The sequence below is a fragment of the Scyliorhinus torazame genome, chromosome 13 (genome assembly GCF_047496885.1).
Source record: "Scyliorhinus torazame isolate Kashiwa2021f chromosome 13, sScyTor2.1, whole genome shotgun sequence".
Lineage (NCBI taxonomy): Eukaryota > Metazoa > Chordata > Chondrichthyes > Carcharhiniformes > Scyliorhinidae > Scyliorhinus > Scyliorhinus torazame.
Genome location: NC_092719.1, coordinates 125,872,386 through 125,944,474, shown reverse-complemented (window position 1 = coordinate 125,944,474; position 72,089 = coordinate 125,872,386). Strand labels below are relative to the sequence as shown.

The 72,089-nt window shown below is 49.2% G+C and overlaps 1 long non-coding RNA gene across 1 annotated transcript; it reads right to left on the bottom strand.

Moving 5' to 3' along the window:
* Positions 1-30,217: 30,217 nt before the first annotated feature.
* LOC140387720 (uncharacterized) lies at positions 30,218-55,094 on the bottom strand. The gene is made up of 2 exons (XR_011933975.1): positions 54,981-55,094; positions 30,218-30,643 (listed from the first exon to the last, which is right to left on the bottom strand). It is a non-coding gene; the product is annotated as an uncharacterized lncRNA (long non-coding RNA).
* Between the last annotated feature and the right edge of the window lie 16,995 nt (positions 55,095-72,089).

The window sequence follows — 72,089 nt, the reverse complement described above, 5'->3', positions numbered from 1 at the left end:
CGGCAGCCAGCCAACCCCGGGGGGCCCAAGTGCTATTTTTGCGGGCAGACAAAGTACCCCCAGCAGCGCTGCCCAGCGCCGCCCAGCGCCGAGTGCAATCTGCAAGACCTGCGGGGAGAAGGAACATTTTGCTGTGGTGTGCCAGGCCCAGTTGATCGCCGCTGTATCCAGGCCCATTGATCCTGCACCCCTACGCGCGACCCATGGGTGCCGCCATTTTAATCCCTGCAGCCCACGTGCGGCCTGTAGGCGCCGCCATCTTCCCCCCTTCAGACCTCGTGCGGCCCGTGGTTGCTGCCATTTTTAACGCCACCCGCCATGTGCGCCCCGTGGGCACTGCCTTCTTCGGCACCATTTTGGACGGCGCCTCAGGACCCTGCTCGTCGAGCACCTCATCTGGCCTCTCATCGCCCGCCACCGCCGCCGACCAGCCCGGGGCCCACCAACACCAGCCGCAGCTCGCCTCCATCACGCTCGACCAGTCCCGGCCGCACAAACTCACAACCGCGACGATGACGGTGAAAGTCGATGGCCACAAGCCACCTTGCCTTCTCGACTCGGGGAGCATGGAGAGCTTTATCCATCCCTCTACGGTAAGGCGCTGCTCCCTCGCGGTACACCCCATTACCCAGAGAATCTCACTGGCCTCCGGATCCCACTCCGTGGAACTCCGGGGGTACTGCATCGCCACCCTCACATCCAGGGCGTAGAGTTCAGCAACTTCCGGCTCCACGTCCTCTCCAACCTCTGCGCTGCCTTGCTACTTGGCCTGGACTTCTAGTGCAACCTCCAAAGTCTAACTCTAAAATTCGGCAGACCCCTGCCACCCCTCACAACCCTTGAGGTCGACCCACGTTCCCTGTTTGCAAACCTCACCCGGGATTGCAAACCCATCGCCACCAGGAGCAGACAGTACAGTGCCCATGACAGGACATTCATCAGGTCGGAGGTCCAGCCTTTACCACTTCCTTAGGGTTCCTTTCGGCGTCACTAATGGGGTCTCGGTCTTCCAACAGGAGATGGACCAAATGGTTGACGAATAAGGACTGTGGGCCACTTTCCCGTACCTAGATAACGTCACCATCTGCGGCCATGACCAGCAGGACCATGACGCTAACCTTTTCAAATTTCTCCACACCGCCAAACTCCTGAACCTCACATATAACAAGGAGAAGTGCGAGTTCAGCACCAACCACTTAGCCATCCTTGGCTATGTTGTGCAAAATGGAGTTCTAGGGACCGACCGCATGCAACCCCTCATGAAACTCCCCCTCCCCCACTGCCCCAAGGCCCTCAAACGATGCCTGGGGTTCTTCTCCTGTTATGCCCAGTGGGTCCCTAACTATGCGGACAAGGCCCACCCACTCATCCACTCCACAGTTTTCCCCCTGATGGCTGAGGCCCACCAGGCCTTCAACCGTATCAAGGCTGACATCAGATCAAGAGCGATGCATCAGACGCCGCTCTGGCTGCCACCCTCAACCAGGCAGGCAGACCCGTGGCATTCTTTTCCTGCACTCTCCATGCCTCCGAAATTCGGCACTCCTCTGTCAAAAAGGGGGCCCAAGCCATCGTAGAAGCTGTGCGGCATTGGAGGCATTACCTGGTCGGCAGGAGATTCACTCTCCTCACTGACCAACGGTCGGTTGCCTTCATGTTCAATAATATACAGCGGGGCAAGATCAAAAATGATAAAATCTTAAGGTGGAGGATCACAGCAACCGGGGATCCTCCTTTATGAGTGATGAGCTGCATCAGTTCCTGCTCAGCAAGGGCATTGCCTCGAGCAGGACGACCAGCTACAACCCCTGGGGAAACGGGCAGGTGGAGAGGGGGAACGGGACGGTCTGGAAGGCCGTCCTGATAGCCCTACGGTCTAAAAACCCCCGGTTTCCCGCTGGCAGGATGTCCTCCCCGACACGCTCCACTCCATCCGATCGCTACTTTGCACTGCGACTAATGAAACAACCCATGAACGCCTCCTTGCCTTCCCTAGGAAGTCCACCTCCGGGATTTCGCTGGCAGCTCCAGGACCCGTCCTCCTCCGCAAGCACGTGCGGCTCACAAGGCGGACCCGTTGGTCGAAAGGGTACAGCTGCTGCATGCGAACCCGCAGTATGCTTACGTGGCGTACACCGACGGCCCGCCAAGACACAGTCTCCCTCAGGGACCTGGCACCAGCTGGTTCCCCAACCCCCCCTCCGATTGCCCCGGCGCCACCCATCCTCCCCCCAGCGCACCTCACTACAGCCCCTGCCCCAGGACGATCCGTCCTCCCATTGGTTCCACCCGGGGATGAAGATGAGGACTACACGCTCCCGGAGTCACAGGCGACCAAGCCGGCGCCTGCATCACCACCGGGACTGCGGCGCTCACAGTGGAGGATCAAGGCACCCGACCGGCTAAATTTGTAAACTTCCATCAAACTGTACACTTGAAAAATTCTCACATACCTGTAAATAGTTCTTCCACCACCCCCGCTGGACTCCTTCTTTTAACAGGGCGTGAATGTGGTAGTCACCACTGTTTGTATAATACGTGTATTAGAGGTAATACGGTAAGGCTCCTGTACCACAGGTACGGGGATAGATCCCTGCCTGCTGGCTCCACCCAGTAGGTGGAGTAAAAATGTGTGTGCTCACCGAGCTGCTGCCATTTCGATAGCAGCTGCAGGAGGCGACACATCTCTGCTTAATAAAGCCTCGATTACTCTCTACTCTTGTCTCGTCGTAATTGATAGTGCATCAAACCCTTAACTTACTGTAGTCATTGTCAACCTTTTAAGATGTTTCCCTGCACTGAAGTCAATGCTAAGCCACACGCATAGAAATGTAGTCCCCGTTCACACAGAACTTTGCTTTAACTCTTCATCCAAACCAGTGCTCAGAATCCAAACAGATTATGTGACCCAATTTCCAGACTTCACCAACATTATACTAACATCAAACCAGAAGTCTCTGGCCTCTGAGTGATAGCGTCCAGAACAAAGACATAGGCCTTTGAGTGATTGGGGAGATCGAGAAAAGGGCATTATTAATCCATTAGGACAGAGGAAGAGTAGGGCCAGTCAAGGACAGTAACGGGAAGTTGTGCTTGGAGTCCGAGGAGATAGGAGAGGTGCTAAATGAATATTTTTCGTCAGTTTTCACACAGGAAAAAGACAATGATGGCGAGGAGAATACTGAGATTCAGGCTACTGGACGAGAAGGGCTTGAGGTTCATAAGGAGGAGGTGTTATCAATTCTGGAAAGTGTGAAAATAGATAAGTCCCCTGGGCCGGATGGGATTTATCCTAGGATTTTCTGGGAAGCTAGGGAGGAAATTGCTGAGCATTTGGCTTTGATCTTTAAGTCATCTTTGTCTACAGGAATAGTGCCAGAAGACTGGAGGATAGCAAATGTTGTCCCCTTGTTCAAGAAGGGGAGTAGAGACAACCCCGGTAACTATAGACCAGTGAGCCTTACTTCTGTTGTGGGCAAAATCTTGGAAAGGTTTATAAGAGATAGGATGTATAATCATCTGGAAAGGAATAATTTGATTAGAGATAGTCAACACGATTTTGTGAAGGGTAGGTCCTGCCTCACAAACCTTATTGAATTCTTTGAGAAGGTGACCAAACAGGTGGATGAGGGTAAAGCAGTTGATGTGGTGTATATGGATTTCAGTAAAGCGTTTGATAAGGTTCCCCACGGTAGGCTACTGCAGAAAATACGGAGGCATGGGATTCAGGGTCATTTAGCAGTCTGGATCAGAAATTGGCTAGCTGGAAGAAGACAAAGGGTGGTGGTTGATGGGAAATGTTCAGACTGGAGTCCAGTTACTAGTGGTGTACCACAAGGATCTGTTTTGGGGCCACTGCTGTTTGTCATTTTTATAAATGACTTGGAGGAGGGCATAGAAGGATGGGTGAGTAAATTTGCAGATGACACTAAAGTCGGTGGAGTTGTGGACAGTGCAGAAAGATGTTACAAGATACAGAGGGACATAGATAAGCTGCAGCGCTGGGCTGAGAGGTGGCAAATGGAGTTTAATGCAGAAAAGTGTGAGGTGATTCATTTTGGAAGGAATAACAGGAAGACTGGGCTAATGGTAAGATTCTTGGCAGTGTGGATGAGCAGAGAGATCTCGGTGTCCATGTACATAGATCCCTGAAAGTTGCCACCCAGGTTGAGAGGGTTGATAAGAAGGCATACGGTGTGTTAGCTTTTATTGGTAGAGGGATTGAGTTTCGGAGCCATGAGGTCATGTTGCAGCTGTACAAAACTCTGGTGCGGCCGCATTTGGAGTATTGCGTGCAATTTTGGTTGCCGCATTATAGGAAGGATGTGGAGGCATTGGAAAGGGTGCAGGGGAGATTTACCAGAATGTTGCCTGGTATGGAGGGAAGATCTTATGAGGAAAGGCTGAGGGACTTGAGGCTGTTTTCGTTAGAGAGAAGAAGGTTAAGAGGTGACTTAATTGAGGCATACAAGATGATCAGAGGATTGGATAGGGTGGACAGTGAGAGCCTTTTTCCTCGGATGATGATGTCTAGCACGAGGGGACATACCTTTAAATTGAGGGGAGATAGATATAAGACAGATGTCAGAGGTAGGTTCTTTACTCAGAGAGTAGTAAGGGCGTGGAATGCCCTGCCTGCAACAGTAGTGGATTCGCCAACACTAAGGGCATTCAAATGGCCATTGGATAGACATATGGACGATAAGGGAATAGTGTAAATGGGCTTTAGAGTGGTTTCACAGGTCGGCGCAACATCGAGGGCCGAAGGGCCTGTACTGCGCTGTAATGTTCTATGTTCTAAGAGTGCCAGCCAAAATGAAAAACTAGTAAAATGTGGGAAATGAAGGGTACCAATATTACCTGACCAAATTGGTCTTGTAATACCTTGTCATGGAACTCAGCATTACTGGTTCCAGTATGACTGGGTGACACGGTGGCACAGTGGTTGGCACTGCTGCCTCATATTGCCAGGCACCTGAGTTCAATTCCGGCCTTGGAGTTTGCACTTTCTCCCCATGCCTGTGTGGGTTTCCTCTGGGTGCTCCAGTTTCCTTCCACAGTCCAAATATGTGCAGGTTAGATGGATTGGCCATGCTAAATTGCCCCTTAGTTTCCAAGGATGTTAGGTGGGGTTACAGGGATAGGACAGTGGAGTGGGCCTGGGTAGGGTGCTCTTTCAGAGCGTTGGTGTAGACTTGATAGGCTGAGCGCTTCCTTCTGCACTGTACAGATTCTATGACTGATTTTTAATGGGATTTGAAAACACAGAACTGTTTTTTAAATCACCCTCAGTGTATTAACTGAACATTCTGGATACTGTGGTAATGCTGGTTTCTATAACATGATTGCTATTGACAGTTTGCAGTCAGTGATGTTCCTAGAATGGCGGTTGTTCTAATGGGTGGTTAGCCCATACGCCATCGGAGGTGCGGTCGGGAGAAATATCGTCGACTTCCAAGGTGAAATTATTGTTGTGCCAGTAAAAAACAACTCTGAAGTAAATACTTGGACACTGTATAGTTTGCAGTGGCGTGTTGGCGAATCATCCATTCAATTGTGACTGCCTTTAGTGCAAGTAAAAGGGTTTAAAATAAAAGCTATTGTACAATTGTGAGTCACATGGGGGCTTACTTCAAACGGAGGATCAAAGTTTTCAGTACACTTACTGTTGTAGTGGGTAGATCAGCGGAGACCACACACAAGGCACTGAAATGGGCTGTGGGAACGCAAACCTATGGGGCTGCTGACTTTGCAACCTACGCCCGTGAATCGATAGCGAGATGCAGAAATGGCTGAGAATTTGTCTGCTTTAAACAGAGAGAATGTAAACAGCAGGGAAGGCATGCTAAAGGCTGAATCGCACAGATCAGGGAGCTGAAATCCAAAAATGACGGGAAGAAAAGGCGCCATGGGCGAGTTTGATGAGGAGGAGGAGACATGGAACTCTTGTGAGGAAAGGCTCCAGTCGTTCCTTAAAGCCAATCAGACGGCAGCAGACCTGCACACTGCAACCTTTCTCAGCTCAGTTGTGAGGAAATCATTCATGTTCCTACAGAATCTAGTGCACGCAGCTAAACCTGGAGACAAGTCAAATGATGAGTTAATGACTGAACAAGAACATTTTTCTCCCCATCCATATTAATAGCTGAAAGATTCCTCTTTCCCCATCATGCACAAGAGGAAGGAGTAAACATTCCACAATTTGTTGTATTACTGTGAAAGCTAGCAAGGTACTGAGAATTTAGCCACACTTTGGATGATACGTTTTGTGACCGATTAGTTTGTGGCCTCAGGAATTAAGCCATCCACGGGAAATTATTGACTGAAGGTGCATTAACCTTAAAATCTGCTATAGAAATCAACACATCTGTGGAACTTGCTGCGATAGAATATTCGTTGATTGGAGCTTGAGCTAAAGTCCATAAGGTGGAGTCTGTGAGAAGCAGATCCATCAAGAACCTACCATGTCATCGTTGCAACCAAGTGGGGCATATGGCTGGAAGCTGTTGTAGAAATTGTGGTAAAGTTCGTCACATTGCCAAGGCATGATGGTAACGCCAACCTTCATCAGCACAAAAGAAGCGTTCTAAATATGTCTAAGTAAAGAATATGAAGATGGTATAAGCATTACAAGGCAAACATTTTCAAGACCTGTAACGCATTTTTCTTCTATCCTTTTTCATGGCATCTGGGTCATCACTTAATACCTATCAATAATTGTCCTTGGGGGGTGGGGGGGGGGGGGAATTAAGAGTCACCTACATTGCTGTGGATCTGGAGTCACTTGTAGACCAGATCAGGTAAAGACTGCAGATTTCCTTCCCTGAAGAACGTTAGTGAGCCAGATGAGTTTTTACGATCATCGACAATGGTCATCATTAGGTTTTTTAGTCAATTCAAATTTCACCATCTGCCATGATGGGATTTGAACATTGGATTGGGATTTTGTTTATTGTCACGTGTACTGAGGTACAGTGAAAAGTATTTTTCTGCGAGCAGCTCAAACAGATCATTAAGTACATGAAAAGAAAAGGAAATAAAAGAAAATACATAATAGGACAACACAAGGTACACAATGTAACAACATAAACACCGGCATCTGGTGAAGCATACAGGGGTGTAGTGTTAATGAGGTCAGTCCATAAGAGGGTCGTTTAGGATGTTAGAAGTTTAGCTGCTGTTGTATAAAGAGTCAACGGTACTGCTCCTTTTACAAACACCTTTATTTCACTTTAACAGACTCTGCACAAAACTCTATCATCACATCACCTGACACAAAGGCCACCTGAAGCCCCTTTACATATCAGTGTCAATTATTAGATACTTAACATAAATGAGACATCTAATTTGAATGTCTCTTAACCCAATACTTAACATAGGAGTCTGGTAACAGCGGGGAAGAAGCTGTTTTTGAGTCTATTCGTGGGTGTTCTCAGACTTTTGTATCTCCTGCCTGATGGAAGAAGTTGGAAGAGTGAGTAAGCCGGGTGGGAGGACTTTGATTATGCTGCCACTTTCCCAGGCAGTGGGAGGTGTAGATGAAGTCAATGGATGGGAGGCAGGTACGTGTGATGGACTGGGCTGTGTTCACGACTCTCTGAAATTTCTTGCGGTCATGGGTTGAGCAGTTCCCATAACAGGCTGTGATGCAACCAAATAGGATGCTTTCTGTGGTGCATCTGTAAAAGTTGGTAAGGGTTAATGTGGACATGCCAAATTTCCATAGTTTCCTGAGGAAGTACAGGAGCTGTTGTGCTTTCTTGGTGGTCGTGTCAACATGGGTGGACCAGGACAGATTTTTGGAGATGTGTACTCCTAGGAATTTGAAACTGCTAACCATCTCCACCTCGGCCCCATTGATGCTGACAATGGTGTGTACATACTTTGCTTCCTGAAGTCAATGACCAGCTCTTTAGTTTTGCTGGCATTGAGGGATAGATTGTTGTCGCTGCACCACTCCACTAGGTTCTCTATCTCCCTCCTGTATTCTGACTTGTCGTTATTTGAGATCTGGCCCACTATGGTCACATCGTCAGCAAACGTGGGGATGGCGTTGGAACCAGAATTTTGCCACTCAGTCGTGTGTGTACAGGGAGTATAGTAGGGGGCTAAGTATGCAGCCTTGCGGGACCGCGGTATTGAGGACTATTGTGGAGGAGGTGTTGTTGTTTATTCTTATTGATTGTGGTCTGTGGGTCAGAAAATCAAGGATCCAGTTGCAGAGTGGGAAGCCAAGTCCTTGGTTTTTGAGCTTTGATATGACCTTGGCTGGGATTATGGTGTTGAAGGCAGAGCTGTAGTCAATAAATAGGAGTCTGATGCAGGAGTCCTCACTGTCAAGATGCTCTAGGGATGAGTGTAGGGCCAGGGAGATTGTGTCTGCTGTGGATTGGTTGCGGCGGTATGCGAATTGTAGTGGATCAAGGCATTCTGGGATTATGGAGGTGATGCGCTTCATGTCCAATCTCTTGAAGCACTTCATTACGACTGAAGTCAAGGCCACCGGACGGTAGTCATTGAGACACGTTGTCTGGTTCTTCTTTGGTACAGGTATGATGGTGGTCTTCTTGAAGCAGGTGGGGATCTCGGAGCCGAGTAGGGACAGGTTCAAGATGTCCGCGACCTCATCTGCTAGCTGGTCCGTGCAGGCTCTGAGTGCACGACCAGGGACCCCATCCAGACCCGTCTCCTTCCGTGGGTTCACTTTCAGCAAGACCGATCTGGCTTTGGAAGCTGTGATGATGGGTATGGGAGTGTTATGGGCTGCTGGGGCACTCGACTGGGTATCCAGAGCATTCCTCTGGGCCTCTGGATTACTTTTCCCACTATGCCACTGCCACCACTTTAGGAAGTCCGATGCCTATTGATTTTCTATTCTTGCTTTCCCACTGTGTGCATTAGAACAAATTGCATACTTAAAATAATCTAAGTAACTCAGACATCCAAAGGGGCTTGACAACCAATGAGGTATCTTTGAAGTGTAGTCACTGTTGCGATATCGATAAATACAGCAGCGAATTTGCACACAGCAAGGCCCCACAAACACTGATCAAATAAATGACCAGATAGTCATGTTGGTTGCAGGATATCTATCTTGGCTACGTCTCTGGGAGACCCTGTCTGTTTTTGAATTTGTGCCAATTTACGTCCATCTGAGAGGAAAGTTGAGGCCTCAATGTAACATCATATCGGAAAAAGAGAGCAGCACAGTCTCAGGACTACACTCATACCAGGCTCAGTCCTGTGCTCCAAGTGGAATTTGAACCTGTTGCTTCCTGAGATAGAGTTGTGGATGCTACCACTGAGCCATGGTTGTCACATGAGGAAAATCACAGAGTACATTCATTTTCTTTGAAGTGTCTTAAACACCCTGAGGAGGAGGCAGCAAGGTGGCGCAGTGATTAGCACTGCTGCCTCACGGCACCGAGGTCCCAGGTTTGATTCTAGCTCTGGGTCACTGTCTGTGTGGAGTTTGCACTTTCTCCCATTGTCTGTGTCGCCCCCATAACCCAAAGATGTGCAGGCTAGGTGGATTGGCCACACTAAATTGCCCCTTAATTGGAAAAAATTAATTGGATACGCTAAATAAAAACTTAAATCAACCTGAGGTTGCGAAAAGTAATCCTTAAATGTAAGTCTAGATTGAGGTATTGTGCCAATTCCGTAATTCCCACAATGTCTCAGAGTCCCTTGCTGTTCCAAGCAACACAAATCAATCTGCATACCTTAGTGATTAAAATGGATATTAAAGACTGTACCAAAACATGAGGTAGAATAGAGTCAGGTTCTCCATGTGTCCTGGCATGTAGTACATGTTCCACTACATTTCCAGTTAAATAGGAGGCTTCAGCTCCTGAAGGCATTTTCCTCTTTGCTGCAATGATATTTGCTTCGATGTACTTGGCTATTTAGACGCCCACAACTTTGGAAAATGGCCAATGAACTGATGCCTGAGTCTGTCAATGATAATTTCCCCCTCTCTCTGGAGCCTGGTTTGCCTTCAGTTTAAACCTGAAGAATTACTCATTCCAAGCAATTCCATTGTCGGTGAAGGCATCAATATCATGGGCCAGAACTCTCCGGTCATTGCGATTCAACTTTCCTGCTGGCAGTGCACCCCTGCCAGCAGATTTCACGGTGGAGTGAGGTGGTTACAATGGGAAATTTCATTGACAATCGGCGGGAAGATAGAATCCCGCTGCCAGTGAACAACACACAGCCGAGAAAGACACGGTTGATGGACCAGAGAAACCCACCAATGGTTTGTTGCAGCGTTCATGGAAACTATAACTACAGATCTGTGCTGTGGGAAAAGAGGGAAAGACTATCAAGAAACTCCCCAATGATCTGGAGTTGTGTGGTGCGCAATGTATTTAATGGAAAGTTGCATCATAATGTAACTCGCAGAGCATTCTTCACCCAAAGGGATAGGGTTGTTCATGGCAGCAGTGCCCAATTTAACAGGACTCAGTAGTTGTTAACCTTAGGGATCACTTCGAACATTTAATGCAGTAAAGTCAATAAGATTTATAGTTAAACCTTCGTCTTAATATTCAGGGGCAATTGTAACCTGACCTATTCTTCTGATTATACAATCCATCCAATTTTATTCTCTGTTGAAGTCGACGCAGTCTAATATGGGTGAAAACTAGTGCATTTCTCCAGATCCCAGGGATTTGCCCAGCTGGTCGATATTGGTGTTTATTTGTTCATCTTACTGATTTGATGGAATTTACCTCAAAGTGTCGACTATGTTTCCCATTCAGTACCCCGCACACTATATATAACGTAGAACTATATGATGGTTGGAGCACAAAAGGAGGCCTTTGGGCCTGTCGAGCACATACCAGCTCATGTAAGAATACTCCAGATCGTTTCACTTTAATGTGCAGATTCCTGAGTTACCCGAGACATGGGATCAATCTCCTTCGCCTCAGAGACCTGGGGCGACCGCCGTTCAGCAGTGATTTCCACACTTGGGCACCAGATGGAATGGCCCTCGTGGGGGTCTCCCAGGGGATCGGAGGTCCCCAGGTGCATTCCGTTTGGGCAGGATGGTACCCTGGCACTGCTGGTGCCCCAGACACCCTGGCAGTACCATCTGGATGCCAGTCTGGCACTGCCAGGGTGCCAGATGGTACTGCCAGATTTCAGTGGCACTGCCAGGGTGCCAGGTTGGCACTGCCAATGTGCTAAGCTGGCATTATTTTAGGTGCTGAGGGTGCCCTGTGCTGGTGTTGGGGGAGTGCAGGGGAAGCTGGGTACTCTCCCATGGTGTGTTGGGGTTTAGGTGGGGTCGGGGGTTGGATCAGGAGCCTTGGAGATCAGACACCATTTTAAAATGGCATCGCAATCTCTTGCAATACTGAGGAGTTAGGGCAAGCGGAGCGCCTTGATTTAGAAAACGGGGCTATGTGCGGCCTAGGACGCACGTTGTGGTGTTTTATGGTCATGTGTTTCTCGGCACTGCGAGCTCCGGGAAACACGCGGCTAAACACACTCGCTCTGGGACGTTGTTCCCATTTCATTGAGTTGGGTCCAACATTTCAGACTGAGATGATTAAATTCTAATATTCTTAATGTTAGGTTCAAACTTATTGACGGTTAGGACCTATTAATAAGAAGCAAAAGTAAACAAGGAAGTTGGGGCTGATTTATTTTTTAAATTTAGAATACCCAATTCATTTTTCCAATTAAGGGGCTATTTAGCACGGCCAATTCACCGAACCTGCACACCTTTTTGGGTTGTGAGGGCGAAACCCACGCCGACACGGGGAGAATGTGCAAACTCCGCATGGACAGGTGACCCAGAGCCGGGATCGAACCTGGGACCTCGGTGCCGTGAGGCAGCAGGGCTAACCCACTGCGCCACCGTGCTGCCCTAGGGGCTGATTTTAAGCCCAGAAATGGAGTCAGCAAAATGTTAAATTTTACAAGAAATCTGCCTCCAACCTTTCTTTCTTCAAGTTTAAGGATTTAGGATTGGGGAAGTCAGTCAATCTAATCCCATGAAGAGATTCGGCAATTAAAATATTTTATGAGTTTAGTAGCCTCAACTATGCAGGTTTAGGTCCAGCTATCCAAGATTCCCCGATCTCAGGAAACTCAACAGAATCAAAGGAGAATAGGTGAGCTTTGGGGACAACCAAAGTACCTTTATAACACTGCTTGTGGCCAAGGAGGTGCAGGTGTATTTTTCTCCAGCAGGACCCTCTGGTTCTCATGCTTACCTTCCCTTGGATTGTGCTCTCCTGTGTCATCATTATCCCACCCCAGTCCACTAATATGGATCCAATCGCAAAGCAGTTACAGGCTCCCTACCTGTGACTGCGGGCTAATCCTTGCCTGGCTGGGAATCAAGTGTGTCAGTCAGGCAGACAGGGATCTTGTCAAAGTAAAAAAAAAATCAATGAAACTTCCATAGCATGTAGAGAAATCCTTCTGAAACTCTACCCCCGCACCCCCCCCCAACTCACCTGCCCAACTACACCGCCAAATCAACTGACCTCTGTCAAAATTGGGACCATAATTTTACTGCATCAAACAGCTTTGACTTGTTTGCCTCAGAATGGTAAGAGAAATAGCTGTTTGTATAACCCTATCCAACAATTAACAAGGCTGCCATTTGGTAATGTCTGCAAATATGATTGATGATAATGAGTTAGCAAACACCTGGACCTTGATAAAGAATTATTTTAATTTAATGACAGGCTAATGATAGGAACGAAGGTTTAAGAAAATTATGTAAACGTGCCGGTAAGTGTGTGTCGAGACCTGAAGATGTAACTGGGAGCTCATTTCAAAAGTTCAGATTAGATGGCAAATCAGAAATGAATTTCAATTATGGGTAGATGTTTTGTTTTAAAGAACATGGTACGCAGCATTTAAAATCTCTTTAGGTTATTGGAGTATGAACTATACAGCCCTGTTGCCAGCAGTTTAGATCCTCGAGGCACAATTCAACATAGAACATCATGATATTCTTCAATCGATCTGTCTTTTAATCCGGACAGACTCCCTGTCCACTGAATATTTTAGCCAAGTGTACCACAGAATTGCTGTCAAATCGAGTGACAATTTGGGTGAGTTTCAAGGATATGGTTAGGTTGGATTCTAATGTTTAATGAAGGACTGAGATCTTATTTTAAGCAACCATAATGCCAATCAAATCCATTTAGTCAAATTAAGGCCACTTCACATTTCTGTTCATCTTTGTTTAACCGTGAATTTTCCACATTTTTTTGTGTTGACGCTGGGACTGAATCGGGAGTGTTGCCCAGTCCCGACAGCAGTGCCGGAGCCATTCAGGACATGCAAATGGGCCAACATTTTCCCCATGGAAAAATAGTGCAATTCCAACTGACGCCGGAGTCGGATTCGCTGGGGTCGGGATTGGCACTGGAAAACTTGACAAACTGGAGCTGCATATAAGCACCCCACTCCCCACACACTCTTTTTACAGTCAAGAAGATGGCACCCTGAAGAGCAGCAGCATGTTTCACGGATGCAGAGCTCAAGACATGGCTGGATGCCATGCAGGAGAGGCAGGATGCTCTGTTCTCCAGGATGGGAAGAAGGCCACCAGCCGCCAATGCCAACTAGGCCTGGGCAGAGGCAGCACAGGCGGTGAGCACCATGGGCCCCACCATGAGGACCAGCCAGCAATGCCGCAAGAAGCTTCATGACCTCAGGGTGGCCCGGGTGAGTCAACACATATGTGCCCCTGTCATTCCCCCCCACAAAGGAATCACCCCCCTCCAAACTCCATGCGGCCCCCACCAGGCAAACAGTTAGAGACTGCTGCGTGAGGATGGGCAACGCCACGGGCCAACCAAGGTGTGTCACCATCCTTTGCCCCCTGCCTCACACCCTCACCCCTCCGGGAGGCTGATCGAACCCCAGTCGCCAGCAGCACCCTTGCTCCCCATCCTGCACTACACACCAATACCTACACTGCTCACCATGGCTGGGTGCCCTGCACACACAGGCCACCAACTGCGGACCCCTCCATGCAGCCCACATCCGAGTGCTTCACACTGTGCATTATCTGTCCCCTGAAGAGAAGACAACCCATAACCGCTGGGAGTGGGAAAGGATGGGAGGGGGCCCACTGGATCTGTGACCTCTGTCCTGCTCCATCCAGTGGGATCTACTGTGGGTATCCTACATGGGTGGGTTGTGTGATGCCCCACCAGCAGGGTGGCACCGGGTGGTGGTGTGGTGTGGGGGGGGTCACCATGTGCCACCGGCCGCCTCCATGCTTGGTGGCATGCATGCGGGCAGGGCCCAGGAATGCAGCTGGGTGAGGGTGGGTGGGCACCTGTTGGTACCATAGCTGTAGTGTGCTGTGGATCCTGTGTGCAGCACAAATGTTGTGACATCCTTACCGGGATCAGGATAGCTGGGAGCAGGGGTGCAGTAGACAGGCAGGGCTTGGCGACAGCCGGTGGTCCTGAGGAGTGGGCTGGTTGATTGTGTCGCTGAGAGGGGCAGTGTGCCTAGGAGAGGTCAAAGAGCATGCATCCGCTGTCCAGGGTGGGCGCTACTGTTCCCCTGCTTCCCCTGCAGTGGCACTGCGCTTCTGGTGAGTGAACCGAGGAATGCCGGCCCCTGTTGCTGGGTCAGCTGGTGTCTGAGGGTTCCCGCGGGTGGCCTGGGGGGGGCATCCATATGACCGGTGGCGCTCTTCACATTTACAGGACATGGTTGGCAGTCAGCGGAATGGGCAGTCAGATGGATGCCCTGCAGCCTCCGGCAATGATGGTCTGTGCCTGGCTACCCCGATCCCAGGGGACACCCCCAACCCATGGCCCATGTCCGGGTGGATCCCTGCTACCCCCCCCTGCCCTGGCGGATGCCCCGTCGAGCCAGCGGCATAACTGTCAGCCCACTATTGCACGTTTGGAGACTCTTCTTAACTCCTCTCTCTCCCTCAGCAGCCACAGCGCCCGGTCCCCATTTTAAAATACCAAAAATAATCCGCGCTGGTGTCACTTCCGCCTTTGCGGTGCCGGAGCATCGCGGAGGCTCAGGGAAACCCGGTAATGATATGCTAATGCGTGCAAAAGCCGGTTTTGCATGCTGATGCCACCAGCGGGGCACCGGAGCATGCCAGTCGGTGCCAACTTCGATTTTATGCACACGCCCAAGTCTCTGCTCGATTGTGATTCGCGATTCCGGTGTCGCTATGTAGAGAACCCAGCCTCTCATCAGGAATTCCCTCAAGGGTTGGCTCAATCATCTGCCATAATTTTAATCGAAACCCCATTTTTCCATCCGCCCAGTGTTCCTGTTGATCAAATCGGAAGAATCACTGATGAGATTCCAGGCAGAATTACTGGACTTTTGAATTTGAAAAGGAGCTCCAAAGATCTGCTGGTTGTGGCATTGACACTCCGTGGGTGAGGGGCTTGATGTATGGGCTTGTCCATTATTTGATGACTTCTGTGACAGACTGGCACAGCTGAAAGTGTTTAAAAATCCTTTCTACCATCAATGCGAAGAGTGCCCTGCCAGAGATTCAGGTCAAACATATTGAGCTCCAAAGCAATGATGAATCAGGAGCAAGTTTAATGCAGTGGGTGTGTTGCCAGCCTTTTAACATCTGTCAGAAGAGTTTGGGGGGTTGGCACTGCCATGTCCAATAGAAATTTCCATCATTTGGCAGTATGTATGTGTGAACAAACAATTCCACAAATAGACTTGCAGAACTCCCACTGCTGAAGCAAGCCCAGATCTTGAGTCTGAAACAATATCATGCTTGTTCAATAAATAACGTGAAGCCAGTACATAAATATCAAGTGTCTGGATATATTGTTCTGTAAACGTGTAAACGTTGCCTCAAGAAAAGATGGCAATTGTGTTGGGCATGGCATTTAATCATGGAATGGGAGCTTGTGTCTTCGCCCATGGTAGGTTTGGCGGCAAGGACATTTAACCAGATGGGGACCCTGACAACTCTCCACCTCCACCCTGATTTAGTCTGTGACGCAAGGCCCACGTGTGGCTTTCCTGCCGTGATGCCGAATGCGATGCTTCATTGGGCAATTAATGTCCCGCTGATTCTGATATGAACCCAATGGCGAGTGATGGGCTCGCCATGTGTGGAACACAATGGCTCCCGGGGGATCTCACATTGCCTAATTGAGGGACCTGGCATTGGCATTGGCGGGGTGGGGGGTGGGGGGGGGGTTGCCCACTGATTATTACCACCCCAACTCTTGCAGTGCCCTACCTTGTGGTTCCCACTCCGCAAACCTCCTCCGTCGTCAATTCCTTGGATGTTATTAGCTTTTTCAATTGCCATGCCAGAAAAGAAAATGAGCAGCGATCATCCAGAAAATTCTTAAATTACACAGGGTCTTGGTTGTAACTTCTGTTTATATTTTTTGTAACTGGTTTCCCAGTGATAGACGCCGAACGTTTTGCTCCTTCCTGGTTGAAGATAAAAGAGGGTGTATCAAATTAGAAAGTGGACAAAGTGTCATGTTCTTGTGCTGGCCGGAAGGAATGATGCACAATAGAACATCTAGTTCATGATTAATTAAAGTATTTTATAATAAAGCAAATGCATAGTAAAGATAACTATAAGAAACTATTAGTACTGATAAATTATCCTAGAGCTACTGCAAGTATGACTATTCACCAACATGACTAACTCCCAACTCCTCAAGGTACAGAGTCACGTGGTAGATTTACACTGCCACCTGCTGGTCGGAGGTCGTATACATCATTATATACATGGTTGCTTTTGCATATCATCACAGAAAGATTCTTAAACAAAAGGGAGGCAGCAAACAAACAGTGATACTGCATAACTCTACAAAGATGCATGTTGTCCTTCTGACTAGGTTTGCAATTTCCATTGAATATCACGAGCTATCGATACCGTGAAACCTTCCAACCCCACCCAAGGATAGGAAGGAAATTAGGCAATTTGGAACACGTTTATTATTATCAACCACACACATCAATGTTGGTAATAATTATTTTATCAGCACGGAAGAGGTTTCCCAGCAGTAGCCGGGAATGTTCCTCGAGACTTCAGTATCAGGGCATGTGTGCTGTAACATCAGGGAAATAGTGCAATGGGTTCCAGTTGGGAAAAGACCATGAAAAAGGTTCCTGCTGGATTAATTTGTGAATAGTGGCCTCGGAGTCATTTCATAATTAAATTGAAAATGACAACATCTAGTGCCTCTCTGCAGCACGGTAGCACGGTGGTTAGCACTGTCGCTTCACAGCATCAAGGTCCCAGGTTTGATTTCCGGCTTGGGTCACTGTCAGTGCGGAGTCTGCACGTTCTCCCCATGTCTGCATGGACTTCCTCCAGGTGTTCCGGTTTCCTCCCACAAGTCCCGAAAGTCGTGCTGTTAGACAATTTGGACATTCTGAATTCTCCCTCCGTGTACCCGAACAGGCGCCGGAATGTGGCGACTAGGGGCTTTTCACGGTAACTTCATTGCAGTGTTATCGTAAGTCGACCTGTGGCAATAAAGATTATTATAGTTGAAATTATTTTGATTCAGGAAGGAAAGATGGTCACATGATTGGGCAACAATATTTTCAAATGCCCGAAAAGACATATAGTTGCTCTCCACATGGGAATGTGAAACGTGGATGCAATTCTAAACGAAGAATTCAATTCCAGATCTTTTGAATTGAGGCCTAGAAATGGAACGTATCAAATCACATCTGAATTCTCCTATTACTATGCAATTTCTAATCAAGTGGCATCCTTCCATCTGCGAGAGATGATGGGAGTTAATCAAGCAGTAAATGTCTTAGTTATGTTGTTCATAATGCACTGGAATGGGTGCTCAAATCTACCACCAGATTTCACTCAGAGAAAGCTCCTTTAAAAACCGAATTAATTTTACCTAAACTGTAAAGATCCGCAAACTGACTGTTTATTTGCAGTTGATAAAAGTAATATTCCAGACATAACGGCAGCAATAAAATTGTTATGTTTTGTACCAAGATTTTTCTGAATTGTTTCAGGAATTCTGCTCTGCTAAGGACACTTCATAGACAAGGGCTGCGGTCTACTGGCCGGGTTGATCACAGGCACAAATCCTGTAATGCCCACTAATTCTCACGAGCAGCCAAAAAACGCTCATTTTGAGATTATCCCTACCAACCGCCCCCCCCCCCCCTCACTTCACCACCCCCCCACCTCCACCCCCCACCCCCCACAGGTGCTGTAATCAGTTTCATGCGTGAACCTGATTTCCATGCATTTTAATACTTTAACATACACTTCCCGGTCTTGATGTCGTAATGTCCGCCTGTGCCTGCAGTGATGTGGTGGGGTTGGGGGGAACCCAGATCCTTGCCCTGTGGATGGGTGGGTCCCCCAATGCTTATGGGGGGCTCCTCCATGTCCGTGGGGAGATGGGGGAACACTGGGTGGGATTCTCTGACCCCGGCGCAGTCGGCGCTGGTCAGGGCCGCGCGCGATGGGCCGAGTGGCCGCCAAGATAGGCTGAGTCCCGCCGGCGCCATTCACATATGATCCTACCCGGTGGGACCTTGACATTCATCCTGCGGGGGGTGGCCTGTTGGGCGGAGGGAGGGTCCGACCCCGGAGGTGACCTCCACCGTGGCCTGGCCAGCGATCGGAGCCTAGCGATCGGCAGGCCGGATGCTCCTGGTGGGGGCCTATTTTTCTCCGCGGCGAGCCCCTGAGGCTCTATGCCATGTTGCATTGGGGCCGGCGCAGAGAAGGCAACCAGCGCGCATGTATGAGTTTAGCACCAGTCGTAACACGCATTCGCGAATTCACGCCGGCCGCAACGCGCATGCGCAGACCCACAGCGCCCGTTTGATGAGAGTATCGACAGCTGGTGCCATGCTGGGCCCCTGTAGGGCGCAAATCACTGATCCTGGGGGTCTGTTGACGCCGTCATAAAACTCAATGGTGTTTACGACAGCGTCAACACTTAGCCTCAGCATCAGAGAATCCCGCCCATTATTTTTAAAGCTGATCAGGTGCCCTTTAAGGATGACACCCTTATCTCTGTGGAGCCGGTTTTGCCGGCTCTATCACGTCCTGCTCCACCTGAATGATAGCGCAAACCACTGAGTGCCCGAGATTCTGGACCGAAAACTCGGCTGGGAAGAGATCCAGGCTGGTTTTCAGTCTGAACCCGACACTCTGCGGCTTTTGGGAAAATTCCACCCAAGGTGTTGATGTGAATCTACATTCAAGCTGAGGTCAACCAGAAAGAAAAGCCTGCTGAAGTGTTCATGATTTGGGCAAAATACAATTGCCCAAACCTTAAAATACTCAAGAAATAAAACAATTTTGCAGTTCAGTCAACTGAGAAACAAATAATACTACAATTTCAGAATGAGCATCTTCTACTGTGCCCTTTAATTGTGTTGTGGAATGAGAGAAAAGTACTTTGCTTGCTGATGATCAATGAGCTCAGTATGGGTTCATGCAAGAGTGAAGATGAATGACGCAACATCATGTGGTCTAGACTATTGTTGGGGGGAGAAATGCTGTGATCTTGCAAATGTAAGAGACAGTGATTAATATTCAGTACCTGAATAAACAGTTACTATGCTTTCCAAAACTAATGCACAAGTGATCTTCTTCATTGACCATAAGACCATAAGAAATAGGAAGAGGAATAGGGCATTCAGCCCATCGATCTTGCTCTGCTATTTAATAAGACAATGGCTGATCTCACACTCACTAAGTCCACTTTTCTGCCTTGTCTCTGTAACCCTTAATTCCCCTAATGATTAAAAACTCATCGATCTCAGCCGTGAAAATATTCAAGAATCTAGTCGCCACAGCTTCCTGGGGTAAAGAATTTCAAAGATTCACTGCTCTTTGAGAGAAGAAATTCTTCCTCAAATCCATCTTAAATGAACGCCCCCTTATTCTGCGACTCTGCCCTCTGGTCCTACACTCGCCCATGAGTGAAAAGACATCCTCCCAACATTTACCCTGTCTAAACCTGAAAAATATATGTTTCAATCATATCACCTCTCGCTCTTCTGAACTCCAAAGCATACAGTCCCAACCTTTTTAACCTCTCCTTGGCCAGGATTGTCCGTTTTGGAGACTGTGTTATGCATGACAAGGAATACCAGGAATTTCCGAGAGAATTCAAAGAGAGTTAAGTGCTGTCATTTTCTAGCTCAGTACTTCAAAATTACTCACGCATGGAAAGGGGGGGGGGGGGTGATTAGAATGCACTTAACTGTCTTTGATGTGGTTGACGTTTGCAAATATTGTGGATACAGCACTTAGAGTTACTCATCCATGAAGGAAGATGAATGAAGCAAGACTGGCACCTGTGTTTGTGGAATCTGTCAATCACAGCTCACCAAGTGAAAAGAATGAATGGCTTTCAGCTGAAGGTTCGAAGTGGTTTAAACACAGGTCACTGCTTTTCTCTTTCCAGGAATGGATATGTGGTGCGTCCTCTATCTAAGTGAACAGGTGTATGCCCAGGTGAGTGTTGCAACAGTAATTTCTTGTTGGGATTGCTCTCTAGCTTCCAGAAAAGGGTCTCCTTTCTGGGGTGGGGGATCTGTGGAGGATTCCTTATGTTAGGGGGGTCTCTGGAGGGTCCCTTTAGTTAGGGGCTGTCTGGAGGGGTCCCTTTAGTTAGGGGGTCTTGGGGGGAGGTCACCATATTCAGGGGATTTCTAAGTGGGTCCTTCTATTTAAAGGGTCTCTGAGGGACCCTTTCCAGGGTGTCTCCATGGTGGGTTTCCCTTTCTAGGAGATCTCAGTGGGGGTCTCCCTATCTAGGGCTCTCTGGGTGCCTGGGGGGGTCTGATAGGGGAGGGGTGGGCAGATCACCCATTGTGGGGTGGACTTTGGGGGCAACTCACTTAAGGGGTTATCCCCGTGGCCCACGGTGAGGTAATTAACATCAGGGCCATGCTGGGAAATACCAGTAGTGTTCTGCATCCATGTGGTATCCAGTCTAGAGGACCGGAGAATCGTGAGGGCCTGGAGATTCTGGTGCCTGGCCTGCTAAGTAATTGAGAATGGGTCATTAGGACCCATTTGCATCCATTAGCATCCTCCCGCTGGCGAGCAGGTGTGAACCCCAATCCCACCGCCAATGGGGGGCCGGAGCACAGCGGTCAGTGCCGCACTTGTCGCGAACCTCAATTTTGTCCAGATGCCTGATTCTCTTCCCGATCGTGATCTGCGTTGCCAGCATCGTGGGGCGGAGAATCCAGCCCCTCATATGGCAGTCCTTTCATAGCGAGGATCATCCCACTAAACCTTCTCTGTACTGTCTCCTGTGATAATATATCTTTCCTTAAATCAGGTGACCAAAACTGTACACAGTATTCTAAATGTGGTCTCAGTAGCACCTTGTACAGTTTCAGCAACATGCCTTTACTTTTACGCTCCAGCCCCCTTGAAAATAAATCCAGCATTCAATTTGCCTTTCCCACCTGTCTGCTAGCTTTCTACGTTTTATGAACAAACGCCTCAAAGTACCTTTGTGCTACAGCTTTCTGCAGTCTCTCTCCATTTAAATAATAATCCACCTTCTCACATTCTCCTACACTGAATTCCACTTGGCAATTTTCTGCCCATTCACTTCACCTGTCAATCTCTCTCTGTAAAATATTTATATTCTCCTTACAACTTGTATTCCCTCCCACCTTTGAATACTCTGCAAATTTGGCCACAGTACACTCTGTTCCTTCCTCCAAATCATGAATATATATTGTGAAGAGCTGCGGTTCCAACGCTGATCCCTGCGGCACTCCACTGGTTACTGCCCTCCAACCTGAGAAAGACTCCCTTATCACTACTTGCTGTTTCCTGTTAGTTAGCCAATCCACTATCCATGCCAGAATATTACCTCCAACACCATCTTGCATCGTTGTATTTTTTGTGGCAGCTCATATATCCAAATATATAACATCGACTGGTTCTCCTCTATCTGCTCTGGCTGATACCTCCTCAAAGAACTCTAGTAAATTTGTCAGGCATGATTTCCCTTTCATGAAACCATGCTGACTCTGCACAGATTATGGACGAAATACTCACCCACACTGAAGAAAGGGCAATTAAGCTCACAGGGCAATTAAGCTCACAGGAGTGCACGTCACTGACACCGAGGTTGTCCTGTGCCAGAAAAGTGAGGATCCACTGTATCTTCATCCAGATGACCTGCCATAAGCAAATTGTTAACTGACCAGATGCTACTTCCCATTAAATGAAACCTTGTCCTGCAGGATCATCATCCGATGAGGCAGGGCCATCCAGAAGCAGAGCTCCCCCACCGCAAATCTCGACAGCACCTCGGAGGAGATTTCCAAGAGGTGTCACACTTTTCACCCAGACCATCCACCATCACAGAGACATACACCTCGATGGACGATCTTAGCAGACATCTGGGTCACTACCTAGTGAGCACCACAGTGCTTCTGATGCACATCAGACAGAGCCATGAACATCCCTGCGGTCGGGCAGCCAGAGAACTGCTGGATCCCAGGTCCCAGCTGTGCCCCAGCCAGATGCCATGCTGGAAGGGTTCCTCCCTCAGCTGCGAAAGATGTGAAGGCAAAGTCAGGAACACGAGGATAGGTTGTCAGTGACATTCCTGCAACTGAAGGCCAATTGGAGGAGTCCCGAAGCCTTCAGGCACAAGAGATGTTGCTGGCATTGTATGGTACCCAGGCCAACATTGCAAGAGAGGCATCCGCAATGGGAAGCCTGGGACAGGATGTCCGGGCGATGAATGGCAGAGTCCAAGGCATGACTCAGTCTCGGAAGACTATGGCTGAGGGCCTCAATAGCATGGCCCAGACTCAGAAGTCCATTGCTAAAGGGTTTCAGGGCATGGCTCAGGTACAGAGGTCCATTGCTGAGGGATTCAACAGCATGGTGCAAACAATGGTGAGCTTCTAGGACTGGAAGTGCCAGGTGACGTTGAGAGTACCATGGAGTAGCCAAGGGGCCGATTAGCACCCCGACGGAGGACAGAGCTCTGCAGCCTATGCCAGAGCCTTCCATCAAGGATCTCTGTCAGTTTCCAGCCCTACTGAATCCCCCCTTCCTGATACCGGCACATCTCAGGGGCAGTGGGAAAAATAGGGTGCTGCGGCTAAACCATTGACACCCAAAAGTCGTCCGGGTCCCTCCGGGTCTAGGCCCTGCAGAGGACACCAGCCAAGGGCATCTCTGGCCACAGGGAGCAGAAGTCAGAAGATCACCTCCACATCTGAGGTGCATCCTGGAGATACATCTAGATGTAACAGTGGACCATGGGAAATTGAGAAGCAGGTGAAGTTAGCCACCGTTAGTAAGGCCGTTGATAAAGTTGCATTGTCACAAATCACTGTATTGAATATTATTGCACCCAAAGCCATAATGAGTCGGTTTTAGACCCATCTCCCACAGGGATGTTTCATCTCCCTATCTAAACTGAGAAATTGCAGGCTCTCCAAGCAATCTCAACAGTTAGACCCCCATAAGACCCTTATGACAGACACCCAGTGAAGGCTGCCTCATCACTGAGTGAACCCTTAATCTTGTCCCATTTCCCCCCTTGGGACAAAGGAATGTAGCCTTCACCCTCACTCAGATATGATGTTGGGAGTTAGTGTGCAGTCAGCAGACAAACAAGCGTTAAACATAAACTGAACCTGAGGGGCATCACAGCTTCACTCACAACAAGTAGTCATCACCCGCATGTCTTGACTAGCAACTCAATCAAACAGTCAACACATGTCCTTCACCCTGGTGATATGTCGATGAGACCTTCGGAAGGGGTTGAAGGTTTGGGGGGTTGGGGAGAAGGTTTAGGGGTGGAAAGGATTTGGGAGAGGTGGGGGTTGAAGGTTTTCAGAGGGGGTGGGTGTTGTGGAGCTGCCAGACAACAAGCTTCCTATTGCATGAGGCAGTGAGGGCATCGCTGGTCCTCCTGGCTTGGCACACGCTGGCCGCTGCCTCTCCTTCTTCCTTAGGGTCATCTTCAGACTCTTCCTATACTCACTCCTGCTTCTCTTCCTCATCAGAGGTGCAGCAAGGTCTTTCTCCAGATGTTGCCCCGCTGCTGCCCCAGATGTGGAGGGCACAAGGACGACACTGTGAGACTCATTGTAATGGGACTCCACCTCGGCCTAGGGCCTCTGCACTGGTGTCAACAGTCATGACTTGAATGGGTGGCCCTTGTTTGCCACGAACCATGCTGGCAACTGCATGGGCCTCGAAGACCCTGTGAATCCGAGAATGCCCCAGTACAAATCTGTTACGCATGTTCTCAGGGAAATTTGCATGCGCATGATGTCCATCCAGTGGTCACAGACTCGTTGGACATTCAGGAAGCGGAACCCCTTATGATTGATGAAGGGCACTCCCTGATGCCATGGTACTCTCAAGGACACATGTGTCCCATCAATGGTCCCCTGGACCTGTGCCATTCCGGTGATGGTGGCAAATCCTGCAGTCCGAGCATCTTGGTGGGCCCTCCTCGATGTCAAACTGGATGAAGTCAGAGACTTGGACATACAGAGCATCCGTGACCTCTCGGATGTACCTTTGGGTTGACGATTGAGAGATCCCGCAGAAATTGTTGGATGAGCCCTTGAATGAGTCTCTGGTGAAAAGGTTCAGGGCTGCCATGAGTTTCACAGCAACAGGGAGCAGGTGCCCTTCTCCTCCAAGTGGTGCCAAATCTGTAAGGACATGGTAGAAGTGCCGCATTGTCTCCTTGTTCAGCTGAGGTCTTCGGCATCACATGGTGTCCAACAGCTCCAGGAGCGACGTGTGGGTCATGTAAATGGAGGACTCCTCATCTGACATCTTCCACCACCCTCCCCTCCATACTGATTGCAGGCCGGGTCTTGAACCTAACCAGCGGCCTCCTGTTCCCCTGGTGCAGGCTCCTCCCTGATGTGTTGGGTAGGCTGGGTCGATGTGGACTGCACTTGATGCAGTGCAGCGAGAGTCAGACCTCCAACACTTGATAAGATGCAACACAATTTTATTTAACACCTAAACTATTATACATGTTCAACTGTGGGTTGACACTATGCTGACTTGACTGGAGACCTGATACTAGCCTAACCAGGCTTACTAGCTACCACATGGTGTTTGCACTGGCCAGCTCACTAACTCTGACTGTCTCAGATGCTGGGTCCCAAGAGAGCGGGAAAACTAGTGCCCTCTGGCTTTATAGTGGTCATGTCCTGTCTGGTGATTGGTTGCTCTGTTCTGTGTGCTTACTGGTCATCCTGTGTGTCAATCACTGCCTGTCTGCACTCCATTGTATACATAGATGTTTATTATGACATCTCCCCCCCCCATTTTTTTTTTGTTCTGTATTGTGTGTGTTGAGAAAAAAAATATTTAGGTGCATGTGCGTGTGGATGTGTATATGTGCGTGACTATATACCGAATGTGCTAAAATTACCTGATGTACACAGGAAGGTGTCGCTAGTGCAAATATAAGGCAGATGAAACGGTAACAACGATATTTACAGAGGTCAAAACGATAATGTAACACAGTTGTGCAAAGGTTCAGTCTGTAAGTTTAGTCTCTGCGGCGGGCGGCGAATTCTGGTTGACCGCCTCAAGGATGGATTAGGGGCCGCCTGCACTTGGATAGGCGGGACCGCTGCCAATGTGGTTGTCGCAGAGGTTGGCAGGCTTGCTGGTAGATCGGTGGCCTCGTGGTAGGGCACGTCCGGAGGAAGCATTGTGTGAGGTGGGACATCATGGTTAGGTGGTGGGCGTGGAACTCTGCGCAGCACCCGTCTGTCGTGTCGTAGGAAGGAGCCAGCCATGCGGACGAGGAACGATCTCGGAGCCACTTGCTTGACCACAACAGCTGTGGCGGACCAGCCGCCGTCAGGCAACTGCACACGAACACGATCAGTTGGGGCCAGCTCGGGGAGATCCGTGGCATGAGCGTCGTATGCTGATTTCTGTTGGGCCCGAGACTGCTGCATCTTTTGTTTGACCGTGATGTGGTCAAGGTCTGGAACATGGATCGCTGGAACCGTAGTTCGCAGAGTGCGATTCATGAGCATCTGTGCGGGAGACAACCCAGTGGACAGCGGGGATGCTCTGTATGCTAGCAGCGCCAGGTTGATGTTGGAGCCTGAGCCTGCAGCCTTGCATAGTAATCTCTTGATGATATGGACCCTTTTGCCGGCCTTCCCGCTTGACTGCGGGTAGTGGGGGCTGGAGGTTACGTGACGCAAGTTGTATAGGCGGGCAAAATCAGACCATTCCTGGCTGTAAAAACAGGGATCGTTGTCACTCATCACCATGAGCGATATCCCATGCCTGGCAAACGTTTCTTTGCATGCTTTAATCACCGCCTTTGACGTGAGGTCGGACAGTTTCATCACTTCAGGATAATTGGAGAAGTAGTTGATCAGGAGGACATAGTCACGCCCCTTGGCATGGAAAAGGTCGACACCAACTTTGGACCATGGGGAGGTCATGATCTCATGTTGCTGCAGAGTTTCTTTGGGTTGAGCTGGCTGAAATTTCTAACATGTGGGGCAGTTGAGGACTACGTTGGCAACGTCCTGGCTGATGCCCGGCCAATAGACTGCCTCTCGAGCTCTGCACGACATTTCTCGACCCCCAGATGACCCTCATGGTGTTGGCCGAGCACCATAGCTCGCATGCTCTGCGGAATCACAATCCTATCGAGCTTCATGAGGATGCCGTCCACCACCGTCAGGTCGTCCTGGAAGTTGTGAAACTGGGGACACTGTCACTTCTGCCAGCCGTTTGTGAGGTGCTGCATCACATGCTGTAGCAGAGGATCCTTGGCCGTTTCCTCACGAATTTGGATGACCCTCTCATCAGTGGCCGGAAGGTTGGAGGCACACAATTGCACCTGCTCATCGATTTGGCAGACAAAGTCAGTTTGTTCACACGGTGTGGTGAGAGACCTGGAAAGGGCATCTGCAACAATGAGTTATTTGCCTGGCGTGCAGACAAGTTCAAAGTCATAACGGCGTAGCTTGAGAAGGATTTGTTGTAACCGAGGCGTCATGTCATAGAATTTACAGTGCAGAAGGAGGCCATTCAACCCATCGAGTCTGCACCGGCTCTTGGAAAGAGCACCCTACCCAAGGTCAACACCTCCACCCTATCCCTATAACCCAGTAACCCCATCCAACACTAAGGGCAATTTTGGACACTATGGGCAATTTATCATGGCCAATCCACCTAACCTGCACATCTTTGGACTGTGGGAGGAAACCGGAGCACCCGGAGGAAACCCACGCACACATGGGGAGGATGTGCAGACTCCGCACAGACAGTGACCCAAGCCGGAATCGAACCTGGGACCCTGGAGCTGTGAAGCAATTGTGCTATCCACAATGCTACCGTGCTGCCCTGTCATTCAAATCCTTCAGGATTATGTGGACTAGTGGCCTATGGTCCGTCTCAACCGTGAATTTTGAGAGGCCATACACATAGTCGTGAAATTTGTTGATTCCCATTAGGAGGCCCAGGCATTCTTTCTCGATCTGAGCGTACCATTGTTCAGTGGGTGTCATGGCTCTGGAGGCATATGCAACTGGGGCCCATGAGGAGCACCGCCCCAATACCGTCCTGGCTCGCGTCAGTGGATATTTTGGTCTGTTTGGTAGGGTCAAAGAACGCCAGAACCGGGGCTGTGGTGAGTTTTGCCCTCAGCTCACGCCATTCGTTCCCATGAGCGGGCAGCCACTGGAATTCCGTCGACTTTTTGACGAGATGGCGGAGTGCTGTGGTGTGTGCCGCCATGTTGGGAATGAACTTCCCGAGGAAGTTGACCATCCCTAGAAAGCGGAGGACCGCCTTCTTGTCCTCTGGGGTCTTCATGGCATTGATCGCCGAGACCTTGTCAGCATCTGGCCGCACGCCTTGCTGCGAGATGTGGTCACCAAGGAATTTGATTTCTGATTGACCGAACAAGCACTTGGCTCTGTTGAATCGGAGGCCATGCTCATGGATTCTGTGGAATACCTGCTTGAGGCGATCGATGTGCTCGAGGTGTTGTGGACCAGAATATGACATCGTCAACATACACGGGCACCCCCTCGATACCCTCCATCATCTGTTCCATGATGCGGTGAAACACCTCTGAGGCATCCGGTTGTAGCAGTAGCGACCGAACGGGGTATTGAATGTGCACAGCTTGCGACTGGATGCATCCAGCTGTATTTGCCAGAACCCCTTGGAGGCGTCCAGCTTCGTAAAGAGTTTGGCATGAGCCATCTCGCTGGTCAACTCCTCTCGTTTTGGTATCGGGCAATGTTCCCTCATGATGTTGCGGTTTAAATCCTTGGGGTGACTTATTGGGATGCAGATTCGAAGCTCCCCTGACGGCTTCTTGACGCAGACCATGGAGCTGACCCAGTCCGTGGGTTCTGTGACCTTTGATATAATGCCCTGGTCCTGGAGGTCCTGTAACTGCTGCTTGAGGCGGTCCTTGAGGGGTGCCGGCACACAACATCGTGCGTGGATCACAGGGGTGGCGTTTGGTTTGAGCAGGATTTTGTATCGGTATGGGAGTGTGCCCATTCCATCGAACACGCTGTGGTACTGCGTGATGATGTCATCAATTTCAGCCTGGAAGTTCTCATCAGGTGAGGCCGTCGCCTGTGCGGATGGCATGGTGTGGACTCGCTGAACCAAGTTCAGGAGTTTGCAGGCCCGAGCACCGAGCAGGGATGCTCTGTCAGGACCCACGATCTCAAATCGCAGTGTCGCTTTAAATGACTTATTGGAAACTCCGAGTTGGCATGAGCCACTGGCAGCTATGGCATTGCCATTGTAGTCAAGGAGCTGGCAGGCCGGTAGAAGAATGCTTGGTCTGACGCGGATAGTGTCGAGATCGGATTTGGAGATGAGGTTCGCCGATGTGCCGGTATCCAGTTTGAACCGGATGCGAGCCTTGTTGACTGTGAGGACAGCACACCACTCATCGTCGGGATCCACGCTGAGGATCGGGAGGTGCTTCGCTGTCTTGGAGAAAGGCATCGCAAGGTTAGTAATGATGCCCACCCGGTATGGAGATTTGAGGCACGCAGCATCAGGATCTGTTGGGCTGTCGGGGTCGGAGTCTGACATTGCCTGCTGTATTGAACGGACGCTTCTGTGCCACGGCCGAGATCGCTGGATGCTGGGCAGTGGAGCAGATCTGCAAAGGGCTGCGCAGTAGCCAAGCTTGCCACACTGTAGACACCGTCGTGATTTTGCCGGACATTGCCACTTTAAATGGGCGTGGCCACAATTCGGACATGTCATGATGCCAACGTCAGTGCGTTCCGTGCGCCATTGCGCATGCGCAGTGTGGTCGAATGACGTACGCACCAGCGCAGTCTTTCTCGCCGTCCCCTCGATCGTGGCGCACATGCGCAGGGGCCCGGGAAAAGCGCACGGAATGGCCACTCTCGTCAATACTTAGGCCCTGCATTTGTGCGATGGCCTGCACCCGTTCCACCTCGTGGGAGGTTAGCTTTGCTGTTTCTGCCACCCTGATGTGGGAGTACCGATTGTTAGCATGTTCGTGGAGAACGCACGTTTCGATAGCGATGGTGAGGGTGAGCTGCTTGTCTTTCAGGAGCTGCTGGCTAAGGGAATTGGAGTGGACCCCGAACACGATCTGATCCCGGATCATGGAATCAGTGGTCGAGTCATAGTTACATGACTGCGCGAGGATGCGGAGATGGGTCAGAAAGGATTGAAAAGTTTCATCCTTACCCTGAAGCCTCTGCTGGAAAACGTACCATTGCTCTCATTCACCTCAATGTCGCAGTGGCTGTCGAACTTCAGTAGGACTGTTTTAAATTTTGTCTTGTCTTCGCCTTCAGCGAATGTAAGGGAGTTGTAGATGTGGATGGCGTGGTCCCCGGCTGTGGAGAGGAATAGTGCGATCTTCCTGGCGTCCGATGCGGCCTCGAGGTCGGTGGCTTCTAGATAGAGTTGGAACTTTTGTTTGAAGATCTTCCAATTTGCACCGAGGTTGCAGGCGATGCGGAGCTGCGGAGGAGGGCGGACGTTTTCCAAGTCACCGGATGGCTGTTTGCTGGTCAACGCTGATTCACTCAAGGTAGGTCCATCTGTTTGCTGGTCAACGCTGATTCACTCAAGGTAGGTCCGTCAATTTTCAGCATCACTCACTGGTACCATGATGTGTTGGGTAGGCTGGGTCAATGTGGACTGCACTTGATGCAGTGAAGCGAGGGACAGACCTCCAACACTTGATAAGATGCAACACGATTTTATTTAACATCTAAACTATTATACATGCTCAACTGTGGGTTGACACTGTGCTGACTTGACTGGAGATCTGATACTAGCCTAACCAGACTTACTAGCATGGTGTCTGCACTGACCAGCTCACTAACTCTGACTGTCTCAGAGGCTGGGTCCCGAGAGAGTGAGAAAACTAGTGCCCTCTGGCTTTATAGTGGTTGTGTTCTGTCTGGTGATTGGCTGCTCTGTTCTGTGTGCTTACTGGTCATCCTGTGTGTCAATCACTGCCTGTCTGCACTCCATTGTATACGTAGATGTATATTATGACACTCCCTGGGTTCGGCTTCTCAGAATCACGTTGTCTGTTTGCCTCCAGTGCTGTAATTAGAATTATCGGCAGCTTGCTGTTGCTCCATACCAGGACAAATCGATAAACTGGGAGGAATGAGAGAAAGAGAGAGATATTCAGTTAGCGACCCATCCTGCCACCCTCAATCCCTCCCAACACCCTTGTCCTTGTCCTCCTGTTCTGTGAAGCTGACTATACTACACCATCTCCGGTGGCCAGCACTACCTCTATTCTCTGCTATCCATCACATTTCATCACTTGACCGCCCATGGTCATTGCCTTCGTCCCATCAGAGTCGCCTATGTGCTCACATCCAGTTGTTCCCTCCCTTAATATCAGCAACAGTGGGGGTCATCATTTGTTGGGGCAAATGAGTGCCCATGTTAACCTCGAGGGCTGTTGGATCCTCCAGGACATTTGGTTTCTCGCAGTTGCGAGTCTCCACATGATCCCTCATAATGCCCTGCACTCAATCTTCATCCTGTGCTGGCTCAAGACATACACTGGAGGCTTCCAGCAGTTAACAAAGGATTTTTTGATGAAAGACAAAGGCAGTTCAGTGATAGAAACAACATTATACAACTCTTTACGCTTTGGCTCCCTGGTTCACATTGCCCACTGCTTCCAGAGCCCTGCTCAAACTCCCGATTGGCCACACGCTCCTGGGCAATTGGCCCAATGCTGGTCACATGGGCCCTGGAGCCCACCCCCCTTAAAGGGGCCGCACTACCACACATCCCTTTGCAAAGGTTTTAACCTCTTGCTTTAACTGTGCTGACTGTTGGCTTCAGGGTCAAATTATGATGGTCAGTTAGTTGGATAAACCAGACTCAGGAATGTTAGAGGGCACAACTACTCTCTGAGGCAGGGAAAGACAACACTAATAGGTGCAGATCATAGTCAAGCTTAGTTGTCCCATTTTATAATTACTGTCATACCTTAACACTTATCACTCCTGGGCAGCCACTACAGTATCTCTGAGTGATTGTGCTGCGGTGCTCCCCCCCCCCCCACAATCCCAACCGCCCAGCCTGATCATCACAGTCCTGTCTTCTCTCTCAGGGTCACATCGAGCCAGCCCCTTAGGTTGGTGATCTTCAGCCTCATCACTTCCTTCCCCCACTTCATGGGCCCCATGATTCAATTAAATGAACCATGAAAGCAGGTTATGTAGCTGCTGAGATTCAGTGGTCAATAACAATGTGGGGGGTCATCTCACATGTACACACATGCACCAACGCAAACATGCAACCTATCACACTCACACAGGTTTCCTCATGAACATGTATGTGCATGTACACATGCAAAACACTAGTTATTATTTTTAAGTAAATATATAAGTACAAGTTGCTAATTCAATTATTTAAGTGATTTTTCATATAATATTTCTAACCCGGGAGTCCAACATTCGCTTTTATTCAAATTTTTCTTTTCTCCCATATTAATGGGAAGTGGGGCTTTCAAGGTTATAATATACATGGCTATGGTTTCATCAGCAGTCACAGGAAGGCAGTAAACAATACAGCACATCTGCACCCATTGCTCTTAGATACTGTTTAAAAAACTACCAATCAGAAATTAGACAAATTAGTTCACTGCAATCATCATTCCCTCGAGTTTCCTTTGTGGGACTGTTTGATCTTTGCAAAAACCAATAACGTTTTGTTTTTTTACTGGAAATCTGAAAACACAAGCATTTGCTAAAATAATGAACTCTAAAGGTTCACTGTTGAAAACAAAATCAATTTAATGCATAAAAGTCAAGTAACACGCACACGATTAACTACAATTTATCATAAATATTCAACTACATTAAAAAAGTATAATGAACATGGTTACTTATACTCTAAACCTAACTTCCTGACTCAAATTTCCTTCTACATCCATTTCATTTACATCCTCCAAATAAATTCAAGTCAGCTACCATAAAAAGGAAAATTAACCAGTGCATCTGAGCACTGTTTGAAAGATTCTTATAGGAGCTAAATTTTGTGGGCCATCTGCTTACTTCTGATAGGTTGCCCCGTCAGATGTTCTCCAGCTGACTTCCAGTTCAAAACAGGCATAGCTAATGTCTTAAGCATAGCCATCCAGGGGTAGAATTCCCCTGGTTCTAATATTCTTTACATCTGGGGCGGATTTCTCCATTTCTGAGACTCTGGGCGTTAATCTTCGGCCGCGTTGGGCTCTCGCTTGAGTGCAACACAGCCGGTAAATGCCGAGAAAGCCATCCAGTGAGCCTCCAGGTGGGCTCTGTTTTTCCCGAGATTGTCTAGAGACTTGCGAGTTGTCGGTGTTGGAACTCCGCCCCGAATAGGCGTGACTGAATGACGCACATGGACGTAGGTCGTAAACCTACCTGCGCGGGATCCACCGGCCTCCCTCGATTCCCCGGCCTCCAGAGGGAGGCTGCAGCTGGGTTCCGATCAGTGCTTGTCCACACAAACGTGGACCAAGACGGCACCTGACGTGCCACCCAAGCCACTGGGATCCCAGGGTGGTCAGGGTAAGTGCAGAGTGACTCCCTGGCCCTTTTTCTGGACCGTGGGAACCTTGACACTGCCCAGCTGGCACCTTGGCACTGCCACCCTGGCACTGCCAAGGTGCCTGGATGGCACTGCCAAGCCGGCAGGAGCACTGCCTGGGTGCCAAGGTGGCAGTGGAACGGTGTCCGGGTGCCAAGATGTTATTGCCAAGTGTCAGGGGGCGAGGGTGGGTCATGCCCATAAAATGAGAGTGGAGGGGGGTTTTGAAGGGTGGAGGAGTGCAGGGCTGATAGGTGCCTCCGGGATGTTGGGTGGGTGATGGGTGGGGGTCCTGGAAAGGAGGAGCTGCTCTAAGGGAGTGTGAGGGCACTGATGAGGGGTGACCCCCAGGGATCCCATAGTGGAGTGTCCTCACTTGAGGGGTGTGGAGTAGTGTCCATGTATATGGGGGGTAACATTGCCCATGGGTGAAGTATGTGGAGGACCCACAAGCTTACTTAGAGATCGGGGCACTCTTTCAAAATGGTGGCCCAATCTCTGAGTTCAGCTCCCCAGTGCCCCCAAAAAATCCTAAGGCTGCGATTCTCCAGGAAAATTTCCAAGTGCTCTAGCGAGCGGGAATTGCTTCGCATTTCCCAGAGGCCGACCCAGCTATGCCGGGAACACTATTCAATGTTAATTGGTCCACTTAACGGGGCCTCACATGCTTCCCGCCCGAATGCCGACTTGCCAGCTGATTCACCGGGACCGCACTCGCCAGCCCCCCCCCCCCCCCCCGCTAACGACATCGAGCAGCACTTAAGCTGCCCCTGCTCCGCCAACTCCAGCCAGCTCACAATAATGGCGGCGAGGAGACCGGCCCCAAGATTTGGGATGCCGACCTGAAGAGACTCCTGGACGCGGTGGAGGCCAGGAGGGATGTCCTGTACCCCGCGGGTCCGGGAGAGTGAGCCATAAGACAGCCAGTGCTTCCTGGGGTGAGATGGTGGCAGCAGTCAGCTCTGGCAGTGTGACCAGGAGGACTGGCCTCCAGTGTCGGTCGGAGAAGGTCAACAACCTACACCAGGCAGCCCGAGTAAGTAGACACCAATGTCCCGCCCCCTAACCCCCCAAGGGAGTACCCTCCCAGGTGACTCCCAAACCTCCCCTCCATCCCCCTCCTCCTTCAGCACTCCTTCCACCCACCCATGCCAACCTCCACCCCAACCCCCCCTTCACACCACACCCTCCTACAACTGTGAACCACGCGTGTGGCTAACAATGCCCTCTCTGTGTCCTTCCAGTATAAGCTCTCCCATAATCGGCGGGAGAGGGCCCAGACTGGCGGTGGGGTGCGGGACTTGAAAATCCTCACCTCCTTCGAGGAGCATTCCCTGGAGGTGACTGGGGTGGCCGAGGACAGGGAGGTCACCAACGGGGAGGCTGGCGGATGCTGCAGAAGTGAGGAACCACTGGGATCCACCCGGGGGACCTGGCAACATGAGCAGTGATTGCCTTACTGCCTGATCCATCCCTCCCACTGACCACATGTCCATTTTCTCGCAGGTCCAGCAGCCGTTGGTGCCGGCCGCTCCCAGGCAGCCCCCTTTCCTGACTCTGGGGAGAGCATCTCTGAGGACAGCTCCGAGGATGCAACTGTTAGTCCCGGCACAGCTGTCATCTCCACCCTCCATCAATGCAGATACACACAACTCAGTGGGAAATGTTATTGGTCAGGCTTTGGGGGCACAATCTGGTGAGCACCACACCGCTGATGATGCACATCTCGTGGAGGCAGGAACCCCCAGGTGAGACAGCAGTTGGAGATCTGCTGGATCCCTGGACCCAGCTGGGTCCAAGCCTGATGCTGAGCCTCTGGAACAGAGTTACCTGGGGCTGATGGGGACGATAGGGCCCAACCTGAATGTTCAGAGAGAGATGTCAGCATCACTCCAGCAGATCCATAGCGATTGGAGAAGTCCCAGAGGCTACGGGTGCAGGAGGTGGTGCTGGCAATGAATGGCACCGAGTCCAACACTGCTAAGGTGGTGAACGCAATGGAGAGCCTGGTGTACTACGTCGGCACCATGAGTGAAGTCGATGACGGCCATGGCTAAGGGTCCCGGCAGAATGTCTGCCTCATTGGGGGATGTCAGCCAATACCAGGCCGACCTTGATAGGGTTCTGTGGGACGTGTCCCACTCTCAGATGGAAATGGCCGAGGCACTGCAGAGCTTGTCCCAGTCACTGAGGAGCATCTCTGAGGGCATCACCATCATGGTGCAGACCATGCGGACCCGTCAGGACTAGCAGAGCCAGATCATTCAGGGGCAGCCGGGACATGAACCAGCTGCCCCACTGTCCCAAGGTGAACCCCAGGCCCTATGAGCACGAACCGGGAGGAGGGGATGCTGGGTGGCCTCTGATGAATTCACATCTCGCAACCAGCACACAGGACAGGGAGGCATGGCTGTGCATGTGCTGCCGACAAGTTAGTGGGGGCCCTCCGGCCGCAGAGCCTCCAGAGGACACCTGTCAGGTGCATCGAGGACCATGGGATGAGGTAAGCAGCTGGCTGTCTCCACCTCAGATCTGCAGACTGGAGAACACCTAGGCATAGTGGTAGATCTAGGAGGGCCATGCACGTTGAGGATTACTGAGTGCACCGGGGTAGAGGGAGGGGGTGGGGGGTAGGTAGGGGATGTAGAAGGGGTGTGATTGGGGACTCGGGGGATTGGGGGGGAGGCACTATCGAGAATGGGGTATTGTATAGCACATTAAACAACTTTTTGCACAACAATTATGATGCCTCTGTCACTTTCTTCCCCAATGCGGGTTGACCTCTGGACTCTTTGTTCATCTCTCCAGGCTACCCCTCCACGTGGCACCCAGCCTCCGGCCGTGGAAATGTCCCCGGAGTCGTGTCCCATCCCCTGGGTCCTGACGGAGTCCCTGTTCGTGCACTCAGATCCTGCACGGACCAACTGACGGGCGTGTTCACGGACATCTTCAACCTCTCCCTACTCCGTTCCAAGGTTCCCAAGAAGTCCACCAAGTGCCAAGGAAGAACCAGGCAACATGCCTCAATGACTACCGTCCAGTGGCCTTGACATTTATCATTTTGACATGCTTCGAGAGGTTGGCCATGAGACACATCAACTCCATACTCTCAGAATGCCTTGACCCACTGCAATTCGCAGACCCCTGCAACCGATCCACAGCTGACACTATCTCCCTGGCCCTACACTCATCCCTGGAGCATCTCGATAACAAGGACTCCATACGTCAGACTCCTATTCATTGACGGCAGCTACTCCTTCAACACCATAATCCCAGCCAAGCTCATATCAAAACTCCAAAATCTAGGACTTGGCTCCTACCTCTACAACTGGATCCTCAGACCACAATCTCAGACTCCCTGACCCACAGACCACAATCAGTAAGGATAAAGAATGACACCTCCTCCGCAAGGCTGCGTACTTAGCCCCCTACTACACTCCCTATACACACATGACTGTGTGGCAAACTTTGGCTCCAACTCCATCAACAAGTTTGCTGATGATGCGACTGTAGTGGGTCGGATCTCAAACAATGATGAGTCAGAGTACAGGAGGGAGATAGAGAACCTAGTGGCGTGGTGTAACAACAACAATCTCTCCCTCAACATCAGAAAAACTAAGGAGCTGGTCATTGACTTCAGGAAGTAAAGTATCGTCCACACCCCTACATCAATGGTGCCGAGGTGGAGATTGTTGACAGCTTCAAATTCCTAGGTGTGCACATCACCAACAAACTGTCATGGTCTACCCAAGGTGACGCTAAGACCAAGAAAGCACAACAGCGCCTATACATCCTCAGGAAACTAAGGAAATTTGGCATGTCGACTTTGGCTCTTACCAATTTTTTCAGATGCACAACAGAAAGCATCCTATCTGGCTATCGCAGCCTGGTATGGCAACTGCTCAGCCCAAGACCGTAAGAAACTACGAAGAGTCGTGAACACAGCCCAGTCCATCACGCAAACCTGTCTCTCATCCATTGACTCCATCTACACCTCCCACTGCCTTGGGAAAGTGAGCAGCATAATCAAAGTCCCCTCCCACCCGGTTTATTCTGTCTTCCAACCTCTTCCATTGGGCAGGGGATACACAAGTCTGAGAACACACACTAACAGATTCAAAAACAGCTTCTTCCCCGCTGTTACCAGACTCCTGAATGGACTGAACGGATCTCTCCATGCATCTTCTCTACTGGATAGTACTACACTCTGTATACTTCGCCCGATGTCTGTGTCTATTTATTTACATTGTGTATTTATGCACGTCCTAAGATTTTCATGTATAGACTTCTATCTGGACTGTACGCAGAACAATACTTTTCACTGTACCTCGGTACACGTGACAATAAAGCCAAATCCCAATGTCCCATTCTTACCACCAGCCATTGGTGTGTTTGGAAGGATTTTCAGGTTGGCACTGAACCTGTTTGACTGCGTTATGAACCCACCTTCCTTGGTCATCACGTCTTGGGGGGACTCGAACCCAGAGCTTCTAGTTCACAGGCAGGGACGCTACCTAGTGTGTCACAGGACTTTCTAAAATGTATTACACCCATAATCTACAACTTGCATTTATATAGTGCCTTTAATGTGGTAAATTGCCTCAATTTGCTTCACAAGAGTGTCCACAAACATGAAAATAGGTACCAAGAAGGTGATGTTAGGTCAGGTTGCCAAAGGTTTTGTTAAAGAAATAGGTTTTGGGAAGTGTCAAAGACCTCTGATCAACAGCTGCAGCAATGCACATGTGATGTTACAGCTCCAAATGTCCATCCAGCATTTGATTATCAAAGTGAAATAAACTGTATATGCTGCGTTTCCAAATAATAATAGTCAGAATTGTCAATGGTGCCCATGAATTGCATGCTGACTTCTAGTACTCAACTGTTTCTTTGAAGATCTGAGTCACCAACTTCCTGCCTGCAGTAGAGAATGATTTAAAAAGAGCTTTCTGACTGTAATTGGAGTGTTTGACGCACAGGTTTGTACATGCGTTGTATATCTTAACATCCAGACAATAGAGACAGTGAACCAACAGAGTGCAAAGCCTTGAAAGTGAATAAATAATTAGTCATAATGTTTCTGCATTGCTTGTAGAGCTGCCCATTCCGTCAGATCATTAAGTCTTGTTAATTGTGCTCTCTGGACACATCAATTGCAATAGTAACTTTGCTGTCAGGCACTACCACGGTGCCATGTCATGGAATCTCCTCAAAGCTCTCCATATCTTTTTGCAGGGCCGCCCTTGAAAACTATCTTTTTGACCATGCTTTAGATCCCCCCAGCACCTCCACCCCCCTCACAAGGGTATATTTTATTGGATCCCCAGCATTGCATTTAGACTAACTTCCCCCTGTACAATGCGCTGGACTGGGAACTATCCGATAAAGCAAATTAAATCATTAGCTTGTGACGTTTCTGCCAGTTTTACCTTCATAACTCTGAATGAAAAGGAAAAAACACGCGTCTAACTATTGGGAATGACCAAGCCCTGCACGGAACCCCCCCCACCACCACCGCATTGCTGCAACCCCCCTCCACCAGGGGACCCCTCCTACCATGCCTCCCCAGAGGACACAACACCTCCCCCACCCAACCAGCTGGTCATTGCCACTCCGAGGAAGTCATAGGCATTTATTTTTGGCTCTGTGCCTATTCTGATTCTGACTAGCCTTGTGGACATTTTACTCTGTGAAAGATGCTATACAAATGCAAATTGTTGTTGTTTTGCAGCTGCCATTTATATTTCATCGAGATTGATAATGATTCTTCAGAGAGCACAGAATTCACATCGCCGATTCGGCTGCAACATGTTTGGTTGCATTCTGAATCTTCATGCAGATTTAATAATTTTCATTGTCACAAGTAAGCTTATATTAATACTGTAATGAAGTTACTGTAAAATGCTCCTAGTTGCCACATTCTGGAGCCTGTTCGGGTACAGAGAGGGAGAATTCAGAATGTTCAAATTATCTAAAAGCACGTCTTTCGGGACTTGTGTGAGGAAACCAGAGCACCTGGAGGAAACCCACGCAGACACAGGGATAACGTGCAGACTCCATACAGACAGTGACCTAAGCCTGGAATCGAACCTGGGACCGTGGGGCTGTGAAGCAACTGTGCTAGCCACTATGCTACTGTGCCGCCTTACCTTCACTGCCAAAGCAAGATCATTCTGGTTAGCTGAGCTGCAGGTGTTGATGGTCTGAACCAAGCAAAACGACCTAACCCCTCACTTGGAAAGCACAGCAAGTCTCGTGAAAACAAAATGTATTGTTTTGTGTTGAAACTGTACAGCTGGTCCATGCTTCACTCCTGACAGTTATCGTTGGCAATTCTGAGCTGCAATGATTGGAAATAAAGCTTTCCTATAAGCCAGGGCATTGATGGCAAAACTAGAGGCCAACTGATGACTGTGGACAGTAAAATAGCAGAGTGGATCGATCACCAATTATAGAAGCTGCCTGATTTTCATTTTGCACTGATTGAGTGTTTAACATTGTTACAAGTGTCAATGCTCAGACTTTTGTTGCTCAATGCTGTTGCAATACTCAGTTTATGCCACGAGGGGTGATAGAGTCTGCAAATTTTACTGATGCACACTCTGCAATAAAAGATAGAAAAATGAACTCACAGCCTTTACCTAAAAGAATCAATGGGACGCTCAAATTAAAAACGGAGATCCAAATGCAGATTTTACCCTGAACCCCATAAAAATTTTATTGTAAACTTTAATGGTTCTCCCCCCACCCCGCCTCCTCCTTGTTCTAAAAGGAGAGAGGGAGGCTGTTAGATAATAGTTTGTAGCTTAGAAACAGCAGAGCCTCAGCAGTGTGCATCATCTTGACCAGTATGTCGTGTTGGGTGCTCTGCTACACAGACGAACCAACATGGTTGCGGATGGTACAACTCAGTTTTATTACTAACAGTATTTACAGTGGTAAACTGGTTACTGTGGTTCGTTCATTACCCTTGAATCTGTGGACCTATCCCTAACACTATCTTGGAGTGGCACTCAGCACATGGTGGATGTTTGAGTGGCTTGCTGTGAGCTCTGTGCCCTGAGCTGTCTCCTGCTGGAATGAGCGGGAAGTGTTGTGTTCCCCGTTTTATAGTGTGTATGCTCTTGCCTGTGATTGGCTGTGGTGTGTTCCCCGTTTTATAGTGTGTATGCTCTTGCCTGTGATTGGCTGTGGTGTTGTGTGTATTGATTGGTCCGTTGATCTGTCCATCAGTATGTATGCATGTATGTTTGCACCATGATGTTTACCTGAATATCATGACACAGTAAAGATGGCAGGATCTCTGAGAAAGCTTGCAATGTGTGCGTTATGCAAGATGTGGGAGATTTTGGATCCTCAATGTGGCATTATAGGAAATGTAAATACGACAAAGGGTTAATGTAATGATGTAGATAACTACTAGATGGAACTAGTTACAGAAGTATATAAAGCAGTGACTCACAGATCTCTGGAGATTGCTGAAGAGAGCAGTGATAGAGAGTGCAGTACATTATTAGATAGAGAGCTGTGATTAGTGTAGTTGAGTATAGATTATAGATTAGCTTATTGTTTACTTTAGGAGTAAGTGGCCAAACTTAATTTAAATAGTGTAAACAAATGCTAGCTTTGTTTATGAACTTAGCTTTTGTGGTCTTTGTGAACACCACAACATTCATCCTGAGAACAAGAATCACAAAGAACACCATACTCAAGACAGCCAGGACAGATATATCTGCAAGAAGTGCCAGGGCGCAGCAGTCCTCGAACATTGTGGCTTATTTGGAGCAGTGACTCGCTTAACTGCGCACCATACAAGAGGGAGAGAGGTTTCTGGAACAATCGTAGCAGAGGGTGATCTCTCCATATTATGATAGGCAGGTAAGAGTATAGGGATAGCAGGAGAGTGAGTGAACATTTATCAAAAGGAAAAGAGATGGCAGGTCTAGGAAACCAAGGACTCCTTGGAGTTGTCTAACAGGTATGAAACTTTCGATGCCCATGATGTGAGCAACACGACTGAGTCAGGGGTAGATGACTCGAGGGAAAACCATAGTACCCTAGTGCCCGAGGCTACTCTGAGAAAAGAGAGGGTGGCTGGTAGGCAGATTAGAAGAGGTGGTAGTAGTGGGTGACTCAATAGATTGAGGGATAGACTGTCTAGTTTGCAGCCGAGATTGTGAGTCCCATATGGTCTGTTGCCTTCTGGGTGCAAGGGTCCGGGACATAATGGATCACCTGGGAAAACCTCTGGAAAGGGAGGGTGAAGAACTAGAGGTTGTGGTTGATGTGGAAACCAACAACACAGGGAGGACAACTTGGAGATCTTGCCTCCAGTTTCAGGAGTTAGGGAGTAGGTTGAAACACAGAATCTCCAGGGTAATAATCTCTGAAATACTACCTGTGCCACGAGCTTCACCATTTAGGTAAAGGCAGATCAAGGAGGTAAATGTGTGGCTTGAGGGATGGTGTACAAGGGAGGGGTTTAGATTTCTGGGACATTGGGATCACTTTTGGGAAAGAGAACAGCTGTTCAGAAGAGATGACCTTCTAATATCCTGGCTGAGATGGTAAATAGTGGGTGTAGTTTTAAACTTGTAAGGCAGGGGGATGGGTTGACAAATGGGCATGGTTTTAGAAGTACCAATGAGGGTAAAAGAGAGAAGATGGGGAAAAAGGGAAAAGGAAGTGGGGGAAGGTTTGAATGTTGACAATGAACAAAGAAACGGTCACCTCCCAAAGGGCAAAAAGAGATAAAGGCTGGGTTAAATGGTATGTATGTAAATGCATGGAGTATAGTGAACAAAATTGGGAACTGGAAATAGAAATTGCTCTGGGGCATATGACATAGTAGCATTGACAGAAACGTGGTTCAAGCTAGAACAGGACTGGATACTTAGCATCCCGGGTTATAAGGTTTTTAATAGAAACAGGATGGGTAAAAGGGAGGAGTTGTAATCTTGGTCAAAGATAGTATCATCGCCCTTGAATGAGATGCAGTTCCTGAATTAGAATCTGTGGTTGGAGGTGAGAAACAGGAAGCGAGCAGTTACCTTCTTGGGTATTTATTATAGGCCTCCAAAGAGTGGGGAGGAAGTAGAAGAGAGCATTTGTAGGTAGATGGAAATCTGCAGAATAAGTAGGGTTGGGATAGTTGGGGATTTCAATTACCCTAAGGTAGACTGGGAAATGGGCAGAGTGTGGGGCATGGAGGGAAAGAAATTCAGGAGATTTTTTTGGAACAGTACATTCCAGTTCTACCAGGGAGTAAGCTGTGCTGGATCTGATCCTAAGAAATGAAACAGGTCTGGTGGAGAACAACAGAGTGGGGGAGCAGTTGGGAAATAGCAATCATAATATAATAAAGTTCAATATTAAGTTGGAAAAGGATAAAAAATTAGTCATGCATTAAGATTCCAGACTGGAAAAGGAATAACTTTAGGGGTCCAAAAGTTGAACTGGAGCAGGTTGATTGGAAACGCATTTTGGTGGATAAAACAGTGGATGGAAAATGGGAGACTTTCAAAGGAGAGATGAACAGGGTGCAAGCTAGGTACATGCCCATGAGAAATAAAGATGGGGTATCCAAAGTTGGAGAACCCTGGATGACTGAGGTATTGATGAGAAAATAAGGAAGAAAAAAGAGGCATATGATATGTGCTGGAATAATAACAGCAATAGAAATCAAGAAGAGTACCCCAAATGCAAAGAGGGGCGAAGGCTGGAATAAGGAAGACTAAGAGGAAGCATGAGGAAAGGATTGCAGGTTGTGCTAAAACAAATAGTAAAGTGTTATTCAAACATATTAATAGCAAAAGATTAGTGAAGGATAGATAGGAGCCCATAAGGGACAAGCAGGATAAGCTGTTCACTAAAGCAGAGGGTATGGCAGAGACACTAAATGAGTACCTTGCTTCTGTCTTTACCAAAATAGAAGATGGTGACAATGGCCCAGTTGAAAATGTGGGTGTTGAGCAACTGGGCAGTATAGTGATGGATAAAGAAGAATTGCAAAAAAGGCTGACAGCACTTCATGTAGAGAAGACACCAGGCCCGAATGGGATGCATCCTAGATTGCTGAGAGTTAAGGGAGTTAATTGAGGAGCCATTGACAGAAATTTCCCAGGTCTCTTTGAACACAGGATTAGTCCCAGGGCACTGGAAAATTGCAAATATGACGCCGTTGTTTAAGAAAGGGGCAAAGGATAACGCAGTGGGAAAACTGGTGTGGGATAAGATATGTACACTTAGAGAAAAATAAGTTAATGTTAGACAGTCAGGATGGCATTGTCAAGGGCAGGTAGTGTCTGACAAATTTAATTGAGTTTTTTGACAAGGTGATACAGGCAGTAGATGAGGGTAGTTTTGTGGATGTTGTATATTTGGACTTTCAGAAGGCATTTGATACAGTGCCACTTAGAATCATAGAATCACTACAGTGTGGAAGGAGGCCATTCAGCCCATTGAGTCTGCACCGACCCTCCAAAAGAGCTCCCTACCTGGCCACGCCTCTATAACCGGCACAAGCGGTTGGGTGGCACGGTAGCACAGTGGTTATCACTGTTGCTTCACAGCGCCAGGGTCCCAGGTTCGATTCCCGGCTTGGGTCACATTCTGTGCGGAGTCTGCACATTTCCTCCCTCAAGTCCTGAAAGATGTATTTTGTAGGTGGATTGCACATTCTGAATTCTCCCTCTGTGTACCCGAACAAGCGCCGGAGTGTGGCAACTAGGGCTACGGAGATAGGGCTGGGGAATGGGACTAGCTCAGTAGCTCTTTTGTGAGCTGGTACAGCCATGATGGGCCAAATGACATCCTTCTGTGGTGTAAAATTCTGTGATTCCTATTTCCAGTTTCCATTTGCAATCACATTCAGTGTTATGATATGTGGCAAATCTCCCCTTAATACATTTCAATTGCCAGATAGCACATTGAATTCCATTTGGAGAGTAACACTGTTGCATTGATATTGTTTCATTAAAATAAAATGCTGTGCTAAAATCCTGCAATCCTAAAAAAACAGATTTTGTTCAATTAATTACTTGTTCATTTTCTGTGAATTTACCTAAAATGATTGCATGTCATTTGTAAAACAATTACAAATTGTGTTTATATAGCACTTCTACAATAGAAAAATGCCCCATGCCAGGTTAAGTTATGAATAAGCCTGAACTTTCACAGCTAACCTTGCTGTGCCCCATAATGCTGAATATGTTATCAGACCCACTCGTCTGCAGAACTTAAATAAGTTACTTTCTTCATCCTCCAATTCTGATGTAGTGGTCACATGGGGCGTTTTGATATGACTTTCTTGTTGCTGACTCACTGAGAATTAAATTTGTTAGCTCTCAAAAATGGCAACAGAGTTCAATTGATTTGTGTCCATTCAATGTTACCAAGGCAGCACACCAACTTCGTCAACTGCATGTAGCCGGCACTCCCCGTAATGTTCACATGTCAGCAGCGGGCCTAATATCATGATTGCTGAGCAGTGCTGAAAGCGAGCCTGCACTAGTTGAAGTTAGACTGCCTCTCTTAAAAGGTAGATGCGTTGTGGTTGGAATAGGTCAATGGCGGGAAACTGAGACTAACGAGTGGGCCGCATGAGTGGCCCTCCTTCATCTCAGTGGGCCACAAGATTGAAATCAGACTTGGTGACTAACCATGACTCCATGAACTTGGGTAGGATGCTTTTTCCAAGAGCCGGTGCAGACATGTTGGGCCGAATGGCCTCCTTCTGCACTGTAAATTCTATGAGATTAAATGTATTTAATACATGCCAAGTATTTCACAATGAGTTACAGAAAATGCTTAATCATTTACATATTAATAGAGCTCACATCAAGTTCAAATCATAAAAACAAAAGAAACATTTACACTTTGGATGCACGGCTCTCACAGTTAATGTTGTGAGTAACCAGCATGCACCCCACTTCACTTGACCTTGTTTTATGTGCACATCGCTTCAGTCATAACAGTCGGAAAAAAAATAATGTGGATGGAATTCGGCGGAACGTGATAAATCCGCATGTGGGCAACGGTCAACAAAATGTCTTGTGGGGCAGCACAGTGGCACAGTGGTTAGCACTGCGGTCTCACGGTGCCAAAGTCCCAGGTTCGATTCTGGCTCTGGGTCACTGTCCATGTGGAGTTTGCACATTCTCCCCGTGTTTGCGTGGCTTTCGCCCCCACAACAAAGATGTGCAAGGTAGGTGGATTGAACATGCTAAAATTGCCCCTTAATTGGAAAAAATAAATAATTGGATGCGCTAAAAAAAAATTATTTTTAAAATCTCTCATGGGCTGCACTCATAACCCACATGTGGACCCTGGCTGCAGGTTACCCACCACTGGAATAGATGTTTGGAAATATTCGACAAGTACATTCGATCTGAGAAAGAGTGACGAATGGCTGAAATGTAAAAAGGGAATGCACAGAGGTTTGTGGAAGCTGCACTGGAGGTCTTGGTCAAAGAAACAGTAAGACGCAGATAAGTCCCATACCTGTCCTCAGTGGGAGTAGGTGGGAGGTGGGGCAGGAGGCCTTCAAGCCACAATACTCAAAATGTTATGGCAGAAATAGCTGATAGTTATTTCCAAGGACATGAATGCAGTGCAGGAAAAAGCTTAATGATCTTACATAAGTGATCAAGGTCAACCTATGAATCTTCAAATGCCACATCTGGCCAACTGCAAAACTAGCCTCCTCCATTGAACAATTTCTTTTTTTTGTAAATTTAGAGTACTCAATTCATTTTTTTTTTCAATTAAGGGGCAATTTAGCGAGTCCAATCCACCTAGCCTGCACATCTTTGCGAAACCCATGCAAACACAGGGAGAATGTGCAAACTCCACACGGATAGTGACCCAGAGCCGGGATTGAACCTGGGACCTCGGCGCCGTGAGGCATCAGGGCTAACCCCTGCCTCACCGTGCTGCCCAAAATGTAGACTCCATTGAACAATTAACGATACTCACACCACTCACCAACTACAAATTTTTATCAATCAGAAATCATACCGAACATTCATATACTTCACTTCACCCTCACACACTGAGCACTGCTGAAAGTCTCTTATCCTTTATAATTTTGCAAAATCCACCAGCTATTCAGCCTTGATTGCCACATCGCCCCAACATATTGTATGATACTCACGGACACACTTGACTCTTTTAGTGGAAAATGTTGCCTGAGGCAGCAAAGGCAAACTGGCAGGAAACCTGCATGCTTGCATGTTCTAATCTCTATGAGGGAGAAGGTGGTGTAGAGAATGGAAAGTGCCATTGTGGAGGCTGTGATCACTGGCAGAACTGAATCCTTTGCAGGTGACCATATCCTCCTACCCTTGTGGATAGAAAGCATCTCTCGTCCTCTGCACCTTCTTGACCGAGGCCTCCTTCATCGGAAGGTCTAACAGCCAATGATCTTCCACGTTGTGCTATTTTCCTAACTTTCCAAGGGCAGAATCAGCTTCACAGCATTTCCAGCCACAATGTATCCCTTTTAGAAGGTGCCGGATCACTTTAACTGGTGCTAGCTTTTCACAACTATTCCACATCACGGGTTTAGCGCTGGCTGTACACTAGTAACACGAATACAGAGGATATACAGCACAGAAACAGACCAATCGACTCAAGAAGTCCAGGCTACTGTTTATGCTGCACTCAATTCTCCTTCCATTTTTTCATCTAAATCTATCATCCTAACTACACTTTTCCTTCTTCATCATATGCTTATCTATTTTCCCTTTAAATGCATCCATATCATTCAACCACTCTCTGCACGAGCAAGTGTCACATTCTCATCACTCTGAATTTCCAATTGGACTTCTCGGTGACTATCTTCTATTGACGGCCTCCAGATAAGCTCTTCCCTATGAAAGGAAACATTCCATCTGCATCCGCTCCATCAAAACCTTTCATAATTTTAAAGATATCTATCAGACCAACCCATCAGCCTTTGTTTTTAATATATAAAAAGAAGAGAAGACTGGCTTGACTACCATTTCCTGATACGTTGTAGCCACCTAAATTGGCCAACTCCCGATTTAAAATGGCGAACGGCAAAGGCTGATGGGAAAGTCAGCCAACACAGACAGAAACCAGCAGGTGCAGGTTTGGTGTGTACTTAACTCTGCAAAAGGCCAGACAACATCGATACCAGCAACCATCAGCATAACAATGTAGCAGCCATCTACATACTGATGAGCAATCCCCGGGAACAATAAGTAACATTTGGGACACACAAAGCAAAGCCAGACTCCCTGGCGCCAGCAGGAGCCAACACAAAGGAGATGAACGAACACCTCAAGACCGCCCATCGATCAGGGATGTCAGAGTGTGGGTGGAGCTGAGCTCTACTTCTGCTTATTAGTTTGTTCCCCCCCCCCACCTCGCCGCCCCGCACCCCCCCGCGCGTGCCGCCGCCCCCCCCCCCCACAAGACCTCCTAAATAGGGAGACACACCAAGGGACCCCATAAATAGGGAGTTACCCCCACCCCCAGGATTCCCTAAATAGGGAGAGTCATCCCAAGGACCTCTAAATAGCGAGCCTCCCCCACCCGAGACCACCTAAATAGGGAGATGTCCCAAGGGCCTCCTCAATAAGGAGATCTTCCCAGAGACCCCTTAAATAAAGGGCCTCCGTACAGAGGTACACCGCTAGAGACCTCCTAATTAGAATCATAGAATTTACAGTGCAGATGAAGGCCATTCGGCCCATCGAGTCTGAACCGGCTCTTGGAAAGAGCACCCTACCCAAGGTCAACACCTCCACCCGATCCCCATAACCCAGTAACCCCACCCAACACTAAGGGCAATTTTGGACACTAAGGGCAATTTATCATGGCCAATCCGCCTAACCTGCACATCTTTGGACTGTGGGAGGAAACCGGCGCACCCGGAGGAAACCCACGCACATGCTGGGAGAACGTGCAGACTCAGCACAGGCAGTGACTTGAGCCAAAAATCGAACCTGGGACCCTGGAGCTGTGAAGCAATTGTGCTAACCACTATGCAATTGTGCTGTCCCTAACTCTAGGGATCTCCCCACAACCCCCAGAAAAGAGCGCCTGTCTGGAAGCTAGAGAGCAGTCCAGACAAGGGCAGTGAAAAAAAAATCACTGTTGTAACACTCACCTGAGCATACACCTACTGGCTCAAACAGAGGAAGCACCACCAAGGAGAGTTAAGTGCTATCAATTTCCAGCTCAGCACTTCAAAATCACTTAAGCCTGAAGGGGGAGATTGGAATGCACTTAACGCTCTTTGGTGTGGACAATGTTTGTAAACTTTGTGGTTACAGCACTTAGAGGTACTCATCCATGAAGGAAGATCAATGAAGCAAGGCCGACACCTGTGTTTGTGCAAGATGTCAATCATAGCTCACTAAGCTACAGGATCTGAGGGATTTAAACACAGATCAATGCTTTTCTCTTTCCAGGAATGGGCATGTGTTGCTTCCACTGTCTGAGCCAGCAGGTTTATGCTCAGGTGAGTGTCACAAGAGTGATTTTTTTTCACTGCCCCTATCTGGACTGCTCACTAGCTTCCAGACAGGGATCTCCTCTGCGGGGTCGGGGGCAGGGGGGGGGGGGTTACTTTATTTAGAGGGTCTCTGGGGTGAGTCATTTTAGTTAGGGGCTCTCTGTTGTGTCCCTTTATTTTGGGGGCCTCTGTGGGTCCCTTTAATTAGTTGGACTCTAGGGGGTCTCTTTAGTTAAGTGGTCCTGAGGGGTCTCTCTATTTAGAGTGTCTTGGGGTGGACATTGGTTTGGGTCTGGTCGGGGAGTGGTGGCAAATGGTGCATTGTGGGGGGGGGCGGGGGAGAGAAAGAGTGTAGGCCTCGGCTAGACTTTGGGGGCAACTCCCTTAAGGGGTTACCCTCTCAACCCACCGTGAAGTCCACCACGTCAGGTACACATTTGGTAATACTTGTTGTGAATCCCATTCACATGACTCCCAGCACAGAGGACCGGAGAATCATGGGGGCCCGCTAGGTGGATGCAAATGGGCATGAAATGAAAATCGCTTGTCACAAGTAGGCTTCAAATGAAGTTACCGTGAAAAGCCCCTCGTCGCCACATTCCGGCACCTGTTCGGGGAGGCTGGTACGAGAATTGAACCATGCTGCTTGTCTGCCTTGGTCTGCTTTTAAAAGCCAGCTCTTTAGCCCTGTGCTAAACCCGCCCCTGGCATGAGGACCCATTTGCATCCATTAGCATCCTCCCGCTGATGCGTGGGTGCCAACCCTGATCCACTCACCAGCGGGGACCAATAACAATTGGTTCAGCGCCTGGTGCGAACCTCGATTTCGATAGGCCGCATGATGCTCCATCCAATCACGATTCTGGCATCACGGGGCGGAGAATCCAGGCCAGTAACTGGACGAATAATCCAGAGGCCTGCAGGCTAGTGATCGGAGGACACTAGTTCAAATCCCACTATGGCAACTGGCTCAATTAAAATTCAATTCATAAATCTGAAATTGGAAGTTTATCTCAGTAAAAGTGACCACAAAATTGTCAATTGTTGTAAAAGCTCACCTGGTTCACTATTGTCCTAGAACGACGGAAATCTGCCATCCTTATTCGGCCTGGCGTACTTGTGACTCCAGATCCACAACAATGTGGCTGACTCTTAACTCCCCTCGGAAATGACCTGGCAAGCCAGTTCAAGAGCAATTAAGAATGGGCAGTATTTGTTGGCATTGCCAATGACACCCATGAAAGTATATAGAAAAAAAGTCCATCATCAAGCTTACCCATTACAATGTGAGGAATTTAAGTATAGAAGAAGGAAACTCACATTCATTGCATCACTGGGCTTGACAAGTGAACCTACCCAAATGTGGCCAGTAGGATTCAACCGATAGAATGGTTGATGGAAAGCACTCAGGGGAAACAGATACAACAACTTCCACCCAAATGTCCTTGTTTGTATAAAAGGTGCTGTTTTGTAGAAAAGGTGCTGGCAAAGACATTGATGAAATCCACCCCAAGATGTCGCTGCAGTTTCTAGAGGTATGTATTGATGTGTTGGGTGTTCTGGATCACAAACAGGTCACCAACACTGGAAGTGGTGCAACTCTATTTTATTATAAGGTTAACTATATTAACATACTTGAACTGTGGGTAAATGCAATACCAGGTTTAACCGTTGACCCTTGCCTAGTCCTAACCATGTGATGCACTCAGCACATGGTGAATGTCTGTGTTGCAGGCTGTGAGCTCTGTGCTCCGAGCTGGCTGCTACTAGAATGAGCGGGAACTCTCCTGTCCCCTGTCTTTATAGTGCGTGTGCTCTCACTGGTGATTGGTCCCACTGCATGTCGGTCCCACTGCATGTCTATCAGTGTGTGTGTGTGTGTGTGTGTGTGTCTGCACCATGATATGCTGGTGTATATTATGACATCCCCCTTTTATATAAAGAATATGTGCCTGCGTGACATTAAATATTGTGTAGTGACTGTACGTGACTATGTTTGTGCGTGTTTTTACATGACTATGTACATGAGGCTAATCTATTTACACGGGAAGGTGCCTGGTGCTGAGAAATAGGGTGTCACACCAACAACGAAATGAACATATACAAACTACTGGAACGATGAAACAGGATAACAGAACAGATCAAAGAGTCCAACATTGTAAAACTCATAAGTCAAGTCTCTGAGGTGGGTGACGAATTCTGGTTGACCGTCTCAAGGGTGGGTCAGGAGCCACCGGCTGAGGAACGGGCTGGGCCACGGCAGAGTGAGGATGCAGCAGAGTATTCGGAATCTCCACATAGTCCAGGTTGGGGACAACAGGAGGGCGTGGCACCGGTGGAGGATCACGTAGCGAGCGTGGAACGAGACGAAGGGCACGCCGATTGCGGCGGCGAATGGAACCATCTGGCAGACGAACCAGGAACGAGCCGGGAGACACCTGCCGAAGAACCACAGCAGTTGCAGACCAGCCACCCTCCGGAAGATAGATGCGGACGTTGTCATCCGGCACCAGAGCAGGGAGATCAGCCGCCCGAGCGTCCTGCGCCGCCTTGTGTTGTGCACGAGACTGTTGCATTCGCTGAAGGACCGGAACGTGGTAGAAGTCTGGAACGTGAATGGACGGCACCGTGGTCCTGAGGGTGCGACCCATGAGCAGCTGGGCAGGCGACAGGCCCATGGAGAGTGGGGCCGAACGATAGGCCAGCAAGGCGAGGCAGAAGTCGGATCCTGCATCGGCAGCCTTGCAGAGGAGCCGTTTGACGATGTGGACGCCCTTTTCCGCTTTGCCATTGGATTGGGGGTGCAGGGGACTGGATGTCACATGCACAAAGTTGTACCTGCTGGCAAAGTTGGACCATTCCTGGCTCTCTAAGCAGGGGCTATTGTTCGCCATCACAGTGAGTGGGATGCCGTGACGAGCAAAGGTCTCCTTGCAGGCACGGATGACCGCCGATGATGTGATGTCGTGCAGGCGTACGACCTCCGGGTAGTTCGAAAAATAGTCTACAATCAGAACATGCGCTCACGCCGAGCGCATGGAACAGGTCAACGCCTACCTTAAACCAAGGGGACGTGACCAACTCATGGGGCTGTAGGGTCTCACTTGGTTGGGCCGGCTGTAACCGCTGACAGGTGGGGCAGTTGAGCACTGTGTTGGCGGTGTCCTCATTGATGCCGGGCCAGTACACAGCCTCTCGGGCCCTCCGTCGGCACTTCTCCACGGCAAGATGGCCCTCGTGTAGCTGTTCCAAAACGAGCTGCCGCATGCTGTGCGTGATCATGATGCGGTCCAGCTTCAGGAGGGCACCATCGACTACTGCCAGATCATCTGATAGTGTAGAACTGCGGGCATTGGCCCTTGAGCCACCCGTCCATCATGTGGCGCATGACACTGTAGTAGGGGGTCAGCCGCAGTCTCGCGGCGAATGTGGATAAGGCGTTCATCTGTGGCCGGCAGATTGGAGGCCGTGAAGGCCACATGGGCGTCAACCTGGCAGATGAACCCCTCTGGGTCACAGGGGGTGTTGACTGCCCTGGACAAAGCGTCGGATATGATCAGGTCCTTGCCCGGGGTGTATAGGAGCTGGAAATCGTACCGCCGGAGTTTAACGGGGACCCATGATGAGGCCTCATCGCGTTGCAGGAGCACCGCCCCAATGCCGGCTTGGCTGGCATCCGTTGAAATTTGTGTTTCCTTTGTGGGGTCAAAAAATGCCAATACCGGGGCCGTGGTAAGCTTGGTCTTAAGCTCCTCCCATTCGCGCTAGTGGGCGGGAAGCCATTGGAAGTCTGTCGTCTTCCTGACCAGGTTCCGGAGAGCTGTGGTATGGGAGGCGAGGTTGGGGGATGAACGTCCCCAGGAAGTTGACCATGCCCAAAAATCGGAGGACCGCCTTCTTATCCGCTGGCTTCTGCATGGCTGTTGCTCCCTGAAGTCCACATCCTGGAAGGCAGACGTGTCCTCTGGAGAGAGAGTGTACTCGCTGAACGAGATTTAGGAGTTTGCACGCCTGGCACAGTCCTTCGAGGAGCCCACGATCTCGAAGGGAAGGATGGCTTTTTGCAAGTTGTGCGTCGCTTCGAGTTGGCATGAACCAGTAGCAGGAATGACGTTGCCATTGTAGTCCACTAGTTCGCAGGTCGACGGAAGAATGTTTGGTTTAACCCCAAGGGTCGGAAAGGCTGACCACGCGAGGAGATTAGCGGAAGCACCAGTGTCCAGGCGGAATCGTATCTGGGATCGGTTGACCTTCAGGGTGGTACACCACTCGTTGTCTGGATCAATGCTGTGCACCGACAGTGGCTGGTGGTTTTGATTCTGTTATAACAGCGACTGGAAAAGGCTCCCTCGGGTCCTCAGTGTCATTGGTCTGCGGGAAGTGGAATCGGACTCGGTTTGGGGGTAGGTAACTGCTTGTTGCAGGGTTCTTCGGAGGTTTATTTCATTTCCTGGTTCAATTTGAGGCATTGTGCTGTCATTCCAGGTGAAGGAAGGTTGTTTTACAGCTTTAAAAGATCTTTTCTTTGATTTGGGATGTTTCCCCTTTAAATGGGCGTGGTCCAGGGCCTCGGACGTCATGACGCACGTGACGTAGCAGGCGTTTGCACATGCGCAGATCGTGATTCCTTTACTGATGGCCGTTTGTGATTGCACATGCACGGCGTCGCGCAACTGCAGTTCCTTTACAAAGATGGCCGCCAGCCACAATTGTTCTGTGCTCCGGGATTACGGCCTCAAGGTGAGTACTGGTGCTTCTCTTACCTTTCCTTGCTGGTTGGAGTGTGTTTTCCTCAGTATTTGCAGAATTTGTCCAGGACTGCCTGGAAGTCGCTCCTGTTTTGCCCCTTGGAGAACTTGAATTTTTAAAAGATTTCTTCTGTTCTGGCACTGGCGATGGTGAGGAGAAGCTCTGTTTTTTCAGGATCGGCCAGGTCTTCTAGTTCGGCTGCCAGCAGGAAGATTTCAAACTTTTGCTGGAATGCCCACCAGTTTTCGCGGATAGCGCCGTGGCACTGGAGCTGCTGCAGAACCCGGATCTTGAACATCTTGCCTGGGTATCGTTGCTGGTTGTCACTGTACGCCGAGGTGTCGGCGATGCGGAGCGGCGGCAGCGGGTTGATGTTCTCCATACTTCAGGATGCCGGAATGCTGATTAGTTGCAGGTGGGTCTCAGAAGTGCTAGTGTGCAACCAATCCTGGTATCATGATGTGTTGGGTGTTCTGGATCACAAACAGGTCACCAACACTGGAAGTGGTGCAACTCTATTTTATTATAAGGTTAACTATATTAACATACTTGAACTGTGGGTAAATGCAATACCAGCTTTAAAACTGTTGACCCTTGCCTAGTCCTAACCAGGTGATGCACTCAGCACATGGTGAATGTCTGTGTTGCAGGCGGTGAGCTGTGTGCTCCGAGCTGGCTGATACTAGAAAGAGCGGGAACTCTCCCGTCCCCTGTCTTTATAGTGAGTGTGCTCTCGCTGGTGATTGGTTCCACTGCATGTCCATCAGTGTGTGTGTGTCTGCACCATGATATACTGGTGTATATTATGACATGTGACACATTTGGATGGTTGGGGGGCATTTGCCTCCGGATGTAGCAGAAAAAATACAATAAAGCTGGAATAGAATAGAATCAGGAGATTTTGATGCACTGAAATATGATCCATAAATCTCCATCCATCTTCGACAGGAGAAAAATTATTGGCCTCTATTTTTGGAAATTAATACTTTGCAAATCTACCTAATGAAATTTTCTTCGTTCGACTCTGGTCAGATCCATTTCCTACCGATATCAAAAATGATGAGTGGAGGTCTGATCTCAACGTTAAAGCATAAAGGTATGTTCAGCAGTAGGGCGTTAATGTATCCATGCATTTGCAAACTGGCACTTTGCAAACCTGATGGAAGCAGCTTTCATTTAGTTTTGCCCTGCATGACGCCTATTCCAGAATCAATTACATTTCCGCAAATGTAGCTCTTGCACAAGAAGTATTAGACGCTAATTATCATTGCTACCATAGCTCATACTGCCCCTATGGGGTTTCTATTCCTCCAATTTATGCAGAAGGAAAATATTAAAGTCTTTGAGATTTAGCATACCCATAGCACAAACCAGAAGATTTGGAAATCATTTCTACATCGAGCCTTTTGATTGTTTTGTTTTTTTCCCCCAAAATCACCTTGCTCTTAATTTTCCTGTTTTATTCTTGGAGTTTTGAACGCTGTAAATTAATACTGAGCAACGAGAAAAATAATGAAAAATGGAACACGGTAAGCGAGAAAGAAAGGCAAATAGCTTGCATAGCTCAAGCATATATTAACATCTCATGTATTTAATTCCGATAAAATACAAAATATTGCACTTAATTCCATGATTCTATGATTCAGGTAGGGAAATTTTGCTCACCGGGAGTATGATTTGATGGTGACACCAGAACATTGTAGTCCTGATGCCCCGTCTGTAACACCCTTCCTGTTCAGCTCCCACCTCGGAGGGTAGGTTCACAGTACTAATACTGCAGAATCCATCCTTGCCTCCACAATCCAGAAATAGTTGGGTCCGAAAAAAATAATCCTTGTCCTTAGAAATAAAGGCATAGAGTATTAAAGTAAAGAGGTTATGTTAAACCTGTGGCAGCCTCTGAACATTTTCTCAGGTCATCTGGCCTGACTGCAGTCGCACCACCCACAGTGATAACCCTATCCTTGCAGGCCCTTCCTCCTGAGGTGGCCAGGCCCAGCCGGGAACTTTCCCAACTCCCGCAACCATCTCCAATCCATTTGAGAGGGAAAGTTATTTTTATTTGGCCAATCATAATGAATATGAACAGAAATAGTTCCTGGAATACCATAGGAAGACTGAATATTTCCCTTGTCCTTTATATTTTCTAAACCAGAGGAAGCAAAAGAAAAGGGAGTCATTTCAGGCTAAGTCACATCAAGGCTAGGACATACAGAATGCTCCTTCTGTGCAATGTACAAAGGAGCTTCTAATGTCCAGGGCGATCATGTGCGCAGGAAGTATCGACATTTGCAGCCATTCAAAATCTACATTTCGGAGTGGGAGCTGCATCTGGCATCACTGTGGTGCATCTGCAAGGATGAGATCTTTGTGGATAGCATGGGCCGTGAGGTAGTCACACCACTGTTAAAGCGTGTGCAGGAATAAAGGGAATGGGTGACGCCAGACAGAGCAAAAGCACGAGTAGCGCAGGAGTTACCTGGGTCCATCTTCCTAGCAGATCCTCCATTTTGGGGACTATTGGTGCAGGTGGTTTCTCAGGGAATACAGCAAGCCCGTGACACCACAAGTGGCTCAGATGCATACGGATGGCCGAAAGAAGAATGGGAGATCAATAGTGACAGGTGATTCTTTCTTAAGGGAACAGATAGATGTTTTTGCGGCCGCAAACGTGATACCAGGATGATATGTTGCCTTCCTGGTGCCAGGGCGAGGATATCACTCAGCAACCGTAGAACATTCTGAAAGGGAAGGGCGAACAGCCTGAGGACATGGTCCACATTGATACCAGTGACCGGTAAAAAAAAGGGATAAGGTCCTGAACGCAGAATTGAAGGAACGAGGAAATAAATGAAATAACAGGATCACAAAGGTGGTAATCTGGTGATACTCCCAGTGTCATGTGTTAGCAAGAACAGGAATAGGAGAATAAACCAGATCAATCTATGGCTGGAGGGGAAGTGGAGGAGGGAGAGTTTAAGATTCCTGAGGAATTGGGCCCAATTCTAGGGAAGGTGGGACTTGTAAAAATTGGCAGGATTGCACCCTAGCAGGACCAGGACCAATATCCTCGCAGGAATATTTGATAGAACTGTTGGGAAGGGTGTTGGGAAGGGTTTAAACTAGAGTAACAGTGGGATGCAATCTTAAATAGGGAAGCACAAGAGAGAGATTCAATGATAATGAAAGACAGAAAAGTAGAAAGCAAGTGTGGAAATCAGAAGAAACAGGATGTCACCTGAGGCCCTCCCCCAATGCTCCGCCCCCAATGCGGACTGTGTCCAGCGTCGCCAGTCGGGGTTGGGGAGCCGTTCCGCTGGTCGGCGGGGGGGGGGGGGGGGGGGGGGGGGGGGGGGGGGGGGAGACATCGATGCTCCCCCACCGGGCGGAGCATCGATGCGGGGGCAGCACCGACATTTTGATCATAAGACTAGACACATGCTCCGGTCATTGCCGGAGGTGAATTGCAACTGATTTACAATCCCCCTGGGAGCGCAAATCGGGATGAAATTCCGTACCCCTTATGATGCAAATTTATGCATGGTGAGGGGAATACAGGGGATTCCCGAGGGAATCCTGCAATCAGGCTGCAATTTTGAGTGGGTGGCCAAATAGCGAAATCCTGCGGTCGGCCACCCCCCCCCCCCCCTCCTCCGAACCACAAATCAGCCCCGAATGCACCCCCCTCCTCAGCACCACAAAGCAGTCATCCACCCCCGGGGTTGAACCAACATGCCGCCACCCCCCAGAACCTGCTAATTAAAAAGGGACACCTCACAGGGACCCCCCACAGGGACAGCCTGACTAACGGCACCAACACAGGGGCCCACCCCCAGAAAAGAGACCCCTATATGGGGATCTCGGTGGAGGGTCCCTCTAGTTAGGCGGTCCCTGTGTGGGGTTCCTTCAGTTAAGGGGGTCCTAGAGGGTCTCACTATTCATGGGGCCCTGGGGGGGGGGGGGGGGGGGGAAGGAGGTCTCCCTATTAAGGGGAACCCTGGAGAGGCATGGGGGACTGGTAGGGGAAAGGTGGGCAGATAGTGCATTGTGGGGCAGGTAAAGGGTGGCCCATAGCTGGACCTTGGGGGCAACTCCCCTCAGGGTTTACTCCCTTGGCCCACCGTAAGGTCCACCATGTCAAGACCATGCTGGGAAATACCAGAAGTGGTCCACGCCCATGAGATTCCGGCCCTGGAGATAGGAGAATCATGGAGGACTGGAGACTCTGGTGCCAGGCGCCACTAAAATCAGACATTAAGACCTATTTGCATTTATTTACATCCTCACACTGGCGTGCAGTCCTGAACCTCAATCCCTGCACCAACAGGGGGGGGGGGGGGGGGGGTCGGAGTATCATGTTCGGATCAGCACCTGCCGTCGATCCCGATTTTCCCGACGCCCAATTCTCATCCCATCGGGAAACACACTTCAGGCATCGTGGGATGGAGAATCCAGCCCGTTGTATCAAAATGCATGGATCATTCACAGTAAGGTGGGTGAATTAACAGCACAAATTGGGACACATCGGTATGGTGTGGTTGCGATTATGGAGACATGGCAGCAGGGTGACCAAGGCTGGGAACACATATCCAAGTGTATTTGATATTTAGGAAGGACAGGCAAGAAGGTTAAGAGGTGGGGTGGTGTTGTTGGTTAAGGATGAAATCAGTGAACTATTGAGGATATTGGCTCAGAAAATCTGGATGTAGAAACAGTCTGGATGGAACTAAGAAGCAACAAGGGCATAAAACATTAGTGGGAGTGGTGTAAAGTATTCCAAGCAGCAACGGTATAGCAGCGGATGACATTAAATGGGATACTAGTACTGCATGTAGTAAGGATGCTACAGTAATCACTTTTGCCTTCAATCTACTTATAGATTGAGCAAACAACAAAATTAGCAATAATACTGTGGTGGGTGAATTCCTGGAATGTATGTTTTTTTTGAAATCCAGTCAGCCGAGGAGCCAAGTAGAGAACAGGCTATCCTAGAATTTCTATTATACAATGAGAAGGGGTTAATTCATAATCTTGTTGTAGGAAACAGTGATCATAATGAGGTTGAATTCTCCAATATAATGGTAAGTTAAGAAGTCTGATCCAAAACCAGTGTCCTAAGTTTAAACAAATTACAAAAAGGTATGAGGAGTGTGAGGTGGCTCAGAAAGATTGAGGAATTTTATTAAAACATGTGATTATAGATGGGCAATGGCTAATATTTAAGGAAAGAATATGCATTATAACAGTTCTACCTTCCTTTCTGGCACAAGAATACAACAAGAAAAATGGTCCAACCATAGCTTACAGAATAAATTAAGGACAGTATTAGGTCTAAAGGGGAAATCATGAAAAGTTGCTAGAAAAAATAGCAAGCCCAAGGGTGGGGAGAAGTTCAGTATTCAACAAAAGGAGAAAAAGAGATTGATTAAGAGGGAGAAATAGTGTGTAAATCTTTAAGGAACATTAAAGCAGACCGTTAAAGCTTCCTCAAGTTTGTAAAAAGTAAAAGATCAGTAAAGACAAATGTCTGTGCTTTACAGTCTGGAGCTGGACAATTTATAATAGAGGATAAGGAACTAGTAGAGCAACTAAACAGCTACTTTAGCTCTGGTCTTCAGAGAAAGACACAAATAACTTCCCAGAAATGCCAGGGAACCAAGGGCCTAGTGGGAAGGGGTAATTGAAGTAAATTAATACCATGAAACAAAATGTGCTGAGAAATTAAAGGGACTTAAAGCTGATGAACCCCCTGGACCTGATATAATCTACCCAGGGTACTAAATGAGGTGGCCATGGAAATAATGGATTCTTTAGTTGCCATCTTCCAAATTTTTGTAGATTCTGGGACAGACCCGACAGATTGCAGAACGGTAAATGTAACTATTTAAAAAAGGAGAACACACAAATAATTGCAGAGTGGTTAGCCTAACATCAATGGGGAAAATGCTCGAGTCGATTATAAAGGATGTGAAATCAGGACAGTTCGAAAATATCAGCAGGGTTTGACATAGTCAGCATGGATTTATCGAAGGGAAATCATGTTTGACAAACCTACTGAGTTTGAGGCTATAAAGAGCAGAATAGATAACGGAGAACCAATGAATACTAAGAACAAAAACAAAGAACAAAGAACAGTACAGCACAGGAACAGACGCTTCGGCCCTCTAAGTCTGCGCCGATCACGTGCCCTATCTAGACCAACCGCCTATATCCTTCCATACCCAGTCTGTTCAAGTGTCTATCCAGATAAGTCTTAAAGGTCACTAACATAGGCAGCATGGTGGCGCAGTGGATAGCACTGCTGCCTCACGGCACCAAGGTCCCAGGTTCGATCCTGGATCTGGGTCACTGTCTGTGTGGAGTTTGCACATTCTCCCCGTGTTTGTGGGGGTTTCATCCCCACAACCCAAAGATGTGCAGGGTAGGTGGATTGGCCACACTAAATTGCCCCTTAACTGGAAAAAATGACCTGTCTGATTTCCTTCCAGTTTTAGGATGCTTTGTATCCGCTCAGTGACATCGAAGACCCTGGCAACAGGGAGGCAAACTACCATCCTGGAGTCCTTTTCGCAGCCACAGAAGCACCTATCTGTGCCCCTGGCAATTGAATCCCCTACCACTATCGCTTTTAACCCTCCGTCTGTGCAGCAGGGCTAGTCGTGGTGCCTTTGCTCTGGCCAATGCTACTGATGTCCCCTGACGGATCTTCCCCCCTCATCAGTACCCAAAATGGCATACTTGGGATGGCGGGGGGGGGGGGGGGGGGGGGGGACAGCCATAGGGGATCTCTGCACTCTGCCTACCCAGTCTGGCGGTCACCCATTGCGGTGAATGTATTCACCATAATATAAGTTGCTGTACTGTGGCCTATGGCCAGGGAATGGTAATATGATCTCCTTCCATGTATTGTACTGGAAACTTTGGTCTCGGTCTCTTTCTTTTCCTTCCCCCCCCCCCAATCACTATGGAAGCCGCTCTGAAGCCTGAAACTGGAACACGCGACACACGAGCAGCAGAAGCAAAGGAAATCTTCTCCCACAGGCTCCACTGTTTTGAGGCCTACCTCGACTCCTGAGATGCCTGCCTCCGACGCCCTCAAGCTGCGGCGGTCGCGATTCTAAAAAGACAGTTCGTGAAGCCCGTGAACAAAGTGTCCGCGCGGCACCTCCTCACGACCCGCCGTCAATGCAGTGGGGGGGGGGGGGGGGGGGGGGGGGGGGGGGGGAGGGGGTGAAAGAACGAGGAAATAGGGGGAAAAAAAAAATCCGCTGGACGAGTATCTAGAGAACCTGACATTAATCGCCCGCAACTACAGGGATGTGAAGGCCGATAAGCACATGAAGCTGATGACCCGGGACACCAATGTGGCTGGGGTCCGGTCTAACTACATCCGGCAGCGACTGCTGGAAAACGGGGCCACTGATCTACAGGACACAGTAAAACAAGCCACCTTGTTAGAGGTGGCCTACCAGAGCCTCAGCGCGTTCCCGGCAGACCCAGCGAACCCCTCGAGGGCACCACAGACGCGGCCTTCACCAGAACCGACTACATCCCAGGCCTGTGCTGCGCGGATGCCCGTTCAGCCCGGGACAGTCTTGCTACTTCTGCGGTCAGGGCCAACACCCCCGGCAGCGTTGCTCAGCCCGCACTGCGACATGCAACGACTGTGGCAAAAAGGGACATTTTGCCAGAGTCTGTCTAGCCCGATCCACAGCCCCGAAGTCAAAAGCTTACCAGGCTCGATCCACGGACTCGAGGCCCACAGACCCCACAATGTGGCTGCGTGCCTACCGGTACCGCCCCCCAGAAGAGTCATCCGCCTTGTGCAGTTTGTGGGGGGCACCATCTTCAACTCAGCACGACATGTGCGACTCGTGGGGGCCACCATCTTGTGACCCTGATACCTCCGACCATGCAGACTCCCCGCAGTAACCCTCGACGAGTCGCGGCCAAAACATCTGAAGAATTCAATGATGGCCATCCGGGTCAATGAGCGTGAGACCCCCCTGTCTTTTCGACACCGGGAGCACAGAGAGCTTTGTCCATCCCGACACGCTAAGGCGCTGCTCCCTCCACATCTACCCCACATCCCAGACAATCTCCCTTGCCTCCGGATCCCATTGGGTACAGATCCGGGGGTACTGTGTCACAAACCTCGCGATACAGGGCGCTGAGTACGCCCGTTTTAAACTATATCCTCCCCCACCTCTGCGCCCCCCCCTACTGCTTGGACTCTACTTCCAATGCAGTCACCGAAGCCTGACCCTAAAGTCCAGCGGACCCCTACCCCCTCTCACTATGTAGCCTTGCGACCCTTAAGGTCACTCCCCCCTTCGCTCTTTGCGAACCTCACCCGACTGTATGCCAGTCGCCACCAGGAGCAGGCGGTACAGTGCACAAGACATGATTTTTATCAAGTCGGATGTCCAGCGACTCTGGAGGGAGGGGTCATAGAGGCCAGCAAAAGACCCTGGAGAGCACAAGTGGTGGTTGTCAGAACCGGGAAAAGAATCGGATGGTTGTGGACTACAGCCAGACCATAAACTGGTTCACGCAAGTTGATGCGTACCCTCTCCCCCGCATAGCGGAGATGGTCAACCAGATCGCATAGTACCGGGTGTTCTCCACAGTAGATCTGCAGTCCGCCTACCACCAGCTCCCGATCCGCCCGGAAGATCGCCACTACACTACTTTTGAAGCAGCCGGCCAACTCTTCCACTTCCTCAGGGTCCCTTTTGGCATCACTAATGGAGTCTCGGTCTTCCAGAGAATGATGGGTCGAATGGTGGACCAGTACGGGCTACATACCCGTACTTGGACAATGTTACCATCTGCAGCCATGCAGGACCACGACGCCAACCTTCAGAGGTTCCTCCAGACCGCCCAATCCCTCAACCTCACATAACAAGTGCGTTTTGCGCACAACCTGGCTAGCCATCCTCAGCTATGTCGTGGAAAACGGGGTCCTAGGGCCCTACCCCCACCACATGCGCCCCCTCATGGAAATTCCCCTTCTCCACAGCCGCAAGGCCCTCAAACGTTGCCTGGAGCTATTCCATTATGCCCAGTGGGTCCCCAACTATGCGGACAAAGCCCGCCCACTTATCAAAGCCACTATATGCCCCCTGACGGCCAAGGCCCGCTCGGCCTTCAGCCGCAACAAGGCCGATATCACCAAGGCCACGATGCACGCGGTGGACGAGTCCGTCCCCTTCCAGGTAGAGAGCGATGCGTCAGAAGTCACCCTGGCCGCCACCCTCAACCAGGCGGGCAGGCCAGTAGCCTTCTTTTCTAGATCCGTCCACACATCCGTGATGCGACACTCTGTCGAGAAGGAAGCGCAAGCCATTGTGGAAGCGGTGCGGCATTGGAGGCACTACCTAGCCGGTAGGAGCTTCACACTTGTCACCGACGAACAGTCGGTAGCCTTTATGTTCAACAACGCACAACGGGGCAAAATTAACGACAAATTGAGGTGGAGAATTGAACTCTCCACCTATACTTACGATATCAAGTATAGTCCTGGGGAGTTTAACGAGCCCTCAGATGCCCTGTCCTGTGGCACATGCGCCAGCGTGCAAGGTGACCGACTTCAGGCAATCCACAATGACCACCGTCACCCGGGGGTCACTCAGCTTATCCACTTTATTGAGGCCCACAATCTGCCCTACTCCACCGAGGTGGTCAGGGCCATGACCAGGGATTGCCAAGTCTGTGCAGAGTGCAAACCGCACTTCTACCGGCCAGACAAGGCCCACCTGGTAAATGCCTCCCGGCCCTTTGAGCGCCTCAGTATCGACTTCAAAGGGCCCCTCCCTTCCACCAACCGGAATATATACTTCCTGACCGTCATTGACAAGTACTCCCGCATCCCATTCACTATCCCATGTCCCAACATGACCTCGGCCACTGTTATAAAGGCACTGCACAGCATTTTCACCCTGTTCGGTTTCCCCGAGTATGTCCACAGTGACCTCTTTCATGAGCGATGAGCTGTGTCAGTACCTGTTCAGTAAGGGCATCACCTCGAGCAGGACTACGAGCTACAACCCGCAGGGAAACAAGCAGGTGGAAAGGGAGAACGCGACAGTATGGAATGCCGTTCTTCTTGCCCTTCGGTCTAGAAGTTTCCAGATTCCCCGCTGGCAGGAGGTCCTCCCCAACGCACTCCACTCCATTAATTCGCTCCTCTGCACAGCCACAAATGAGACCCTTCACAACTGTTTGTTGGTCTTCCCTAGGAAGTCCATCTCCGGGGTCTCGCTTCCATCCTGGCTGACAACTCAGGGACCCGTCCTTCTCTGGAAGCATACGAGGAGCCATAAGACCGATCCCCTGGTAGAGGGGGTCCAGCTGCTGCACGCCAACCCCCAATGTGTCTACGTCGCGCACCAAGACGGATGGCAAGATACGGTCTCCCTCCGGGGCCTGCTGCCCGCTGGTTCCCATGTCAACGCGCCCCCCTCCCCACTGCCTACTGCCACCCCCAAATCCCTAACACCCCCCCTGGGGCTCATGTACTGTCCCACGCCGCCGCCATCCACCACCCCCCTGCCTACCCCCACCCCTCAACCGTCACCGAACCGAAGCTCCAGACAGCACGCTCTGAGTCAACAACTACAACGCCCGTACCCGCCAAACCACCAGAGCTGAGGTCCAAAAGAACAATCCACCCTCCCAACAAACTGAATGTATGATGACCCCACTTCACCCCCGCTGGACTTCATTTTTTAACAGGGGATGAATGTGACGAATGTGTTCACCATAATATAAGTTGTCTGTATCGTACTGTGGCCTATGGCCAGAGAATGGTAATATGATCTCCTTCCATGTGTTGTACTGGAACCCTGGTAGGCCCTGCCTCTGGCCCCACCCCCCGGGGCGGTATATAGACCTGCCGCCTGTGGGCGGTGCTCATTGTTACAGCAGTCACAGGCAGGCAAGTTCTTGGATAATAAAGCCTATGTTCACTCGTTCTCATCGTCTTGTAGGGAATTGATGGTACATCACCCACCTATCTTCCTGTACCTTGGGCGTGATCACATCTCTGTAGATATTATCTAGAACAATTTCAACTTCCAGCTGCTGCTCTAACTGATCTATGGGTTCGGTCAGCTTTTGCAACTGAATGCACTTTCCACACATGTAGTCCACAGGTACACTCGAAGTTTCCATGATGCCCCACACGTGCAGGAGTAGCACACAGCCCTGCCAATTGACATCTTTTGGTTGTTATATTAAAAAACAAAATACTAGTTAGGTCATTAATAAAAATTTACTGCTGCGGCTTTCATGAATAGGACGCCAAAAATATAATGTATCTTCTGGTTACTACAGGTTGGTATTCAATATTAAATTTAGCTTGCTACACGAGAGAAAAAAAACCCTCTTATCTTCCAAAAAGTAGCTCAGAATCTACTCCGGTGAGCCTAAGAATGAAAGGGTTAAGGACACGAGTCACCTGGTTTCTTGTGAACCAATCAGGAGCCACTCTCGCTTTTACAAGTCTGATGACTGCAGAAGGTTTACCTGGCACTCAGTTTTAACACCGACTGGACACTGCTCCCGCAATTCTCGGCTGCTCCTGGGGTTCCTGTAAAGGTAAGTTCCCGAGTGAGACTAGGCCTGAAATCCACACCATGCTCAATTTAACCTCTTACCGGTCATTAGGCTCCGCCCTCCTGACACTGCTCCCGCGATTCCCGGCCCCTGGGGTAAAGGTAAGTTCCCGAGCAAGACTAGTTGTGATATATTTTGATTTTCAGAAAGCTATTGATAAAGTTCCACAGAAGGGCTGGGGTTAGGTTGGTGCAAAATTAAAGCACATGGATTTGCAGGTAATTGTAGAATTTACAGTACAGAAAGAGGCCATTTGGCCCATCGAGTCTGCACCAGCCCTTGGAAAGAGCATCCTACCTAAGCCCACACCCCCACCCTATCCCAGTAACCCCACCCAACCCAACCATTTTGGACACCAAGGGCAATTGAGCATGGCCAATCCACCTAACCTGCACATCTTTGGACTGTGGGAGGAAACCGGAGCACCCGGAGGAAACCCACGCAGACACGGGGAGAACGTGCAGACACCGCACAGACAGTGACCCAAGCTGGGAATCGAACCTGGGACCCTGGAGCTGTGAAGCAACTGTGCTACTGTGCTCCCCCCTAATGTGTAATATGTCGGCATGGGTTGAGAATTGTTTTGCAGACAGGAAGCAGAGAGTAGAAATAATTGTTATTTTTGGAATGACAGACAGTGACAAAAGGAGTACCACAGGGCTCAGTGTTTGGGCCCCAGCTATTCACAGTATACATCAATAATTTGGATGAGGGAACCAAACATCAGCAGAAGTCTCTGTTGGCAGGATCCTCCACTCCACCAGATTGTGTGGGGTGGCCACAATGGAAAATCCCATTGGCCGGCTTCCAGAATGGAGGATCCCACTGCCGGCGAGGGCACGCTGTGCAGGAAAACACGGCTGGCGGAACGGAGAATCCCACCCCATATTTGCGGATAACATAAACTTGGTGGAAAGGAGAGTGGTGAGAAGGATATTAAGGGGCTTCAAAGTGATTTAGCCAAGTTGAGTGTGTGGGCAAATACATGGCAGTTGCAGTATAACATTGATAAGTGTGAATTTATGAATTTATCCACTTCGGTAGGAAAAAAAAAGGGAGTATTATTTAAATGGTGAAAGATTGGGAAATGCTGATATACGAAGGGACCTGGGTATCCTTGTACAGCAGTCATTAAAAGCAAGCATGCAGGTACAGTAAGCAGTTATGATAAATGGTGTTGGTCTCCTTTGCAAGAGAACTTGTATAGGAGCAAGGAAGTCGTACAGGGTCTTGGTGAGACCACAACTGGTGTATTATGTGGAGTTTTGGTCTCCTTACCAGTGAAGGTTCACCAGACTGATTCCTGGGATGGCAAGTGGTCATATGGTGAGAGATTGGCTTGACTAGGCCTGCATCCACTGGAGTTCAGAAGAATGAGGGAATCTCAATGTAAAATGCTGGCAGGACTGGACAGACTGAATGCAGGGATGATGTTTGCTCTGGCTGGGGTGGGAGGGCGGTGGTTCTGGAATGAATTTCAAGATACAGGGTCATTTGGGACTGAGATAAGGAGAAAATGTTTCACCCCAGAGGGTGAAGTTGTGGAATTGAAGGAAATAGACTGCGGTAAACCACTGTTGCACCTATATTAGGTGATGTACAGTAGGACCTGTACTACAGGTTCGCTGGTAGTCCCTGCCTGTATAAATATGTGTGTCCTCCAGCCAGCAGCCATTACGCCAGCTGTTGTGGGAGGCCACGCATCTGATAGCAATAATGCCTCAGTTGGATTCAACTATTGTCTTTGTCCAATTGATCGTGCCTCAATTTATTGCTATCAGTTTCTAAGGATGGACCTCCGACTCCACAAGGCAGACCCGTTGGTGGAGAGGGTGCACTTGCTCCACGCAAACCCCCAGTAGGCCTACGTGGCATTGCCCGATGGCTGCCAGGATACCATCTCCCTCAGGGACCTGGCACCAGCAGGTTCCACCCCCACCCTCCACTCTTCCGCCGCTCGCAACAGCACCCCTCCCAGGACCATCCATCCCCCCCCCTGCCCATGCCCAACAATGAAGAGGATTTTGGCACACTCCCGGAGTCACCATAGACCAGATCAGCACCAACATCGCCAACACCACTGCGTTGCTCCCAGAGGAACATAAAGGCCCCAGACCGGCTAAACCTCTGACCAGTCCACCAGACATCACTTGTAAATATTAACTCATTGTTGTATATAGTTATCCACCACCCCCACCATGTCCATGACATGGACATCAGCAGGAAAAACAGGGAGACATGGCAACACCACTGCCACCCGAATGTAGGTTGGGACCCTCCAGGTCCCGACCCTCCAGAGGACGCACGCCAAGGGCATCTCAGGCAACAGGGTGGGGAAGGTAGCATGCTGCCTTCACCTCTGATGTGCATCCAGAGAACACAACCAGATGTGATGGGAGGGTTTGCAAATGGAAGTAATTGTAGGGGCACGGGTGAAGTTAGGCTCAGGTAGTTGGGGGTAATTATCACTTAACATCTGCACATGTCACTGAATTAAATATTATTGCTCCTCACCACCTTAATGCCTCAACTTTTTTTAAACCCACCTCCCAGTGGCACAGCACTTTCCCCCATCTGGAAACAGTTCTGCTCACTGGCCCTCAATGTCAGTCAGACATTTAGGCCCACACATTGCAAATGTTTCATTTGCAGTGATAAGACTCAGGTATAATTCAATGAATCCTAGACTGTTGCTTCAAATCCCACTTTAGAGACAAGGGACAAAGGGTTGTGGGGCCGAACCTCACTCACACATGAACCAAGGAGTCAGCATGTTGGAAGCAGACAGAGAGGAGTCAAAATGAACAAAGTCCAAAGCACTTGCAGAGCACATTTGTAACCTCATTGATATAGTTATGGGTGGATGCCTGCAAGATGCCACACAGGTCACTGGGGAGCCCTGGAACAACCCTGATGCGTAAACAGTGAGGGAATAAGCACAGGGAGGTGACCTCCGCCACCAGTTGGCAAGGATGTGGCAGAGGTACCGCAGTCCCCCTGGTGAGGAAGAGTCTCCTACGGCACATGTCATCCGACAGCTCCATGAAGAACTCGGGTTGCATAGGCCCTTAGTCTCCACTGCAGCAACGTGCCCCCTGTTTGGTTGGTATGAACCCCAGCTCCCGAGCCTACCCTGCGACCCCTGGTCTTCATTAGCTGGGTTATCCTTGGTACCGCTGCCGCTGGAGTCTGTTCTCCTCCCGTGCAGTACTAAGAATAGCCAACTCCACTGGCTCCACACTGATCGTGCTCAGTTACCTGCAAGGGATGAGAGGGGGGCGAGAGAGAGACAGTCAGGTTGGTGTCACAGCCGCATAACATCAGTGCCTGTCCTCCCGACCTGGAAGTAGCCAATCCCACACCTTATCCGGCGGCTACCGCTCACTCACAGCTCAAGTCCCCTCTTACATCCATACCATGACTTGCCCCAGCCGATGCCCTCACCCAATCAGATTCACTTTTTGCCCCCCCCTTATTCGCTATATCACTGGAGATTCTCATAGGAGGTTTCTCCCCAATGGGCAGAGTGAACTGGATGATGTGTGTCAGCCTTCGGGGCTAATGGATCCTCAAGGGCAGGATTTGGGGTATGGCACAGAAGCAAGCCCATTGCTGCTCTATCTGTACCCAAGCTTTGAGCCTTGAACCCTGAGTATTCATCCCATTCCTGGACTGTGAACTATTTTCTGGTTCAACCAAATTCCTTGAATAGGAGACTGTGGGCAGCTTACATTGTTAAGGGTTAACACTTTTGGGATAAAGCCAGGGGAGTCCAACGAGCTTCTGAAAAGTCCTTTATTTCAGCAACAGCATTATACATACACAGGGCCCGGTTCCCTTTCACCGGGTCCTCTCCTCATTCCTTTTTAGCTGGATCTACAGCTGCCTGCCTTTTATGCTAGTTTAACTCAGTCCAATTGAACACAGGGAACAATCATCCCCAGGTGGAGGAGTCCTGTGTAGGTTATTACACCCCTCCTCCCCCCCCCCCCCCCCCCAAATCCCTCACAAGGACAGCCATTTAGGAGGAGTGGCTAGGAGAAGACCAAACGGGTGCAAACCCCACAGTGACCAGACAACAAACCTAAAAAATAAAAATAAAAAAATTGGTTCGGATAAGGCTCCACCGAACAGGGAAGCAGGCCGGGCAGGCGTGTACTCCACCAAGCATTAGGTCCAGCCCAACAATCTCACCAGTCACACAGGGGGCAAAGCTGCCAACAGCCAAACCTGGGGACGGCGTGCCCAACACCATCGGACCCATCAACCCAAGGCCCAATCAGCATGGCATGCTTTCCAGCCACAGAGGGAACGGGGGGGGGGGGGGGGGAGAGAAAGCATCAGACAACATTCACCTCAACATCCCTTTAATGTTTAATATTGGGCACTCTAAATTCTACCCCCAAAAAATAACACCTACCAAAATGCCCAGAGAGCTGTCACCCCGACATGCTTACAGTACACGGGCAAATAAACACAGCACAAATTAAAAAAAAAAAAAACAGCAGGGTTCCGTGCCAGCTTCCACAGGACCAGAAGCCACATATGGAATGTCCAGTCAACTCCACACCAGTGTCTCCAGGCACAAAACCTGCAGTCATACAATAACTGTCAGGTCACAGGCAAAACATCACTGTTGCAAATCCCACAGTCCAAGCTCCGCAGAACAGTCTTCCAAACACAACGCTGCACTCACGACCAGAATGACATTCCTAAACAGCGGCGGCAACTCAAGAACAGACTCCCCGGTGGACCACTCTGCCAGCATCAGGAAATAGCAGACAGATGGACGAAACGCTACGCGACCCACACCAGAATGATACCGCATCTGGTACTGCCAAACACATCAGACTCCAGATTACTCCCAGCGGACACACTTCACAAGCCAGCAGCAAAATAAAAACTCGACCCAGCTCTCGCCTTCCATAACATTAGAGGCTCTAAAAAAAAAAAAAAAACCCACAAAAACAAACTCGGTACCGTAGCCCACTCTTGTAAATAAATAAAAAATTCCCGGGAGGTAGCTCAGCCGAACAAGCAGCACACCAACAGTTCCAATTCATCGTCGTCACCAATGTGATAAAGCCAGGGGAGTCCAACGAGCTTCTGAAAAGTCCTTTATTTCAGCAACAGCATCACATACACAGGGCCCAGTTCCCTTTCACCAGGTCCTCATTCCTTTTTAGCTGGCTCTACAGCTGCCTGCCTTTTATGCTAGTGCTGGTTTAACTCAATCCAATTGAACACGGGGAACAATCATCCCCAGGTGGATGAGTCCTGTGCAGGTTATTACACACTTGATGGCCAATTAATTTGACGAGCATGTGTCTCAGGAATGTTTGAGGACGCAATTACTTTCTGCTTCAGGGATAGGCAAAGCTAATAGGCACTGTTTTTACTCAGGTTACATCATTCCGAGATCTCATTGCTGTCATGCCTCGACACTTCAGTCTCCTGGACAGCTACTGCAGAGTGAACCCCCGCTGGAAACCCCGACCCTTCCCCCACCATATCTCTGGAGCTGGACAATGGGCTCTGACTCCTTGGACTCATTGGTGCCAGCTGGAAACAGATGTGCAGTTTCAGTGGGGTGGCCATGCTAAATTGCACCTCAGTGTCTAAAGATGTGCAGGTTAGGTGGGGTTACGGGGTGAGGGAGGTGGAGTAGGCATAGGTTGGGTACTCTTTCAGTGGGCCAATGCTGCCCCAATAGTTCGAATAGCCTCCTTCCACAATGTACGGATTTTACTAATGGTGTTCACCGCCTTCCTGCCTCTCCGAGGTCATGGCGCCTGGTTCCCGTATTTAAAAAGCAGTAGTAATGTGCACTAGAGTGACGTCATGCCTGGTGTGTTGGAAGGTTAAATGAGGGAGGAAGATGCGACGTTAAAAACACTATGCAAAAAATATTAGATTTCAAATTGATGAAAATCAGGTTTGTAGAATGTACAGTGCAGAAGGAGGCCATTCGGCCCATCGAGTCTGCACCGGCTCTTGGAAAGAGCTCCCTACCCAAGGTCAATACCTCCACCCTATCCCCATAACACAGTAACCCCACCCAACACTAAGGACAATTTTGGACACTAAGGGCAATTTATCATGGCCAATCCACCTAACCTGCACATCTTTGGACTGTGGGAGGAAACCGGAGCACCCGGAGGAAACCCACGCACACACGGGGAGGATGTGCAGACTCCGCACAGACAGTGACCCAAGCCGGAATCGAACCTGGGACCCTGAAGCTGTGAAGCAATTGTGCTATCCACTATGCTACCGTGCTGCCCTTCCTGGCCGGGAACCTGGCCGGTTTGTACCCTTCCTGGCCGGTTTGCACCCTTCCTGGCCGGGAACCTGATCATGTCACCGGGGAGAGCCAGGGTTGACCACCTTCCGAAATCTCGCTGGTGAAAATCCCGCTTTTGGCCTCCTGCGAGATTTAATGGACGTAATGGGTTTTGCGCCCCTGGCTAATGCGACCACTATATAGGAAATAGCAGTGCCATTTAGTAAATTCACAATATTTAATATGTTGAAACATTAATGAAGGTGCTGAGCCAAAAACAATATTATTATCTGCCTATACATCAACATTCAACTGGCTGGACTACTTCAGCACACTTCCCATTATGAGTAAGTTAGTGTGAAGAACAAATAGGGGAAATGAGATCTAAGTGATTTAACAAGGAAAAGCTTAACTGGATCAGTAATCATAATTGTAGCAGGAGTGCGAGTGCAAAATTAATTCAGTTTAAAGCCATCGGTCATGTTCACAGAAGCTGTATGCGCCACATAATGATAACAGATTCATTTTCACTTAAAGCGAGTGTAGAGAGAAAATTCCACTCCTCCGTCTACCCCACCCTCCGACACTGCCTGAAACATGAGGGCATCTATACTGTTGGAGGAGGGCATTGTTCGCCTGCTGATAATTTGTGTTATTATCTACAAACAAGATTTAATTATTCATAGCAGGCTCTAAATTGATTATTTCACGAATCTTGAGGTCAGGATATAAATGGGAATTTAGACAGTTACATGGTCAATGTTGATTGATTAGAAAATTAATCTCTTTCCTTGAAATGTTGAACCAAATATTAGTTGAAATCGTCCGGCCTTTCCTGCCGGTGGGATCTTCCAGTCCCGCCTGTGTCGATC